This window comes from Abramis brama (genome assembly GCF_963993115.1).
Source record: "Abramis brama genome assembly, chromosome: 14".
NCBI lineage: Eukaryota > Metazoa > Chordata > Actinopteri > Cypriniformes > Leuciscidae > Abramis > Abramis brama.
The window spans coordinates 29,901,594-29,973,682 of record NC_139976.1 but is presented as its reverse complement, the minus strand read 5'-3'; the positions used below and the strand labels follow the sequence as shown (position 1 = coordinate 29,973,682).

At 37.2% G+C, this 72,089-nt stretch overlaps 4 protein-coding genes across 4 annotated transcripts; 1 reads left to right on the top strand and 3 right to left on the bottom strand.

Moving 5' to 3' along the window:
• Window positions 1-1,363: 1,363 nt before the first annotated feature.
• Window positions 1,364-14,177, bottom strand: fam117ab (family with sequence similarity 117 member Ab). Its single transcript, XM_084134921.1, has 8 exons — window positions 13,814-14,177; window positions 12,580-12,734; window positions 10,232-10,351; window positions 9,950-10,036; window positions 5,046-5,159; window positions 4,730-4,880; window positions 2,652-2,772; window positions 1,364-2,500 (listed from the first exon to the last, which is right to left on the bottom strand). Exons 1-8 carry the CDS (start codon window positions 13,914-13,916, stop codon window positions 2,320-2,322), a joined length of 1,032 nt encoding a protein of 343 aa, XP_083991047.1. The 5' UTR covers window positions 13,917-14,177; the 3' UTR covers window positions 1,364-2,319.
• Window positions 14,178-20,453: 6,276 nt separating this feature from the next.
• rundc3ab (RUN domain containing 3Ab) lies at window positions 20,454-31,926 on the bottom strand. The gene is made up of 12 exons (XM_084134917.1): window positions 31,709-31,926; window positions 31,406-31,528; window positions 27,285-27,400; window positions 27,055-27,182; window positions 26,416-26,501; window positions 26,074-26,163; window positions 25,751-25,831; window positions 24,054-24,216; window positions 23,794-23,951; window positions 22,962-23,081; window positions 22,702-22,796; window positions 20,454-21,748 (listed from the first exon to the last, which is right to left on the bottom strand). Exons 1-12 carry the CDS (start codon window positions 31,714-31,716, stop codon window positions 21,606-21,608), a joined length of 1,311 nt encoding a protein of 436 aa, XP_083991043.1. The 5' UTR covers window positions 31,717-31,926; the 3' UTR covers window positions 20,454-21,605.
• A 6,336-nt stretch (window positions 31,927-38,262) lies between these two features.
• pth3r (parathyroid hormone 3 receptor) lies at window positions 38,263-64,082 on the bottom strand. The gene is made up of 13 exons (XM_084134915.1): window positions 63,995-64,082; window positions 49,627-49,732; window positions 48,117-48,227; window positions 46,616-46,737; window positions 46,057-46,151; window positions 44,422-44,572; window positions 44,185-44,338; window positions 43,976-44,036; window positions 42,558-42,624; window positions 42,260-42,354; window positions 42,043-42,184; window positions 41,507-41,548; window positions 38,263-38,800 (listed from the first exon to the last, which is right to left on the bottom strand). The coding sequence occupies exons 1-13, from the start codon at window positions 64,058-64,060 to the stop codon at window positions 38,366-38,368; spliced, it is 1,647 nt and encodes a 548-aa protein (XP_083991041.1). The 5' UTR covers window positions 64,061-64,082; the 3' UTR covers window positions 38,263-38,365.
• A 3,247-nt stretch (window positions 64,083-67,329) lies between these two features.
• Window positions 67,330-71,703, top strand: taco1 (translational activator of mitochondrially encoded cytochrome c oxidase I). Its single transcript, XM_084134923.1, has 5 exons — window positions 67,330-67,864; window positions 68,038-68,144; window positions 69,496-69,626; window positions 69,836-69,998; window positions 71,300-71,703. The coding sequence occupies exons 1-5, from the start codon at window positions 67,654-67,656 to the stop codon at window positions 71,507-71,509; spliced, it is 822 nt and encodes a 273-aa protein (XP_083991049.1). The 5' UTR covers window positions 67,330-67,653; the 3' UTR covers window positions 71,510-71,703.
• Window positions 71,704-72,089: the final 386 nt, after the last annotated feature.

Here is a 72,089-nt window from a genome sequence, read left to right as displayed (position 1 = left end):
CTCACCCTCATGCCGTTTCAAGCCCATAAGACTTTCGTTCATCTTCATAACACAAATTAAGATATTTTTAATGAAATCTGAGAGCTTTCTGTCAAAGAGATCGTACAACTATAATCCATATGTGTTGAGCGGTTTATTCCAAATTTTCTGAAGAGACACGATCACTTTATGTGATGAACAGATTGAATTTAGGCTTTTATTCACATATAAACATTTCATCAACACACACATCCCTTGTGGTAACGGAAGCTCAAGCATGTTCGCTTGATGCGCGAGAACCAATGAGGTTCATTCTCGTGTTACGCAGCACGTTTGAGCTTCTGCAAGAACCAATGAGTTTCATTCTCGTGTTACGCAGCACGTTTGAGCTTCTGCAAGAACCAATGAGGTTCATTCTCGTGTTACGCAGCACATTTGAGCTTCCGCAAGAACCAATGAGGTTCATTCTCGTGTTACGCAGCACGTTTGAACTTCCACAAGAACCAATGAGGTTCATTCTCGTGTTACGCAGCACGTTTGAACTTCCACAAGAACCAATGAGGTTCATTCTCGTGTTACGCAGGTTCAGTTGAGCTTCTGTTTATGTTCGCTGATCAATGTTTGTGAATAAAAACCTAAATTAAATCTATTCATCATATAAAGCGATTGAGTCTCTTCAGAAAATTTGGACTAAACTGCTCAATTCATATGGATTAGTTTTACAATCTCTTAATGAACTTTTTGAAGCGTCAGAGTGGTAGTTGTCTATGGAAGGACAGAAAGCTCTCAGATTTCATCAAAAAGATCTTCATTTGTGTTCCGAAGATGAAAGGAAGTCTTACAGGTTTGTGACGACATAAGGGTGAGTAAATTATGACAGAATTTCCATTTTTGGGAGAAATATCCCTTTAACTAAGGCCTTAAACTTTAACTTCTGGCTTAATCTAAGCCCTCTCTGTGAAAGGCCTAGCTGCTATCATATCAGGAAAATAAATGAAATTTGACAAGGCATCCCATGTGCCTTGTCAAATTTCATTTATTTTCCTGAGATGATAGCAGCTAGGCCTTTCACAGAAAAATAAATGAAATTTGACAAGGCACATGGGATCCAGCTAGCAATAAAAACGTTCTGGGAAAGACTGTTTTTGGTTACAAAAAAAGAGATAACATTCATATTTGATTCCCATATGGAAACATTCTGTGTTTGCCGCAGCAGCAGATAGGAAATTGAATTGTGAAAAAAACTGTAAGGGCACACAAATACATTTTTCTGTTTAGTGCAGATTACATGACGTGAGATTAGCACTTACATTTTTTTTTTTTTTTTTTTTTTTACATTCTTGTTCTCCTTTTAACAGTGCCAAAACATACTGCAGACATGCAATAATTTTTAAATTGATTTATAGCAATAAAAGAACAACAATAATAAAACAAGACTGACGAATCATCAATTTGCATGTAGTTTCCCCAAGCACTTCCCAACAGGAAGGCCAATAGTTCAAATTAATACATCTGAATATAAAGCATTTTAACCCAAGCTTAAAACATCAACAAAAATCATGTGCATTAAATGAGCACATTGAATAAAGAAATACTTTGAAGTCAAATAGTGCGTCACCACATTATATAGCTTATGTTTAGCAAAAACGTATGTGCAAACAGTACAGAACACTCAACTGAGCTTACATTCATATCCAGATTCATCTATACAAGTAAAAAATTAACATTTATATGTTCAAGGTACACAATTGTAACATTTATTAAACCAAAAGAATCGACTTTTGTAAAAAGCACAAATGTAAAGGGTGAATGTAAATATGACTGGAATTCACCTTAAATCCAATGACATGAATATACCCACTGAAACCCACCCACAATACCATCTTCTGACCTTTTCAATAACTGTAACTAAATAAAGCTAAGGTACAAATATAAAAATTAAAACATTTGATAATTTCTTTGTTCATTATAATGCTGAAGTGGGTGAAATACTGATTTAAAACACAAGCATTGCCTTAATAGTACCATTTGTCTTTATATAACAAACAAATCTACTCATTCTTCCCTTTTCAATATTCAAAGGATAGCCTTTTTCTTATAAAACTGCCTATTATTAAACCATAAATCTATCCTGTCTGCCATTCCAACAGGATATTTCTCTCATTAGGACACTCTCATTAAAGAAATTTAAAGAAGCTGGTACTCGTATTACAATTACTTTTTAAATTGGAAAATAAATGTATACATTTTTCACTGTTCAACAAAGACTGAACACTGTTCAAAAAGTGTTTTTAAAGACACAGTCACTTCTTCTCTCGCTCTCTCTCTCTTATTAAGTCATCACTGTCCCACCCAGCAGGACCCTGGAGAAACTGAGAGGCTGCAGATCAGGAAGTCCACTGGAGGAAGGAGGGGCTTCGGGAGATTGACAGGGCAGAAGGCTGAGCCTGTGTGTGTGGTGAAGTTCACTTTGTTGGGGTCGGGGCAAGAGGATACATACACCTGATCCAAGCATGGTGGGCTGAATTAGAGGATAGGAATAAAAAATTAAAAAAAGACTTGATGCAAGGTGAAGGAAAACTACAAAAAACAGTAGTGTTGTTCAAAGCAAAATGCAGTGACCACTCAGAACACCACATAGAAACACCCTGTCATTGTATGCCTATACTTACACGTTCTCTTCACACACTCGGACTCTCTCACAGCCCTCTGGCGGATCTCTCTGGAAGCAGTAGCTGTTATTAGGCCGTGGTGATGAGGACAACATCAGGATACATGAGTTTACCTCCCCAACTGAGGACAGAGCAGGGTAACAGTCAGTTCAAATCAGACAAGAATACATAGCAAGTTATTTATAAACTAAAAAAATGTGACAATATATTTCTTGTATGTTTTTTAATAGTTGTCAGTTCCATATACTAACATTCTATTATTATAATTAATTATCATTATGATTTGGTGAGTGAAACTAACCCAAACTTTGGTACATTACTATAATATTAAAGGTTAAAGTTAACGGATTTGTATAGGCTACTTAATAATAATAATAATAATGTTATAGAAATTACATTTTAATAATAATAATAATACATTGTATTTATAAAAGCGCCTTTCAAGAACCATTTTAACATAATTGTGTTAATGACAATTATGTTTCTACTATTTTTTTTTTTAAATATGAACATTTAAATGGGAGCCGTCATAAAAATATTTCCAGACATCCCATATTTCCTGGAAGTTCCGGAAGACTCCCGCACATTGATAGCAGCTCCGATGGCCAGAAATTATACACAATATCACGGAAATGGAGCATGCGAGACAGAAGCCCACCATGGTATTTAGATGCATTTTCAGTGATCCGATCACAAATGGTCAGCCAAGACTCATTACCGTTTTCACCTGGAATTATTATGCATTTCAAAAGCATCCCCAGTGACCACTTGCTTCCGGATTAACTCTTTTTATTTTCATCACACATCTACAGTACATCACTTTCAGCGCACGAATACTATTGAATGAACAAACTAGTGTTACACGGCTTACCCGAGTATATAATATAATAGAATAAATATAATACTCTGTTATAATGCAATGTCCTTTGGGGGGTGGCGGCCATAGATATCATATAATAAACGCTAGATGTCTCGTCCGCGCTGCTGGCCAATGTAGGTCGACGTCCGCACACGGCGGCCATCTTGCCACAGGAAGCTCGCTCACTCGTAACATGGTGCATGTACTTTTAAATAACCATAACTTGCTCAATTTTCTACCGATTTTCAAATGGTTTGGTTTGTTATAAACCTCAGAGATGTAGTTATGACACTGCATACATATGAATAATTATAACAATTGACTTCCATATGAAAGAATTATAGCCACGTTAATAACATTTGTAAGAAACCAAACCGTTTGTAAATCCGTCAAGATTTCAGCGAGATAAGAGGATTTGTGTGCGTGCTGATCACTCACCTTAATGCACAGCTTCCCTGTGGCAAGATGGCCGCCGGTGATGCCGGAAGTGACTCCGCCTTAAGACATCTAGCATTATATGGATATCTATGGTGGCGGCACGCTACAAAGTTTTGTTCAGTCATCAACTGAAAACCGCATAGATTAAAAAAGATTGATTCTTGGGACTTTAGAATCGATATTACAACTTTTTTACTTTTCAAGTGTTCTTTAATGTTTGTGCTTTTGGAAATGGATCTTTGCCATATTATACTTTTATATTCCATTATTATATTTACCATTTAATAAGCCCTAATTAGGCTTATTATTTAGAATTTTAGACTTATTTTGAGCACAAAGTTATTCCTGTAAATGTAAATGATGCAAGTGTAATTGTTTAGTTAATCTTTTATTTATTTATATCAAGTTATACTTTCACCCATGTGATATAGTTAAGATGTGTGTGGGAATTACTGCACGGTGGTTGCTGAACTTTTTTGGGAATGTCTAAAACTGTGTGCAAAACAAACACACCCCGTTCAAGCCCTGGTATACAGTACATACTGTACAAAAACAATGTAGCTTGCAGCCCTCTGTTGGTGAAAATAATCACTACAAAATTGCTCTGGTAACCTGCAGAGTATGTGGGTCAGGCCTTTTGTTGTGTATTTGAAGGGTGTTTTGGATAGATTTAGTCGGGGACAGGACACCAAAAACCAGGATTGTCTGCGGAAACAGGGACGTCTGTCCACCGTTACATACAGTGAGAGTAAAAAAAAGAAAAAAAAGAAAAGAGACCTACCAGTATCAAGATCTAAAGGGCGCTGTGGAGTGCAAGATGTGAATGAAGATAAAGAGGACTGGGAAGATACACAAGAAGACTCGATCTGAAACCCACTCCTGGAGCTCAGGTGTGGAACAGGAGCCCTGTGGCCATCAGGAACCTCATATAGCTAAAAAAAACAAAAGAAAAACAAATACAGTTACATACGTTTCCAGTTGTGCAGGTTTTTTTTTTTTTTAAACCTGAGCATTTGGGCTCGGTTATCCAAATGCAAATTAGCATGACATCAGCCTTCACAATCAGTTCAGACAGTGAAAAGTGTTAAGAAACTTACTCCACAGTGGTCAACGGGTGAATAATGTATGAAGACTTTCTCCAGCTCCTGATCTAGTCTCTCTTCACTGTGTCGAAGACGTGACGGCAGCCGAGTCAATGACGCAGCCGAGGACTGAGAAGACAGGAAACGCACACATATTGGTACTACTATGATTACAAGGCCTTTCCATTTTTATCTATTGGTTTTAAATTGAGCTAATGCTATTATTATCCTTTCTATTGTCAGTGGCCACTTTTTTTATTAACAGAAACTGAGTTTTCCCGTTTCCTACATTTTTATCCCCAAATTGTAGGTGAACAACAAACAGACTTTAAAGGCATGCAATACATCTTCAAACTCCTGAGAATGATGAAAATTACCACATCACACATATGACACATTTCATGGTCACAATTTAAGATGAAGTTAGCAAAGATAAGGGGATTTGTTTGAATGTTTATTTATATGCAAGAGCATTAGACAAAAACTAAAAAGATGGTTTCAGTTTTATATTTTCAATCCATGCTGGATGTTCTGATTTAATTATTCTCCTTAGCCTGGTGTGTGTGTGTGTATATCCATGTATGTGTGTGTGTATATCCGTGTGTGTGTGTGTGTGTGTGTGTGTGTGTGTGTGTGTGTGTGTATCCATGTTATGTGTGTGTGTATGTCCGTGTGTGTGTGTGTGTGTGTGTGTGTGTGTGTGTATATATCCATGTATATATGTGTGTGTGTGTATATCCATCCATCCATCCATCCGCAACTAGTTGTTCTCCAATGTGCACCTGAGTGGATCCACTTTATGGAGTTGAATCATTAATGCCCTGAAGATGAATGATGGATGTTACAAAGATGAAATTAACTAATTTAATAATTGATGATCTTTACAACGGAACTGTATCAACACTGAACTGACTTCAGCTGAAAAATGAAACTTTTCTTTTAGAGCTGCTGTACAAGTGTACAGCCAAACTGAACTGTCTGAATCACTGAAGAATTTTCCTGTTATCACTTTAAAGCTGCTTTGAAACAATGTGTATTGCTATATAAATAACGATGACTTGACAATACTTATTGCTCATTTCATTGTCAGTGAGTACTGCAGTCTCCTGCATTGTTGTACGTGTTTAATAAAACTTGTAGTAGCGATTATAATACCAAGTTTACAGTACATATCTAATAAAGTGCTGTGCATGTCATGTGGCAGAAGGATGGCCTTCAATTTGGTGTTAAAACATGTAGTAATGGATAAAAACTAACAATGACAATAGTCAGAAAAACACCTTCATATCCAACTAAAACTAAACTGTTTATTAGGAACCATAATACAAAATGAAATAAAACTATTTAATTAATAACTTAATTTAATTATTGTGATTTCTGTTTGCAGCTGGCCAGCATGTGTTAAAGCAGAACAGCTTAGTTTTGACAACCACTCTTCCTGTTACATTTTGCAATCCTCCACACTTCCTCTAACATTTTTGTACATGTGTCAGAATATATCACTTGAGTGCATATGAAGGCTTCACCCACAGACCACTGAACTCATCTGAATTTTATGAGCTTTGGTACAGCCAATAATGAGCCCACTAAACTACAACACAAACAGGATCTTATTCTAATTTCATATGCAAAAATGTGTCGTAGCACACTGATACGAGATTTTCACGCAAAAACTAGCTAGTTAAATAATACAAATAATGACTAAATGTTTACATATTTTAAATAAAAAGTAAAAGCTGTTTGCCTGTGCAAAACTCACTGTCACTATTCTAGGGTGTTGCCATGTTGCTAAGGTGTTGTACGTGGCTGTTAGCATATTGCTTTGTTTGGTGTTCTGGGTGGTTGCTAACTAAGTAAAATAAAAATAAAAAAGTCTCTATGATATGATCCTTGGATATGACTGGGGTCCCTCCTTAAATGCAAGCAACATTTAGACTCAGACTCAGCCTCAGAAGTCACGCATATGGACCGAACGTTTGATGCATAATAAGGCACACAAAATTGGAAGTCATCATCTGATAGGTTGAATTCTACATGATTTCCTGGAGACGTGTGTGTCGCGTTCTTTAATGATCTGCCTGGAAACAAAGCTGTTGTGATGCCAAACCCCCTCATAAAAGTAGAAAGCCATCGTGTTTACAACTGTGACAATGAGCACTTATCAGGATCAACTAAACGCTGGATTTTCAGAAGTATGTGAATTTCACAGCATAGACTTTATAAAATACGACCCAAAGGTTTACATGCCGGTTTATTGTAGGGACATCAAACGTTATATTTTCACATGCCGGTCAGGCTTTTGGGCGGACCTTGGCCAATGAATGGAATGGTGGAGTCCAGTGCCCGGCTGCATGAAACCTCTTAAGTGGTTTGACTTAAAGGTATCCCTGAGGGGGAAAAATCCCTGAGGCAAGGGATATCTTTAAGAGCATTGCAACAAACGTCACTAAGAGTGTTTATACTAAGCATTTTGCAATAGTTTCTGGCAAAGCACAGCAATGGAGAAGCGGTTGTTATAGTTACGAAATCTCACACAATAAACAGAACATAATGGACCACTGACTTTTGAACAAGTTTTACATTTACTAAACTATACAGCTGTACTACAATATTTGAGCTATGGAAATTATTAAAGGCGGTCTGACAGACTACAGAGCATCCTAAAATTCGAGCACATCTCTATGAGTCCAGCTACAACACCCGAGGACGCTCAAAATCCTGCCGCGCCACTCGCATAGTTTTTCATAAAATTACATTATACTTGTCCAGCTCGTTGTTACTGTATTGTACTCGCACAGTCGCACATCAATGCCACTTTGCCTGTTTGGTAATTAGATTCACAGATTTTTTGCAGCCTTGAAGCACTAAAGTAGATAATGACATGTTTGGTGTCCAAGATGTCACGCGGCTTGATGCCTAGCCCTGTGTGCTAAGCAGCTTTACAGTAGGCTACTGGAAACAAGAAATTTAAACCAAACTGGACCAAGGAAAAAAAAATGTTTCTTGAAAGATGGGGGAAAAACACCCAAGCTTGCCGCTATAATCAGACACTCTTGCGCAGAAGACGAAAGCCTGACATGAGATAATTAATTCAAGCGAACAGTGGATGTGATGAAAAAATATGGAAAAAAATAATTCGGCAACACCGAAGACAATTGCAGGTGACGTGCCATTTTCTGCCAAAGAGAGAAAGTTCCTCGGCTTGCTTCAAGTTATCCTAAATTGCCGTTGACTCAGCAGCACGCCAATCTGGCTTCCATACCCGCTCAGCCCCAGCAGAAAGCAGATCCCAAGTTTAAGCAGGGCTTCCAGCCAGCGAAGTGCTACCCGTTTCCTTCTAGTGGAGGCTTGGGAAGCCATTCCAGGCGTGTTTAATTGGGTTTTAGATACAATAAAAAGGGGTTGCTCGTTCCAATTCACTAGTAGACCCCCCCGCTTCAGGGGTGTGACTTACACTTTGGTCTCGGATGCCAACTCTCATGTCCTCCAAGCCGAGATACAGGTTTTGCTAGCATAGTGTGTGGTAGAAAAGGTGCCCGCTGCCCACAGGTTTTTATAGCCTCTACTTTCTCATCCCCAAGAAGGATGGTGCCTGTCTCTAGCTTGATGTACCTTAAAGAAATGCATGGATGCAGCTCACAGCTCAACTGTGCGCACATAGTTCTCTGCTCCTCAGCCATCTACTGTAGAAAGTCTGGGGTTCAAAATAAACTCTCAGGTCTCAGGTCCCATCTGCTGAACAGTCCATAGGATTTGGAGCGTTTTTATTCAATATTCCAATACCCAAACATGCAACCCATGTTTCACTAAGGGAGCCCTTAACCTTAAAGGTGCTCTAAGCGATGTCAAGCGTTTTTTAGGCCAAAAATTTTTTGTCACATACAGCAAACATCTCCTCACCATCCGCTAGCTGCCTGTCCCCTGAACACACTGTAAAAAAACGCGGTCTCTGTAGACACCCCAGGCTCCACAAACGGCAACAAAAACGAACTGGGCTAACCCGCACCCAAAACATAAACTGTTCCAGCCAATAACCAACAAGAAAAATTTGGGGTATGGTTTGGGGGGTTAGTGCACGGATGAGGAGGAGGGAGGGTCTAGCTAGCCTCCGTTTTGTTTGACAATACTTTAAACGTCAACAAGAAGTGACGTCACTCAACATCACTTAGAGCACCTTTAAGGGCTTTCATGCAACTGGGCCCAGACCTTCCGTCAGTCTTAAGGTCTGGCTACGCAAGACTAGCTAACATTTAATAAAACACTAAGTGTAAACAGCCTGCCTTGTTGGTTGAGACAGACAAAATTTACAAAAGAAACCTGTTTGATAACGAACAGTGGCATGAGTAAGAATAGTGAATTTAGCTTTTGCTGCGACCGACCAGAGTTTGAATCCACCTTTTCCGATCCCATTGTTGATTTTTATCGCATATCAGCTCAGAGAGGTGTTCATTCAAAATAATAATGAAGAAAATATTTGAAAAGTGGAAATAAGTGCCTAATGGGTATTTTTAATTAAGGGTACCACTGGATATGGTGCTACATGCTAAGCTAAGAGCCCTTGCCAACCAAGTCCTTCTTCCTGGTATTCACTTACTGGATTTGTATTTTAACTTTGGTGATCTTGGTTAAATCTGAGATACCGTATCTTCTACTGTTTTATAATGTACAACAATACACTGAGGTGCAAATAGTATCTGCCACTATTTGGATTAAGTATAAATAGAATCTAACCCTATTTACACTTAGCTTTTTCACAAATAGCCACTGCCTTAGTAAAATTAAAGCACAATTAGACAAATTCCAATTAACTCAGTTTAATTTTATGTTCAGGTTGAAAAGAGAAATGAGGATTGTGAATGAGGAACCAGGGAGCATAGAACAGCGAGAAAGAAAGAATGATTGTGTGTGCGTGTTAGTACCTGATGTTGGTTGTGCAGTTTCTCTTGGTTGCCAACTGGAAAACCTGACCTTTGCTTCTGTTGCAGTTGTTGTTTCAGCTTGGAAAACTTAGAAAGAAAAACAGTGCAAGAACAAAAAAAAGAGCAGAGAAACAGCAGACATTTTCTTACTCACATATACAGTATGTAGTGTGATCTAGAGTAATACATTTTCCATGAGTCACCACACATGAACTTTCTATAGTTTTAAGCTATTTCCATAACAGAATTGAAGTGGCATGTTTACTGTGATGTTTGACTTACCGATGAACCTGCACACATGTCACTTCCATCCTGGAGATGTTCTGAATTTCCCCATGATGCTGAGCGTTTGTGAAATCCAACAGCTGTTCTTTCAGCTCCAGCTAACCACACATGTGGTGTCTTTTACAAAAATAACAGCCATCATAAATACATAAAATTACACTTTAAACATTTTATTTTGCTTAGACAGCAATTGTGTTGTACTGGGCTGGCTGATTTCTTAAAGGGATTGCATTTTTGGCCTTATTTTAAAGTTGGCCTGACATGAAAATTCACCCCATCTATTTTATAATTGCATGTTATAGATCTTATTGGGAACGATTGTATGTTTGTTTTTTGACCTCATAATGTTTAATCAAAATGTCATAACTCATAAATGCCTGCTGATGTGCATATATGCAGGACTTCTCCAATCATTTATTCCACTTAAACCCTGACCCTGCAAGCTTGTGTTCATCTGCTTCCACTTATGAGTGCAAAGCCCACATCTCAAAATCCAATCAACCAATAAATAAAATCAAGTATTTTTTTTTTTTCTGATAAACCGTTACACGTGACGCGGATGTACATCACAATGCAGAAGAAAAGATCTGCTTGTCTGTCCTGCATGCTTTCATCCTATGAAAAACAGCTTTGTGAACATTCCACTAAATGTCGTCTTTTGTTTCATGGATGAACGATTTTGGAACCAGGGCTGAAGCCACGACATCCCAATAAGGATTTTCAATGAACGATTTGTTTAATTTTGCCTTAGGTTGAGTAAAAAAAGACAATTCTCATTTTTGGGTGAACTAGTACAATCAGATATTTTGTTATTAACCAGCATCACAAGCAAAGAAAATACATTTAACTTAGAGAGACTCATTTATAAGGTAATTTTAGTGGTAAAACAGTCTTAAGTCAACAATATAAAAGGAAGCGTGAAATTTTGGCTTATATTATAAGGAACAGAAAACAGATGATATTTAAAAATAAAAAGCTAATGTGCCAACTTCCCTTCACAGCTGAGCTGAGGGTTAAAGTTCATAGTGATTGCAGTAAATCATAGGATGTGATGTAATAGCCTAGTTTGTGCACACCAAGGTACAGTGATGGTGTCCGAAGAGACAATGGACCTCTGGTATTTACCACGGTACTGCATGGCTCTGTTTACACTGTTATTAACATAAGTCTTGGGTGAGTCAAATGACTCACACTGTTGGTAAAACTTATCCACTTGTGATCAGGGCACCTGAAACTGATGTTGATTCTAAGGCAGGCCCTGTTTACACCTGGTATTAAGATGCGTTTTGGTTGGATCGCAAGTAGACGAGGGAGACACATTCCTGTTTACACCTGGTATTTTACTTTCAACAACTTCTGTCCTGATTTCTTCGAGGGGAGGGTCTATGGGTGGGTAAATGTAGTTTTTTTCAAATCTCTAGATCTAATGGACAAAATAATCTTGTGCAATTTACATATGAATGCAGACAGACAATGGAAACAATAAGGAGAGCATCAGCTTTCTTCACTGCTCTGATAGACAAGACCACACCGAATGCTGTGAGTGTGTGTTAGAAATCAGAAATGGTGAGAGAACATTGTGCTTGGTATGTTTTTCATCTTCAAACCAAACTTGGGTCTCCAGCTGACAGAGTTTAAATCCTGCCTGGCTAGGGCACTTTACATAATGTTTACGCATGTTGTGGCTGTTCGAACGCATTCTACCAAATGAGCGTCTAAACTACGAAAGCAATTCGGTCGAATGCGCTTTCGACTACCTCTGGAAGTGGTCGAAAGTGGACAAGCTCAAAACCTTTTAGATCCCGTTAACACCTGTATTTAGCGTCGTCCACTTGAAATCCGATCAACCAAAACGCATCTTATTACCAGGTGTAAACAGGGCCTAAAACTGAATACACTAGGTCTATATGGGGACAATATTACCATTTTCATGTACCATGGTATTTATATTGAATACCACAGTCTTCCAATTAAATGGAACCTTTAAACAGCTTGATCTAGAATCTATACAATACATACACTATTAAAAATAAAGGTTCTTTATTGGCATCTATGGTTCCATGAAGAATTCCAACAAACCTTTCTATACCACAAAAGGGTTTTTTTAATAGTGGAAAAGGGTTCTTTAGATTTTTTAAATGTTCTTGACACTATGACCACTTGACCTTTCTGAAAGGTTCATTGGGGTACCAAAAATGGTTCTTTTATGGCATCCTTGTGAAAAGCCCTCTTTATTTTTAAATCACACACTTCACAGAATATCACTAATGGCTGAGCCGGTGATATGATGGATTATAATTTGGATCAGGCCCACATGATTCAGCCAGGACATTGAATCACTTCACCTGTGTGGATTTATCTTCCCTGCCGTATCTGCTGGGACTGTGTTTGTCACCCACTTTGGGCCACTGGCCTTGCAAGTACGGCCCCACAATCGCATCCAAAGATAGTGTGCGCCGGATCCGAGTCTGCAAACACCACTCGGCTTTGGTCCAATCACCTGAGGAACCAAGAAAGCTTGTGTACTGAATAAAAAGGCTTTCAGACAAAACACCTGAAATCAAAGTGATCACAGTATATTGCATGGAGAGAAAACCAGAGCTTAGCAATTATCTATACACTTCAATGAGGAAGCATGCTATTAAACATCTTGTTCTTATAAATGTGTGTATTGCAAGTTTCTTCCTATATCCTCTTTTGTATTAAACTTCACAATTCACTGGTCTAGAATAGATCATAAAAGTTCTTGAATTACTGAATATGAAAATATATATTTAGACATTATGTATTACATACAATGGAATCTCTAAAATATAACAATTTGAGCTGATTAACATGAATTTCACAATGTCTTAGCATTTAGATTGTCTGTCTTTTGCTTTAATGACGGTAACACTGTAGCTGACACGAACAAAACCAGATCATGTTTTCCACCATGACTTGAGATGTTTCAAAGAGCATCTTGTGCTTCACTGGAAGCAAGAAAATGTGACCTTTAGTACAGAGGAGTTCACATGACCAGTGCCACCAGTGTTGTATTATTTGATTAGTGAAATATCGAAAATATTTCTTCTTTATTATTCTCCAAATGTCATAAAAATGCCTTGCTTCATAAAATACTTTTTTTTTTTTTTAAATCAAAAAAGCTTCTTTATTTCAAGCTTTAAATTAGATTTTGATTCGCATAGTCCCCACTGTATATTGGACATAATACGATACCATCCATTTTTATAAGTGTAATTTATAAGTTTAAAGTTAACATACAGCCAGTATTTATAATTAATATGATGATGATGTTACTATGCACTAAGTCCAGAAGAAAATGAACTCACTGATAAATTTCATCTTTGCCCAGAGATAATGAGAAACCATACTAAAAAGTACAAACAGTTTAATGCTCAAATAAGCGTAATACAGTTTATGTATACGTTTAGATCGTTTAAAGAACATAAAATAAAATAAAAATAAAAATTCAAATAATAATGTGTTTTCAAACTCAATCATTTCCTGTTAATCTTCAAGGACATTTAGTGGCTCAGATCATGTGTGATAGTCACTGATGTGTATTATATACTTCACCTGAAGTGATATTTGTGACGGCAGCTCCAGCTGGTTTGTGCAGTGTGAAGGGAACAGTAGCTTTAAGAGGCTGGAGACCTGATCCGCTCCTGGACATCTTCATTTCTCCACAAACACTCTGGCGTCATAGGCTCATACGCTTCTTTTTGTCTGTGTAGTTACATAACAAAACTGCGTAGAAGACGACGCATGCAAACATCTAGTTTCTTAACTTGACAGATAACTACAAGATATGCTTAGTTAATCGTATACGAGTTGAGAATAAGTTTCTCTGCTGCTCAACAAACACCGACTGACTGAACTGAGTGAACCGAACTCTGCCTATCGAAACGCTCTGTCGGATCTTTCATTCATTTTAGGAAGTGGGCGGATACCTTCAGAATTCGCCTTTTGATTGGCTAAAAGAAATGGCTATCTAGAAATACGCCATATTAACATTAACAAGTATTTAACTTAAACATTATTTTGGCTTGATCTTAAATAATTAAATGCAGTGCAGCAATTTTTGCAGTGTGTTAATTGACACGCACACACAAAAATAAAGTATTCTGATACTTCTATGCAAATACTTGCCAAACTCTGCTAGAGTGCAGTAGGGCCTATAGGCCTACTACTTCAAGAAACCGCATAAAATAAAAGTTGTATGGCTTTGAGTCGCTTTCTTTTAGTTCTGAGGCCATCTATATGCTAGTGTACTTCCGATGACAAAACTGACAAAAGCTGAAGCAATGATGTTTGATGTCATTGACTTCAAATCAGTCGCAATGCATGTTGAATGTGTAAGTGCAAATGAGATATGTATGGAAGCTTGTTTCCGCCATGAAATAACAAATTTTAAAAAAAAAAGGTAATAGCGACATTTTATCTGACAATTTTGACTTTTTTCTCGCAATTGCAAATGTATTTCTCAAATAGCGAGTTTATAGCTCACAATTCAGACTTTTTTTTCTCAGAACTGAGAGGGAAAATAGTCAGAGTTGCGAGATATGGTCCGTGTAACGCTTCACAATTCAGTTTTCAGACCATACAATGCAAATGCAAAAATGCAAAATTGAAACCAGACATTAATTTTTCTTGTTTTTCCAGTACATTATCAATGGATATTCGCCCTTTTCTCCCCTTTTTCAATTTTACTTTTGCTAAATTGTGACTTCAGAAACAAACATTCGAATAAATGAAATCTAACCGATTTTCTATTTTTCCATTTTTCGTCTTGTAATTTGCGCCGTGGGCGGTACCATTAGTATGGGGGTGTGGCCGTGGACTAACTTTACTATCATTTCATTGATGTAACTGCTTTATTTACACTGCATGCACGTTTGAGGAGAAGTTTAAAAGACGGAACACAGGACGACATTTTTCACCCGAAGTGCCATCATTATTATTATTCTGTGCTAAATTATAAGGCAGTCTCGGACCGACCATCGGGAGCAGCCGGGAAAAGTGAAATCCCGGTGGCCTGGGAATGATTTGGCACATTGCCCTTGTTTGTATTTACCTATTCATTCTTACTTTATTTTATTAATATATAATATAATATAATATAATATAATATAATATAATATAATATAATATACATTTTACATGGTACAGTAGCCTAGGCAGCCACAACCACGAGATCCCAGGCAGTTCATTTTCAGTGCAGCAGAACGGGGGTGGCAGCGCTTTTCAAGATCCTTCACGGGAATCTAGAATAACGATAAAAATTATAGCTAGCCTACTAAGCAAAAATATAGAAAAAATAAGCATATCCCCCCCCCCCCCCCCCATTTTTTTTAAAGGTTTTTAGCTCTCGTTTGTAGGCTAATACAATATTTAATGTCTATAGTGCTGATTCATTATCGAATGGCGAATTTAATGTGCTCGAATAAATAAATAAAAAACAAGCTGGGCAATGTGCCAAATCATACCCAGGCCACCGGGATTTCACTTTTACCGGCTGCTCCCGATGGCCGGTCCGAGACTGCCTTATAATTTAGTAGGCTACATAGACTATTAGCCTAATAATAAAAGTTATGGCACTTCGGGTGAAAAATGTTGTCCTGTGTTCCGTCTTTTAAACTTCTCCTCAAACGTGCATGCAGTGTAAATAAAGCAGTTACATCAATGAAATGATAGTAAAGTTAGTCCACGGCCACACCCCCATGCTAATGGTACCGCCCACGGCGCAAATTACAAGACGAAAAATGGAAAAATAGAAAATCGGTTAGATTTCATTTATTCGAATGTTTGTTTCTGAAGTCACAATTTAGCAAAAGTAAAATTGAAAAAGGGGAGAAAAAGGCAAATATCCATTGATAATGTACTGGAAAAACAACAAAAAAAGAATGTCTGGTTTCAATTTTGCATTTTTGCATTTGCATTATATGGTCTGAAAACTGAATTGTGAAGCGTTACACGGACCAGGATATAAACTCGCAATTAAAAAAAGTAATTGCAACATTTTATCTCACAATTCTGACTTTTCTTGCAATTGCAAGTTTATATCTCACGATTCTGAGAAAAAATTCAGAATTTCTCCCAGTTGCGAGTTTATGATTCGAACTTTAGGCTATGACTCGCAATTGCGAGTTAAGCTCGCAGTTCTGACCTTTTTTCTCAGAATTGTGAGATACAAACTTGCAATTGTGAATAGTCTGAATTGTGAGATTTAAACTCCATTTGCGGAAAAAGTCATAACTGTGAGTTAAAGTCACAATTACCTTTTTTTATTCCGTTGCGGAAACTAGCTTTCATAGATTTGATAGCTATAGTTGAGGGCATACAAAGCTATGGTATGATTTCATAATAAAAAGACTTGAAGAAAGAAATTATAACAAATTGTTAATCTATTTATCTATTCCTTTAGATTATTCCTTTGTTGTCTAATGTAGCCTATTGTATTCAGTGCATTAGGCAATGCTATACACTTATACAATAATATTGTATAATTGTTTTGGAAACTATCACATTGAATTGTGAGTAAAACATTAATTTACATAATTAAACTGCTTTACATTTTTTCATATCTACTGTATGTATAGAAGTGGTATTTCTTCCAAGGGTGTAACAGTCCCGTCCCTGTGGGTGTCTTCAGCATGTATTGTTGGAGATAACCTTCCTCAATGTCTGAAGACCAGGGAGTGCAATCAGTGGTGGTTTGCATAGGGTGGAGTTTATGTGAGATAACACTTTCTGAATATGCTCATTTTTGCAGAAGAGCTGTTCTGTGGTTTGTACACTAACTTGTCTAAGAAAATTGTCTTTCTTTAAAATAAATGATATTTTGTTATCTGTGGTTTACATTTATTAAATTTTCATATTTTAGGATTGCAGAGATTTTTAAGAATCTGAAATCTGAAAGACTTTTAGATCTTTCAAAGGTTGTTTTTTAGACAAACAGTGATCCAAGAATGCATTCTCATTATGTTTCACATGAGGAAAATTGTGTGTTCTTTGACCACGCATTCAACAGGAAGGGCTTTTTCTTTTACTCTTGTGTCTTTCTCTTAGAATTTAGTTATTTTGAAGATCAAAAGTCATTCTTTAGCTTCACACTGCTGCATTCTGGAAAATTAATCAAGTGTCACATCTTTTTGGTAATAGCTTATTTTGCACATCAAAAGAACCACACATTTTTGGTTCTTTTACTGCAACAATCCAGAGTGAACAAATGGTGCTGACCTTTGACCCATAATTGACACTTGTTCTTGGTTTGACCCCTGGGTCATGGTGACCTTAAATACAAGCCATGTTGTAATAAAAAAGAGTGACATCTGGTTAAGGAACAGGGTTGAAATAGATTAGAATGATGTGTGTGTGTGTGTGTGGGGGGGGGGGGGGGGGTACTGCAGTTGTGTATCTGCAGTCTGCAGCGTATAGGTTTCCCTTTTTGAATGACAAATATATCTGCAGAAATAGACAGTTGTCTCATTTACATGCAGGCGCAGAACGCGCATTCTAGCTAACAGTCGGCTGTAGTTCTCTTGGTGTGTTCAAGTGCAGCTTTTTACCCCAATGCACCGGACCTGGTGGGTATTGAAGGATGGCTCAATGAGAGTGCTCCGCTCCCGCTTGGCTCTTTTCTCTGAGGAGGAAGCCCAAGCTCGAGCACCCCGTGGCAGCACAGCGGCTCAGATCATGGGGGTCACAAATGGAGTTGGCAGAGGAACTTGAGACGGGTTCTGCCCTTTCTCAGTTCTCATCCACCAAACCCAAAGCATTTGTTTTGGATCCATAAGCCCACTCTGCAGTTTCTGATCTGAAAGAGGGCCCGATGTTAACTATGTCTGGTTCCGAGGAGTTGGATGTGGTTAGCATCTAGGCGGGGGAGTTAGAGGAAATGCCATCCCTTGATTGGCCAGCCGAGGACCAGGAAGTGCACAGGAAAAGTAGTAGAGTACTTGCTCTTTGGTAGAGCACAATCTCCGCATCGGAGCCTTCCATTTTTTCCGGATCTCCACACTGAGGTGTCGAGATACTGATTAAAACCGTTCTCAGCTTTGTCAAACTATTGCATGGGTATGGGGCAATGCTCAAGGTTAAGGAGACGTTAGCTAAATATCTCTCCCCTGAATCGGCATTTTCTCTGAAGGCTCCGATTCTGCTCACCAAGCCCTGTGGGGTTACATCTGCGTTGGTGGGCATTGCAAAGCCTATGCTGGTGCAGGTAAGGTTGGTGCTTGTCTGCACACCATGGCAGTCATACAGACATACCAGGCTGACCTTCTTAAAGACCTGGATGTAGGCGAGGGAATTGGCCCAGAGGCTGTGAAAGAACTCTGGTGGGCCACAGTTTTGGCTCTGCGCGCCACTAAGCAGATGACCCGCTTCCTCTGCCATTCGATGGCTGCCATGGCTGTCACTTAGAGGCACCTGTGGTTCAACCTATTGGGCAATAAAGAAAGGGATAACGCTTTTCATTTGGACACCTAAATTGCTCACTCTGGCCTCTTCTGTGATGCCATTAATACCGTTGTTGAGAGGTTTCAGGAAGCAAAGAAGCAGTTGGCGACATTCTCTCAGTTTATTCCCTTCCCCGTGGCTGTTTCCCAACCTCAGCCTGGGCGGAGCTCAGGGTGTACATAGCAAAAAGAGAGCGTTGCTGCTTAAGCTCCCCTTCAGAGAGTCGTGAGGTCGAGACAACGGTCTCAACCGCAGTCTTCCAGGGAGTGGGCAGATCTGAGGACTGTCATTTGCGCTCGGAAGGCTGCTGGCAAAAAGTCCTGATGTCAAGGGCAAGGCACACAGAGCTTCGAGGGCAGGTCCTCTCGAGGGGGATAAGTCCACACCCATCCACAGTGTGCCCAATTCCTTTCAATGTTTTCAGGAAATCGGTCTGCTAACCCCACCACCTCCGATGTTTTGAGGTGCAGTCCATAATACAGCCATAAATTGCAATAAATTGCCTGTATTTCTGGCTTTTAAATACTTCCATGGTCACATCAGACAACACATCGGTAGTTGTATACATAAATCACTAGGGCAGTCAACGTTCAAGCCCTCTTTCCAAATCCGTTCGTGCCATATCCTGTTTTGGCCCCAGGGCAAGCTGATCTTGGTGAGAGCAGTCTACATCACTGGTTACTGAATCAGGGAGCAGACATCCTGTTGTCCTGGAAGGTCTCTCTATGGCACCATTCGAGCCCCAGGAGTCAGCCTTTGAGAAATGTATGACCCTCAGTCAAAAGCTAGTAGATAGTCAAAGCTATTCTTCATCCTTGGCTGGATTATGTCCCTAAGGCCTTCCTCAGTGCCAGGTTATGTGGTTCTTCAAGCCTTCTATCCTCTGCCTTTTCAATCTGCGGAACAGGCAAGGCTTAATTTTATAGGCCCTGTTTGGGCTCTCTCTTCATGTCATTATGTCCACAGCTTCTCTCTCTTCATGTCATTATGTCCACAGCTTAGGCCAGTGGCGTAAAACTGAGCAGCTGTTTGTTTGTTTCGGTGCACAAGCCATGCACCTCAAATGATTTCACTTCTTTTTCATGCAGGCATCCTTTCAGTATGGCGTAGTGCATATTAAAGTTCCCATAGCATCAATATTCCAATGCAGTTTGTTGAGTTCAATGTTGAGTTCCCTCGAAAGGGAATATCTCTGGTTACGATTGTAACCCGGTTCCCTGCGTAGAGAATGAGATGTTGCGTCTCATTGCCATACATCCTGCATGCTTTAGTGTCTTATTTCAGCCAATCAGAAGCTGATGTCTAATGCAGCTTTTTCATGTCATATGACTGCCATCTGCCAATAAAATTGGCGTTATTTCACACCTAGTTCAGAGACAGGTTACGTGGAAGCATTCACATAGAGTCAACATTCTTACGCAGTGTCTCGTTCCCTACTCAGGCGTGTTTTTCCTTTGTGAAATAATAATTAATGTATCACAGAGTTAAATTTACCAGTTTCTCTCATTGTTCCACTCAAGATTCTCTCTTATCTTACATTAGTCTTTACACCCACAAACTAAATACAGCACACCCAGAAACACTAAAAATGGCACTGAAGTTGGTTTTTCATGTTTGTTTAAGGAAACAAAACTCTAAAGATTTTTTTATGCATTTGAATTAATCATTTGTCACGTTACAAAAACATCCATTCAGAGAGTGGCTGTCAAGTGGGACAGAAGAGAAAAACAATAAAGACAGAGTGAACAACTATGACTCAATGGAAAACATTAGGACAAAAAAGGCAGTTTTATTGCGATTTTAAGTGACAAACAGCATAGTTTCCAATGGCTTTTTAAACAACGAAATGTGCAATGAATGGGAAAAAAACTAATTTATTTAATTCTAATTGAAGGTGAACAGCCGTCTAACACAACACACACACACATTCTCAAACAAATACTTTCAATTACACTGACAATGGAGGCGGGAAATCTAGCTTATCAGTTTTTTGCCAATGCAATTAAAATTGATGTAGCTAATATACCAAAAATGACAGTGATCCACACATTACAGACTTGTTGTAATGATGCAATAACAGAGGACAAATAAATGTCAAACATACAGTACAATACCACAGTATGCAGATATATACTGGTTCAATTGTTCATGTCACTCACCGTCAGTCATTCAACAATAGTACACTGCCATCATGTGCCGGACGCTCAAACTTATTTCAAGAGGCAAGAAAAGAGGAATAAGGCAACTATTCCGGAATTGTCTTTCATTTTATTACCACTTTAACAGTAGACTGTAAAGTAAGACATACACATCATCTTGTTATCAGTTTTTGCATGTTATTTGGCAGACAAGTGATGTTTAGATGGCTGAAATGTGAGAATTAAACAAAATTGACGATAATGTCAAAATACTACTTTGTAACTATAATATGTTTTCTTTCGCACACCATTCATGGTTAATTTCTGACTGTAAGTGTCCATTTGATTTTGTTTGTAAGTGTTTTGTAAGTGTATGTTCCCGTAGGAGATTTTAAAGGGCAACAGAATGTGGGAAAGCTGTGTTGGCCTCTCGCAGTGACAATTCAGGCAGGTCTCAAGTCAGTCAGTGCATAGTCCACAGTTTGCCTTCACTGGTTATCACAACAAGTCAGGAGAAAGACCTGAACAGCAAAGACATTCAGAGATACCCACATTTAAACATTTCTGACAAGAAAAATCTGTGAGAAAACATCTCACCATAACTACAGTGGGCTAGCTATATCTCTTCAAGGGGAAACAGGATGATACTTCTGTGAGAATTAGGGTAACATGGTTTACTCAGGTTGTATCTGGAGCCATTATATCTTTGGATGTCTTAGCTGACAGTGCAGATTCTCTCTGCTTGTGACATTGGTCTCATTTGCTGGTCCCTAGCTGGGGGTTAGAGCAGGACTGGGCTCTGCACTGATATTCACCAGGCACTCTGTCGACCTCAGGCTTGGCAGGGACTTACAGCTGGGTAAAGACGACAGAGAACCACACAGACCTAACATAGAGGGAGTGTAGTCTTTTTCTGGAATGAAAATGGAGGAAACAGAGATTATTGTTGAACACCAATATTAGCATTTCCTGTTGGAAAATCCCAGACTGAAAAGCTTATAGGGATAGTTCAACCAAAACTGAAATTGCTGTCATCATTTAATCTCCTTCATGTCATTCCATACATGTATGACTTCCTTGCTTTTGGATGACACAAAAAAAAGACCTTCAGAAAAATGTTGGTAACTAAACCATTTTGGTTACAATCGAACAAAACAACAACACCGTGACATTTCTCAAAATATATTATTTTCTGTTCCACAGAAGAAGTCAAACAGGTTTAAAATGACAAGAGGTAAATGGGAAAGGATTTTCATTTTTTTGAGTGAACTATCCCTTTTAAGTTGGTATGAAACATTAGTTGCAATTGCCTTTTTATCCCTATTGTGATGTATATCAGATTGAAAAGGCTAATTAAATGAGAAGAAATTTGAGGCGGGACTTGTCCATCAGGAATTGAAGTTGGAGCTTGCTAATTGCTGTGATCTCATTTGAGTGACTGATTGCTGGAAGGAGGGATTATTGTCCAACAAGAGTTGTTGGGAGGGGGAGAGGTTATTTGAATAAGCTCTATAGAGGACCACACCTCATGCTGATAGTCAAAAATCTAGCAACCATGCTCCAAAAACCTGCTTATCCATCTTACAGCTAGTAGCTTAGCTGAACAACCACCACAACCAGCTTGGACAAGACAACAAGGTCAAAACAAAGCTACCACCTTAAAGTCACCATGAAATCAATTGGACAATTCTTATTGTTTAAGAATTGCAGTATTGATATTGCAGTGTTTCCGAAATTCCTGATGGACAAAATCAAGTTTTTTTTTGTTTTTTTTTCGAGAAGCTGTTTCACCCGGATGTACAATAGTGAAGATCCTATTGCAACTTCATGCCAACTTTAAGCTTACAGGTGGGTTTTCAGGTGTACCTGCTGTGCACCAGGCTTTTCCATTTTGTTTCCTTTCCGTCCTCTGAGAATCTGTGGTTAGGCTGATGTGTGGCTCCGGGCTGGGGAAACTACCCCTAAAGGCAACAACAGACCCACAGCATAAGTGTATCTGCTGTTAAATCTTTGTCAGCATTCTAGATATATTTTAAGCAACACAAACTCAGTTCACAAAGCCAGTTGGTTAATGACTGGGATTCTGAGTAAGCTGCTACAACGTATGAAAGAGAGCCTCTTATCACCTGTGGTACAAATTCCTGTCCTCCTGGTTGTTGTATTTGTGGAGTGATGGCCACTGGTTAACAAGAGGGATTGACAAATCCTTAGAAAGAGGATGTGATTCACCTGGAATCAGACTTGTCCTGCAATACAGTTAAAGACAAAAACATATTATGGACTTAGTGAGTAAACAATGTGATGTGTGTGTCACTGATTCTTGAGATACTGTACGTCCCACTGTATTATTATTATTTTTTTTTTACCAGACATTCAGTTTTAAAATAGCAACATTTCCACTTTGAAATGAATCAGAGATAATCACTAGAATGTTCTAAATGCAAAACGTTCCATTTCATTTTATTTACTCTTATTTTCTTACAATTATTATATTAAATCATCTCTCATTACTCCTAAAATCACCTGTCCTCAGATCATAGTTTAATACATCATATAGATAAACATATACAATAAACTTAATATTATAATATGTGTCTTAAAAAGAAATCTTGATCTCAATGATGTCAACACTGTCACACAAATAGTAAAGAATTTTTTTGGTATTGTTAGATAATTCCCCAAATTTAATAAATGAAGCTGAAAATGTGACTGAAACCATTCTGTATCATACATTCATTCATTCATCATTATGAATGCAAGATGTGTCGATGTTTATAAATATTTATTTCGACTGTACATGTTTATGTATCTGACGTGTTGATTCATATTAAATTATTAATAAAGAAAATGAAAGAAGCAGAATGTTTGACAAAAACAGGTGAATATCTCTGAACCAATTAATCCAAAATAATTCTTGTCTTAAAAATCAGAGGTGTGTGTACTGTATGTTGCTCTCACAGTTGTTCCTGCAGCTCCAGTATGATGTTCTCCAGTTCTCTCTTCTCTTTCTGACTCTGTAGTTGCAGTTCTTCTAGTCCAGCTGTTAGTTTCTTATTCTCCATCTCCACATTCTTCAGCTGAGATTCCCGCAGCCTCACCAGCTCCTCAAGGTACCCCTAAACACAAATAACACATACACTTTAGCACATAAAACATTCATTTTAAGTGTTACTAACCCACTATAGGAAATCATGTATGTGTGTACGTGTGTGTTTAACCTTTTGCGCATTGACGATCTTGAATCTCTGCTCCATTTTGCGGCACTTGTTCCTCCAGCTTTCCTCATCGGTGACCAGAGGGATGTAAGGATGATCAACGCTGTCATCACTGTTACTGCTGTCCACGCTCTGACCGTCCTCATCGTCACTAAGATAATCATAACTGAACAAAATGCAACATCTCATTGCCATGGCAACAGAGCAGTGGCACTAAAGGCCGTTCACACCAAGGATGATAACAATAAAGATATAGTTTTAAAATCATTCTAAATGTCCACAACACAACTATAATGACACAGAGAAACGATATCGTTGGAATCACTTTCACAATGATTTTTTTCCAGATGATGAGCAATAAAAACATTGGCAGCCAACCAGAATGACCACATGTGACTGTACATTGTCATAATTACTGATAAACTGATTAATATATTAAGTCTAAATTTGGCTATAGTGAAATTGTCAACACCAACCAATAACTGTGGCTACCAGGCTGATTAACAGAAATTCAGAAATGAATTAAAAGCTATTTTTTAATGAAAAGTTTAAAGAACCATGATTCATCAGTTTGAATCAGTTCGACAAATGACTCGCTAAATCTGTCCAAACAGTCACTGAATTCACATCTGACTGAACTCTATAGGTTTACTTTAGAAAATAGTTGTCATTATCAGCCTTATCAAAGAATTACGCGTTTTCTGTTTTCATAATATTCTGGGCGAATTTTAAGTTATTATTGTATATAATTTCATTTTACTTCAACAGTTTTTTGTGTATCTCTTATGATAAAATATCATTAATAGTTAATTGTGATCAGACGTAATATCGGTTGATCACTTATTATAATGCAGTATTATTAACAACAGAAAATATTTCAGAATAAACATTTAGCGGGAGTGAGCTACTTTCGGTTTCCAGTGAAGGAACCAGAGCATTGTGGGCAGTGGTTAAATACTGCAAAGAATTGTAAACAGGAAGAGAGCACCATGATGGAAAATCTGAAAAAACCTCCATGTTTGTAGTCTCCATTTCAAACTGGATGACATCTCCCAAACAGAGATGAAAAACTAAAAAAAACTATTTTGGAAGAAGAGGAAACTTCTGCCCAACCCCCCGAAACAAAACGCTGTCGTTATGTTAATGTAATTTAAAGCAACAATAAAAAAGACTTTGCAATGTAGCATAGAGTTTGTATAAGGGCATTTATTCAGCAACCGCAAACAATATAGTCGAGATTAATGTTTGGATTTATTACAGTATTTTACTGAGAAAGTGTGTTCACACTTGTAGTTTGGTATGCTTTGTTCGTTTGGTCCGGACCAAAAAACAGAAATCTTCCCGAACATCCAAAACAATGCTGTGTGCTGGGATAAATGCGCTCGTTGTGTATGCGTAGCATATATGTGATGGTATTTTGACCAGCTGAGAACATGCCAAGTGTGAACACACCCTTAGTCACAGTAAATACCACAAGAGTCCTCATGAAAGAACAAATATAGCTTGTGGAGGCTTGTTACCAGTGCAAAGACCAGCAGGCCAATATCGCTGACGATTATACTTAATTTATCGAGAGAAGCAGAAATCGTGATCACGATTAAAATATGATTGTGCAGCCGGGTGATATAAATAAAATCTAAACATCCACACCATTCCCTGCATGAAACTGAGTTGTACTGTAGAATATAAGAGTTCTTCACCTTTGTGTGAATTTCAGATAAGGAGTGTAGTCAATAACAGCCTCAGACTTCCCATCCAGAGCCTCCCCTTTCAAACAGAAACTGACAACAAACACAGATCAACAAAGATTACATAACATTGACTTCACTGCATAACATTCTAGCACAGTTACAGAAACAGCATTAAAGTATTGTACGCTTTACATTGACGTGGTTGCTGCCTATGTAAAGCTTTCCAAATCAGTTCCTTATAGTATGAGGTTCTATTTCAGTTGGAATGCTGAGATTTTTTGTGTGTTTTGTTTTCCTCAGTTTATTACTCCTTCCAACATCCATCCTCTTACCTGAAGTCAATCGCTCCGAGTCCAATGAGCATTCCAGTCAGAACAGTTGCTTCTTCTCTCAACATTATGGCACCTTCATCGTAGAACCTCCTGCAGACAAACATACACATGCAATACATAAACACACACATCACATTATAGATGCACCATTTTCTTCATTCAATAGTTTAATGTTCTTAATGGCTGTCGAAATTGTTATGTTAAAACTGGATATATGTATCAGTTGGCAAGGCAAGACACCCAGGCAAGACAACCACACCCAAGTTGTCTTGCCTGGGTGTGGACAATAAATGGATCATATTGGTGGTATGATTAATATTGAGTTTTCTCTTTAAGTCTGACCTTGTGGTGCGACTATCTCGCAAAGCTGTGGCGATGTATTCAGACAGACGTTTCTCCATTAGTGCAACCCGTAGCCATGCTCTGCCCTAGAGGCACGGATGGATCACAAATCACTGCAAGCTTCATCATACAAAGCATATCAAACATGCATATGCTGCAGAAACATTAATGAACACCTTTAAAATAAGTTGAGTCTATTAAGTGTTTATGAGTATAAAACATATCAAGTCAAATCATTTTTTTCCCCTGTACTCTTGTGTAGGAGTATTCATAACAGTTTTCCAAAGTTTTATTGACTCTGTTGTCATTCCAAACCTGTATGACTTTCCTTCTTCTGTGGAACATAAAAAAGGTATTTTGAAGAATATTGGTAACCAGTTTCGGTTACACTTTACTTTTATTGTATGGAAAAAGAAAATTGAGACATTTCTCAAAATGTCTTCTTTTATGTTCCACAAAAGAAAGAAGGTAATACAGATTTGGAATGACGCAAGGAGGAATAAAGGATGACACAATTTTAATTTTTGGGTAAACTATCACTTTAAAGTTAGATCCTAGGTATTTCTATCTTACCATTACTGTGGCACAAAAAAGTACCAGGTATTTACTTATCCTACTATGACTATTTTGCATGCCCACCTTTGCTCGTGAGGAGTTGATGTTCTCCATGTTCTCAATGCTGCTTATGCAGTTATTGGGAACTTTACTGCAGGCCAGACGGATGAAGTCCCAGAAACTGCGCTGACCATCAAACCAACTGCCAGAGCCTGCAATAGACATGCTTCCATTCACATCACTTAAATATATCCTTAATGTTCTTATTAGGTTAAAAAGTGTGTGCTAGTGATTTCGTATATGCACTGTCTTGCCTTTAAAGCGGTGGCTGAGGATGTGTTCCAGAATTGCAGCAAAGTTAATGAACTCCTCAGATGAGTCATCAATGGGCTCTGCTGTGTACTTCTCTAACAGTGTCTTTACAGAAAACCTGCCATACAAACAAACAATACAATGTACTCCAATATGGAAAAAAATATTGCATCTATAAGAGACAAAAAAAAATCCTAGAGACCTGAGTTGTGCGCCAAATGATACATTATACACTATGCACTATAAACGATGCACTATGTACTATGTACCATCTAGTATTTTATAAGGTTATTTTGTCATCCAACATCATTGGGAAATTGGGACAGTTGAGTGCATGAAGTGTCCAAAATTCCACACTTTATGTTTTTTGGATAATTAAGTGCATCATCTGACTATTTGAAGTGCAATTTTCTTTTTGTTTCAGTGTGAACACACTACTCACACTAGTATGTATACAACAAAATGGCATAGAATAGCACTCAAATTGGGAATGATTTATCTGGTTTCCATTGTGTTTCAATACCTACACCACTGATTCCCTGTGTTTTTTTTCTCTACTGTGTTTTTTGCTTTCCTGGTTGATTTTATTTGCATCCAATTATCTTTCTAATCTCATTTCTTTCTAATTTCATTGATTTTAAATGTGTGTTGTCTGTATTGTGGACCAATTAGGCTACTTAATGTCTCAAGTGTACTGCCGAATGTAATGACAAACATTTATGGTAAACTAAAATATACATGAATGTCTTTTCTATTGAAGCTTGTATATAATGATTTAAATATGTGTAATTACACATTTGTAATGATAAAGTTGCTTTTTGTAGCCGTTCCCGAAATGTCTGCCTGTTCCGTGTCGACCAAGTGAGTTGTTCCTGAGATCTATCTGTCCTGTATCGGCCAAGGAGGCCATCTCTGAGAAGTCTGTCCATTCTGCGTTGGCTAAGGAGGCCATTTCTGAGAAATTTGTGTGTACAGCCTGCACCGCCCAGTCCTTCAGCCCTGTCCTCACTGTCTCACTCCAGCAGTCCTTCGTCTCCTCCTACTCTGCCTGATCTAAGCATCATGGATCCGGCTTGGACTGCTTGTTCTCCAGCTCAGCCCTGGATTGTAGACCCGTTTGCTCCGCCTAGAACCTACATGCCCGTCACTTCACCTTGGCCAGTCGACAAGTCGACTAGGCTCCACATGGGACTGTTGTCCCTATGGCTCCACCGGGATTCCTCGTCCTTCCGGCTGTGCCTTGGTCATTCCGCGCTTGGCCTTTGCCACAGACTTCCAGGCCTTCAGCTACGCTTTGTCCCTTCACCCCTTGGGCTCTGTGGGGATCCGTCTTCCCTTTTGCTCCACCTCAGTCCTCAGGCGCACCGGCTCCACCTCAGTCATCCAGCACCCTGGCTTTGCCTCGTCCGATCCTCCCCGCAGCTAAGACCTTCAGTGTAGCCCGGACTCTTCTGCTTTTCGGCTTTGCCTGGGTCTCCATCACCATCGACCTCGTCTCGGTTGTTCGCCCCCTGGTTCCGTCTGCATAGTCTCCACCATGGCTCCTCCCTCCCTCGACTCTGCCGTGGGCTTTCGTCCTGGGATTACGGCTTCCCATTAACTCCTCCCTGGTTTCTGCCTCCATCGTCTCCTCCCTGGACTCTCCTGCTGGTTGCTCTTACCTGGCTCTTATGTTTGTCCCGTGTGCCTGCCCTGCACCCACCTCCTAAGCCCCCTCCCTCCCTCCCTCCTCTGTAGAACTTTTTGTATTTGCTTGTTTACTATAAGGTGCAAGGGCGCACCTCCTTGAAGGGGGTGTGATGTTAAGGGTAATCTGGTATGTTTCTGTTTGGGGTGGGTTTTACACGTGTTTAGTTCAGATTCCTTTTTTTGCGTTTGTTGCGTTCGTTTCATTGATATGATTATGTTTGGTACCTGGCATCTGCAAGTTCAGGGTTTTTTTTTTATAGACTTTTAAGATTTGAAGTACACTAGAAGTGCACACTAAATGCAATTATGTGCACTTCTTTTTCAAAAGAGATAATTAAAAAAGGTGTCACAAGGCAATCTATAGGTAAAGGATTACCACAATCTTTATCAACGAATGTCTTTATATTTGTCCACACTAATACATTCCATATTTAAATAAAAATAAAAATAAAAATTTCAGATACAAAGATAAGATACAAATCCTTATAAATCTTTAATACACTACTAAAGTCTATGCATTAAAAACCTGTTGCGAGAAGCAGTGGTGAGGTAATAGCCAATGATGATATGATGAGCAAGTGTGTTCCGTTGTTTGGATCAATGCACTAAATGAATCTTTCTGATAAATGACTAACAATTTTCTACTCAATTACTTACTGTACTTCCTCCACAGATAGGCATAGGTCATGAATATAACCGCTGAATCTGATTCCGTAATTTTAGTGAGAGGATATACTGTAACAGTTTACATTACTTTTCATCTAATTTTAAGATTATAAAGTCCTACATGGAAGTAATGAGTTATTCCTGTCAATGCCAAAAACAGCAGTGACGTCACCATCAATTGTTCTGATCACAACAATGCCTCTTTCAGTACAGCCCTCCACAGCAGTACAAAAGGCAGAGTGTGGCCTGACAGCCAGAGACTGGAAGGAAAAACCTTGGTCCCACTTTTTATTAGGTGTCTTAACTATGTATTAACGTCAAAAAAGTAATTGTTAGGTACACTGTACTTACAGTGTTCATGTTGTAATTGCTACAATAAGTACATGTACGTACATTCGGAACAGGACTGTAAAATAAAGTGCTACTGAAAAATGTTGTTCTTAATGTTGAGAACATTTAAATCACAATAATCATTGTTATGTACAATGTACTTATTCTGTTCATGTATTGCAAAACTCTTTTGCTAAGGTGGGATACAGATACGGTAAGGGACAGGTTTGGTGGTATGGTTAGGTTTAAATGTGGGTTAAGGGGGAAAATATCCATAATTATAACTTTATAAACTGTAATCACTAGTTTCACATTAGTTCTGGCGTATATGAAATAGGATGTAGGAGTAGGAGTAGCGTAAGCTTAGGTGAGAGTAGATGTCTTGCAGTTCTTCAAACAAATAGGGCTGGGCAAAAAACTCAAGCTCCTCTGACATTTCTCTTTAAAAATTCTAATTCTATTTCATGACCAGTGTTTTGTTTTGCTCTATCTTCTGCAATTCTGCGTTCGTCAATAAGACATGCTGTCGGGTCAGAAGTCACTCTTTGGCAGGAACTCTACTTGCATACGGAAGCCAGTGATTCTCATAAAGTTATAAATATGGATATTTTTCTTAGAAAAACGCATCGCTTCGCTTCAGAAGGCCTTTATTAACTTCCTGGAACTGTATGGATTTCTTTTATGATGGATGGATGTGGCTTTTTTGGGCTTCAAATCTCAGTTAGGCTACTTTTCACTCTCATTAAAGCTTGGAAGAGCCAGAATATCTTTTAATATAACTATGATTGTGTTTGGCTGAAAGAAGAAAGTCATATTCACCTAGGATGACTTGAGGGATTATGGGATAATTTTCATTTTTGGATGAACTAACCCTTTAAGTGGGCCCAAAACGTTCAATTCTTCAATTCGCTAAAACTGTACAGCACAGCAGATTTCCAGATCATAGACTGTAAAAAAAAGAGGCTCTGATGCCCTTGAGGGAGGAAGGTTGTCGTCATAGCGACGACATCATCCGGGGAACAGACATAAATCACATCGCGTGCAATGACCGGTTTCAAAAAATAATGTTCGTGTCCACAGACATTTGATAATATAACCTTCCCTTAGAATTAAATATATTCAGACAGACTCGTAAAACCATGTCTACAGAACTTAACTAAAGATCTTTAGCGATCCAGACATCCGTAAAGTCTGTCAGACCTCAACGTATCTCCAATCTACAGATTTCTTTGGGTTGATAGTGAAACGTTCACCTTTGTTTTCAGCAAGCCTCTCTATAAACCCGTTTCCCATTTAGTAAATGAATTAAGGTAATACATTCAGCAGAAAAATGGCATTTGTTCGGATCGCATCCCTGTTTATGACTCCGCGTAAGGCCATAAACATTGCAACATATAGGCTACTGTACATTCGTGACTTCTGAAGGTTTGTCACTCACCTACAGACCGTGATCAGGTTTTTTCTTTCCACGGCGATGCTTCTGGAGAAGCCTTTCTTGGACTGTGCACCCATAGACATCGCGGACTGCATGAAACTCTGCTCCATCCCACTGGACCCCTCCCTTACGCCACAAACACACACACAACCGCATTCAGGGATGAGGCATATGCAGGCGAAGACAGTCGATATGAAAACGCCATTCTCCACTATTATAAAGTGCTGCTGAACAGAGGCTTTCTCCTTGAGCGCTGTTAAAGAGAGACACTGATGGCGATCGTCTGCACCCCTCCTCTATACTGACCTCATCATGATCTCAGCATCCACCGGATCAGCAAAATCATTTTAAGGATGTTTCACATTTCTTTCAAATCCCGGAATTAGCTCTTCATATTAAACAACAATGAGGCAAAATTCTTAAGATTAATTAAGTGGAAAGGTTATTTTAAGAGGGTCGTTTAGTGCTGAAGGGATGCGCATGAAGGACGCACAGACCGCTGCCGAGACGTAGTGAACTAATGCGACCGCTAGAGGGCTTCAGTCAATAAGCGGGTCGGAAATCGGAATAAAGCATACTACCATGCTACTAGGTTGCCATCTGGCTAAATAGCATAAAAATCAATTTCCGCCACATAAGAAAAAATAAATAAATCATGCTTTGCTAAATTATAATCATTACATTTAAAAAAAATATATAATGAGATAAAAAAAATCTATATTATGATATACTTATGAGATAATTATGCCATAATTATGAGATAAAAAAAATCAAAATAATGAGATAAAAAGCAAAAAGCTTAATGGTGGTTATGCTGGTGGTTATGTTAAAAGCTTAAAGTTACTATGAAATCAAAATTTAATTTTTTTGGCTTTTAGTATAAATATGTTAGCCTTAAGGTTATCTAGTAACTCAGTGTGCTACATAACAATGACACAATTTGCATTTAGAAGATATAAGCGTTCAAAACTTACAGTCTTTGCAAAACGATTTTGATGACATCACTCTGCACTTTCTTCTCAACTTCTCATCAGATTTTCTGTCCAATCAAATGTTCTAAAGTGTCCCGCCCCCTACATTATAGGCTAGACAATGAAGCTACGGCTGAAATCGGTCACTTGTTCACACAATTAATTATTTTCTATATGGTGAATGGCATATGCACTATAAGGTATAGGGAACGATTCAGAGAGTGTAAATGCTTTCCAGTGGGGTGAATGAAGTCTGGTTTCACGCAAAACAGAATGCTATATTATGAAGGAGATTAGGAGGAGAAATTGTTAGACAGTCAGCATTAGAAACACTAAAACAGCACTGAGTAGAACATAAATTACACACTTTTCAAACTACACATCCTCAGCATGATTATGTTCACTGTTTTGCTTTAGTGACTTTCATTATTAAATCTAAAAGAATCTATTAGTGGCTTTCAAATGCGGATTTGCCGAGCTCAACGGCTCTGGCTGAACTGTGATATAAACGAAACGCTATTGGCCTTTTTTTTTTTTTTTTTTTTTTTTAAGCGAGGAACTGTTCGATATGTCTCACCCTGGTCTCACCCTGTCTTCCTGTTTCAGTGGAAATTACGTCAACACATTGAATAACACTGCGCATTTCAAGGCACTTCAGTGGGCCTAATGGAAGCATAATGTGGTTATGTTCAAGTCATGTGACCGTGTAGTTTGTTGTATTTAGCAGAGATGGGGGACTCGAGTCACATGACTTGACTCGAGTCAGACTCGAGTCGCAAATTTAAGGACTTGAGACTTGCTTGACTAAATTAAGAAAATGACTCGACTTGACTTTGACTTGAGATCCAATGACTCGAGACTTGACTTGACTTGAACTGTATGACTCGAGAATGACTTGATATACATTTTAATATAAATCATCGCAACATCAATTGATGAACAAAATGAAAGCAACGGAACCATTGACGCCAGTCATCAGATTCTGCGCGATTGCGTGGCGCTGCACAAGCCCGGAAAAACATACATCGCGGTGAGCGCGCGCTAAATACAAAACCATCTCCAGGCCAGCATCGTTTCTTTTTGGATATAAACACTAGAAATTGACCATATTCATACAAGAAGATTTGCTGTACGCATGATAACAGGCAAGGGATATCTGACGACCATCACAACCTCGAACAGTCGAACTTCATTCACCACGTCTAAAAGTAAGCTATGGCTTGTTTAACCTGTTTGTTATAGTTAATTTGACTATCTTTAAATCTAGAGAGAATATTGGTCAAAACAGCATGCCTCTTTATACACAATTATGTTTTCAAATGTAGCTTACTGTTGTCAATATTCAAATGATAATTAATGATGGCATATGTTTTGTGTAACATTTGCCACATTTCTTTCCAATCATGCTTTAAAGCCAAATATGTCGTTCTTTCCAATGACAAAAAAACAACATAGAAAACTGTTAATGTTTTGTGTTTTATGTTTCTCTTAAAACAGGGTTAGATGTTATCAGGGGGTTGGGGGCAAAATGCCAGCAGAATTAATATGCACCCAAAATTCAAAATGTGGTGGAAAAATTGCCCTGGTATGAGTTATTTTTATAATTATCCTATAACATATGATATTAAAAAATATTTCCAGAATATTGACGTGATTGCAAATGTGATAATGATTTTATAAAACAGTTCAGTAAACAAAGAGTGAATATTGTGATGTGACATTTTAGACATAATATTCCAAATATTCTCTGTTTTTGCTCTATTTCTCCAGTGACAATAGTTCCAAACAAGCCACAGAAAGAGTTATCTTTCTGATATTTGTGATTCAGTGACCTAGTTGCTTAGTTCCAGAACGAATCTGCCGTTTTGAACAAATCAGTTGAATGAATGCTTCTATGACTCGTACATTAAGACGGTGATTTGGCGCCACCTATTGGCGGTTTTAACTTCATAATTAAAAATATATAACTTATTTAAAGGGGATGCCAGTTTGAAGAATGCTATTTGGTGGCATAAGAACCATTATACTTGAATTGTGAATTGTTTAATAGCCTACCTTTTAATGGTCTTCTGCAATGTTTGAGGCATTTTTTATTTTTTTATTTTTTTTGCTTTAATGTTGGCCTAATTTCAGTTACATTTCCATTTTAGGCTATGTAGTTTGAAAAAAAATTTATTATTTTTTTTTTTTGATTTTTATTGTAGTAACCACTCAGCTGTATGTGGAAATGCATTTTTTTTTTTTTTTAAAGTTGCAAATAAAACCATAGTCCACAACTTCTGTAGTTTTAACTTATTTTAATATATAAAATCTGTGAAATCATCAAACGTTTGTATGACTTGCCAGTGACTTGTGACCCAAGCTACGACTTGACTTGACTTGCTTGACATAAAGCAGTGACTTGACTTGACTTGCTTGACATAAAGCAGTGACTTGACTTGACTTGACTTGCTTTTCACAAAATTGACTTGGACTTGCTTGAGACTTGAAGGTTAAGACTTGAGACTTGCTTGTGACTTGCACATGTGTGACTTACTCCCACCTCTGGTATTTAGGCTTCAAAATTTATAAAAGTTGTTAATTTGTCAAGATTATCATAATGACATTTTTTTTAAGAATTATACATTTTTGTTGGTCACACAGAGCATATTTTCTGATAATAATCCGAAAGCCAATTTAAAAATCCTATTGTTTTTTTGTCAAGGGTACAAGGGCAATTGTAACTTCCTGGTTGGCCAACAAAAGTACATCATCACTACAGCGCTCTATTTTGGAATAGCGTATAGGCTACTACTGATCTGCATTCAGGTACAAAACATACAGAAGAAACCTAAACAAAGCAAAATAATAATATTGTGAATGTTAAACCCAAATAACTACATCTGAGTTCAAAATGATGAAAAATAATAATCTATAATTTATTTATACTTGGGATTACAACTAAATGTTTTCGTTACATAAAGCAAGATGTGATTAACTTTACACCATTCACAGACTTGCTTTCCATAGAGATTAGATATATTTATATTATCTATATTCAGTTTGTTTCCACCATATTGCATGTCACAACTTATGTGACATCTAGAATTCAGAGTGTCCGGCTTGTAAAAATGATTTTGATTGGTCATTCATGTGCTCGGAACACTTAATTATGATCTTTCCGACATAAATTAGGTTCTTTTTGTTTTATGGTTGCAGGAGGTTTTTACTTTATATAGTTGCTAGAGTGTTGTGGGTGGTTGTTGGCTTACTACCTCAAACCTATGGTGATTTATTTTTAGTGTCTGGTTACAATTTTAGGCTAGACTACTCTTTAAAACTCATGCCCACGTTTAGGAAAAAATAAATAAATAAAAAATTATTGAGATGCAGTTACCAATATATCCACCAGAGGTCCTCTTGTCAGCATCTTACGAATTGCTAAGACACATTATCTGTTGTTGTTGTTGTTGTTGTTGTTGCACTGTGAATTGTAAATATGAAAATGTGTCAGTAATTGTTCACTGAATGTGCATTGCAGATTCATAATGCTAAAAGAATAACAGACAATACAGTTGACAAATGCTTGCACATTTGTATGTGAGGTAGGCCGAGACTGTCTATGTCCTGGTCTAGGTTTGGACCTGAAGCTCAGCTGTGAAATTCCTGACTGCAATGAGAGGGCGTCTAGGGCAGGATACTGAAATACTGTGAAATGAATAGAAATACTATGGGGGAAAGATCCATAGTACAAAGACAAAAGGTTTGTTTCAAATTAGGATTGAAACAATTGGTATGTGAAAGTGTTTGCTAATGCATCCTTTCACATCCAGTTTTTAAACTCAGTTAAACCTCACCAAACAATTTTTTTTTTTATCATATAGCCTAATTGATATCTCCACTTACAATATCTCCACTTAAATTGTGGAAATTATTTTGTCACTGATTGCATATAGTTAACATAACCCTAAAAAACAGGGCTAGCCAAGGGGTACTAAATAGGCTACTCAATCAAAAGAGTAAACACTATTACAAGCCAAGTATACTACACCATAAACAATTATATAATCAAAAGTTATAATCAAAGTTATGACAACATATGTTTTAACATTGCTTTAACTCATCAAAATAACTTAAGCAATTTTCAACTTTTTTATAAGTTTTTTTCATAAAAAAAATCGGTTTAATGTAAATTAAGTTGAAATTACTTAAACATCCAAGTTCACTGTACTTAAAAAAATTACAGTACTTGTATCCTGGTGAAACTGTTTTTATTAAAATGTATTAAAATGATTGACATTAATGAAGTACAAATTCCAGTGACATAAAGTATTTAATAAATAAGTCAAATAAGTATTACATGCATTCCGGATTTTATTCAACACACATCTAAAATAATGATTTTACATTAGACACAAAATATATTTTTTTTGTCATTGCCAGGTGGATTTGTAAATCTAAAATCACTCTATTTTGGAGCAAGAAAGTAGTGTCAAGCGTATTGCTCACTGAGGAGAGAGTGTGTGTGAAAGAGGAGTATGACAATGTCTTGATCTTCCCTCTCACTAATTCAGTAAACTACAGCATTATGCAACCATCCATACGTTAAAAAATATCTAGCCTAAATGTAAGATTTATGTAGTTGAATTGCATATAAAATGTCCATCTATTTGGATTATGCAGTTTTAGTACATAAATAAAACAGGTAAGATTTTTTTTGTTTGTTTTTTTTTCCAAAAAATTCATGGCATAGTTTATTATTAACTATTTGCATCTATTTCATTTTATTTAAAAGGGGACCTGTTATGCAAAATTCACTTTTACATGGTGTTTGAACATAAATGTGTGTTGGCACAACCACCCTATAATGGTAAAAATCCACCCACTCCTCTTTTTTTAATTCCCATTAATCATAAGCAGTGTCTCAGAACAAGCTGTTTGCAGGTTTTAGCGTTTGTGACGTCACACATGCTTAGGCCCCGCCCACTAAGCTAACGACCTCTGCCCTATTAGCATAGACCCCGCCCTGAGTGAGCTGTACACAGTCCGCCATGTTTATCTCCTCCCCAGAGCATTTAACAGCAGTATTCAATTAAGAAATGTATTCTTATTAAAGCTACAAAAGTTATTCAATCAAGAGCAATGAGTGTTTTTCTATTTTTCTTTTTGTTGTTTGATTCATATTAAAGCTACAATATGTAAGTATTTATAATGTAGTATTTATAAATGATCTATGTAATAAATATTTTTTTTATAAAAGCACTTACATTAATTCTTCTGTTAAAATGTGTTTTATTTGTGCTGTAAAACTATTTACATATTTTTTATAGTGATTTTAGGGTCAACAAGTTTATGGTGTTCAATTGTTATGGCAAAAGACTTGTAAAATGTAATACAACTTTACACAGGTAAAGTTATTGAGTGGTTTTAAAACTAAATTTGTGTTAACACGAATATTGTTGACATCATGCGGCTATTCTATTGAAAAACTGTATATTTTAACACGGATAAGCCCCATCCACTTTTATTGTAAGTGCCTCATATGTAACCCAAATGTAGCTATTTTTAAGAAAACAAGACACATGTTGAAATTATTGACTGAAATTGATTGAGCTTACCTTGTATTTAAAGTCACCATGAAATCAAAATTGACAATTCTTATTTTTTATGGAGTATCAATACACAAAAAAAACATTTTCACAAATGATTTATCTGTGCAGGTCATTGTTTTTTTTTTGTTTTTTTCTATTCATGTGCCCTCATAATCTTTAATCAAAATAACATATGACACATGACATCACAGCAATAGCAAAACCACAACATCCAATCAATTCCCCATGGACAATTTTTTTTTTTTTTTTCCGAGAAGCCATTTCACTTGGATATACTTCACAATAAGAAAAGACTATTATATTGCAACTTCCGTTTCACCTGACTTTAATACTAGCCTATTTAATACTTAAGAGTTTCTAACAACAGTAAGCACCACTAATTATTTCCACCCGGGAGACCATCAAAGCACCGTTTCCAGTTCTTTCCAAGACACCGAACCAGAATGCTCCTCATCTGCTACAAAACATGGCTCAAAATCATGCTCCCTTTCCTCTGCATTCGTGCCGGTCTTGGACTGAGACTCTTTCCCCTCAGTCTGCCTCAGAGCCAGCTCATGCTGCTGCACTGTAAAAAACACAGTCTCTGTGTCATGAGGCGTGTAGCTAGGTAAGTTTCCTGAATGGTGGAGACGTGATTGCCCTTTGCCCCCGATGGCTCCCAGCGGCAGGCCTTTGGTACCACTGACACTGAGACACACGCTCTGTGTGGTGGTGTGTGACATCATGCCTCCATAGTAGCCACTTCCACATACCGCACTGCTGTTGACACGAGCCTTCTGCTTCAGGTCTAATGCAAGACTGCGCCTCAGCCATGCCTTCTTCACCTCAGCCTGCACCTGTTCATGATGGCATTATAGAGAAGATATGAAGAGACACGAAGACATGAAGAGAAAATATATGGGCTGAGAGACTGTTTGCAAATAGACTCTGACACACAGTAATTTAAAAGGTACTGTGTGTAATAATTTCTAGAATGATAAAGTACCCCTATGTGTATTATAGCTGTTTGTAAATGTAAAATGTCTGTAAAAATGATCTTTTAAAAGATCAAATTGCGATACATGGAGTTATTGTCTGCCAAAAGAAAGAACCAATTCTGAACTGCCTGAAATGAGTTGTCAGTAATTCCAGTCTTGCAAAAACCTACATAAATTTGTAACACATTTGCATAATACCTGCCTATGGTCTTCATTGGCTGCCTAGAAACAACACCTAATATGACTCGTCCTCAAATATTGTAGTTGTACAGTCCCTCCAGGATTTCACGATTTTTTTGTGTGATTTTTGCGATCAAAATGACTGATTTTAAGGTGGTAATTTCCAGAAATGTGTGAAAAAATGTGCGATTTTTATATTTTATAATTAGGGCATCACATTTACCATAATAGTATTATGTCAGATGCACAGTAGTCATACATGACACAAATCACACACAAAATGCATAAAGCTTGTTTATTTTGGTCTAATCAAATTCTCATCAAATTAACTTTTAAAACAACCTATGGGCACAACGCAAGACCAGGAACATCCAAGTAATTATTTAAATAATCAAGTAAACTTTTAATAGTTTTTTTAAATACAGCACGTATTGTTGTTGCTTGATTAACATTAACAACACTAGCTGCGTTTACATGGACACTTATAATCGGATTGACGGCTCAATCGGACTAAAAAACCTTCATGTAAACACCTTAATCGATCCGATTGAGCTCGATCCGAATGAAATTTCGATCGGATTGAAAGGGGTGGTTTATCCCTTTTGTAATCCGATCGAGAGAACATGTAAACACTTGATCGGATTGAAAACCGAAACTGAAAGGACTGCGCATGTGCGATGACGTTAAATAGCGTAATGACGTATGACGCGCAGAACGAGCTGTTCTTCCTGTTGAATAAAGTGTCATATTAATAAGTTTCCCGTCATTCTAAAATTCTCCTTTCACTCGCGCGTCTGTGAAGTGAAGCAGGACAACGTCCCACCAATGTTTTGGATTCTCATCCACAGACGTCTGGTTTTGGCCGCGGGGAGGGGCATTTTTACTGCGTGATCAATAAGCAGCACGGCAAAACGGTTAATATGCTCTAAATTATTACCAGAGACGGATTAATATTACGTCTGCTGTTTAAAACAAATAAAGAACCAATAGATGAGAATATTTATGCGCGAACAGCGGGAAACTCTGTATATTTGTGCAGTGTGCGCATGTCAAAACATCAGATCCGATTTGAAACTTGTGACATATAAACGCGCACATCAACCCGATTACTTTATTTATCATTCATGTAAACACCTTGTTCGGATTCATCAATCGGATTGATTTCATTCCGATTGTGTCCATGTAAACGTAGCTACTGACAGCAGCAGGTAAATTAGGTTACTGTCACTTTAAGACCTACTACAGAAATGACAAACGTCCCAATCAGTTATTACTGATTGTTTTACGTAAATACTCGCCAAGATGAATATTTTGAAGTAATTGTAGCTATGTGTATTTGTTCAAGCGCTATAAAGAGAATTCAATACTCTACGCTGACAGGCGGTGACACGCAGTCAGTCACACACACACACACTGCAGTCAGGCAGTCAACACAAAACAATTCAACGTTACCCCCACTCTCGTGCAATATATCAGGCTTAGCACGGTCCTTGGCGCTTATGTGAGAGGGCAGGTGAGACAAAGTTTCTTTCGCCATGTTTCTGACAGACCGCTCACAGACATAACGCGTGCCGTGCGCAACATCTGTATCCACGTAAAATGCATTGAAACTTTAATTAAACTAGAGATATTTCAATTGGGTGATTATAATTTACTGTTTTGTGAGGTCTTTTTCATTTTTGTGATTATTTTGCGGTTAAATTAGGAATTAGGAATTGCTACATTTTGTTGATTTTGCGTTGTATTCAGCGATCGCGGAATCGCGAAAAACTTGAGGGACTGGTTGTAGCTGAGGCCTGGAAGAGTTTAGTTCATGTTGTCGAACTGTCGAGAAGACAGGAAAGCAATCCACGCACTTCCAAAGGATGAGGACTCAGACTCTAATTGATACAGTAAAAGCAACTCCATCGTTACTGTTCCTATCACTGTGTATCAAGTGCAGAGGAAGCCAGGAAATTCAGATATGATAAAGGCCATTTTGTTTCCGACATGCACTGTAAGCGGTAGACCAATCACAGCGAACTGGGCCATCTGACCAATCAAAGCAGAGTAGGCTCTCGGAAAGGAGGGGTTTAGAGAGACCAGATCCTTTATCAAACTTTTGCAAACAGAGATGTGCAAGCTGTTATATGCACTTTTAAAAATCCTAAGTCATGCTTTAAGGATGTACACTTTTTTAATTTGTAGAATAACATATTAAAGTACTTACAATTATTACGATTACAATTATAACTGTAGTGTTATTCGATACTACATTTAAAGTTTATATTTTTTAAATGTACTAAATTGCAACTTCATCATCGCACGTGTTTCTTTCTTTCTGCACTCCAAAGTTAGCAATTCCATTTACTATAAATTTGAACAAAAGAAACCTCAAAAACTCACCTCCCCATTGCAGAAGCAGTAAATAAAGGCCACAAAGAAACCCTGAGGAAATAAAATTCATCATAAAGGAAAAGCAAAATAAAAGAAAATAATAATGGCAGCAACAAAACGTTTTTGTAACAATGGATGATGTTTCATGTGTCCTAACCACGAGCAATATGAAAAGATCCAGCAACAAGTCATTTGTCTTTCCACACTTGATATAATCACAAACAATCAATATATTTTATGATTAATGTACAGCTGGTTTGGAGGGGCTACTCCTAATTTAAACCACACACGGCCACCAATTGTGCTGTACTAACCCTAACTAGTAGCCATTCCCACCCAACTGCAGTGCCCAACTTTATCAAGTGGCATAGTGTGTGAGCTGCACTGTTTCCACTCCTATCGGAAGTGGTGTTTTTTATCTCTCTCTTTTGCTCTTTTGCATCTTTATAGCATTGCTAACGGTCTCTGTAAACTCAACTCGCCAACTGCCATTGAAATTTCTGGTTGCCTTGTCGCTGAAAGTATTAAAAAAAACTGGCATGTACCTGTGAGGAGTTGAAGAGCATCTCATAATGCATCTGAATCTGCCACAGTAGACCTGTGACATCAGTGTACGGAAGAGCCATAAACAGCATGTAATGAACTCCAAACAGCGGCATCAGCACCAGGGTCGACTTCAGCAGCTTCCTACAGGCCACAGAAAACCAATCACTACAGATGTGTGTGTGTGTGTGTGTGTGTGTGTGTGTAGTAATTTATAACCTGTACTGCTGTCTAGGGTCCAGTTTTCCTGTATTTGTTTCCCACAACTTCGAGGCCAAAACCCTGATGATATTGAGGAAGAGGAAGAAGTTTACCTAGATGAAGAGTTATGAGGAACATAAGTGACATTTCAGTATAGGGTATTCACTGATAAGAAATATTTATATATGTTTTATGTGTGCTTTAAGAGTACTTTTATAATAGTAATATTATAAAGTACAGAGTTTTGTTATTGCGTTTCACATTTGTATATTTAAATTATTACGTATAATAATTTATTGGAGAAGAACAATCTTACAACAATGGATGCCAGGATTGGTACTTGATAGATCCATTTCAGGTTGCCTGCGCTTATATCCCAGCACCTAGAGATGCAGAAATCCAACCTTCAGTGCTTCAGAAAGTATTCACAATCATATACTATTTTCCACTTTACAGGGTTGCAATGTAAAATGAATATTTCAAACTTCAGCAGTCAGGTGGTACAAGTCAGAGCTCTGTAATGTTTTTGGATTTGGATTTGGTGTTTATTGATAGTGCATTGATATTCTTCATATACTCAACCACGTCATTCCAAACCCATAAGACTTTCAAATCTTCCAAACACAAATTAGGATATTTTTTGTGAACCCTGAGAGGTTTCCGTCCCTTCACTGAAAGTCCAGGTAACCAAAAGTTAAAAGATCCAAAAAGGCATTTTAAATGAATCCATATGAATTGAGCGGTTTAATCCAAGTCTTGTGAAGAGATACATGATTTAACTACATTAATGTCACATACTGTATGGTAAACGGAAGCTCAAACGTATGTGTGATGCATGAGATCCAATGAGGTTTGTTCTAACACGTGACATGCACAAAAGCTTCTGTGTTGATCAAGTAGTCGATTGTCGAGTTCACGCGCGTGATCATAGGTAACTAAACCTATGCACGTGAACTCGACAATCGACTACTTTGGACTTCGACCAAAAACAGGATGTAAATACAGGTATTTGCGCTGGCTTAAATAACATCATTTTTATTCATATCTTTCACATCTACTGCAGTCAGATACACCCGTGTTCACTCTGAAGGAATCATCTAACATGGCTGGGCACTTGTATGACACATCAAGGATGTTAAGAGGCTAAAAGCAGGTTTAAAACTTACCCCTTTGAAGTCAACAGGGTGCAAATTTTAAAAAGAGGATAACACGGTGTAGGCAACACCGATTTTTGTCGTTGTTCTCTGTATTGACAGCACTCCAAATTTACAAAAAAATGAGCTCAATGTTAAAATTGACCGGAGTTCTCCTTTAAACAAAGTCTCATGGGTTTGAAACGACATGGGGGTGAGCACAGTACCCTAATCCAAACTATCCCTTTACAAAAACATGAACTTAATTGATTGATAAATCATAAATCTTGACATTCAGCCAGAGACTATTTTTAGAACGGCCAACATATGGTCATGCCTGGAATTTGCTAAAAACCATGCAACAAAACCTAGACCTTTTGGAAGAAAATCTTGTGGTCTGATGAGCCCTATTTGGCCAAAAAGCGAAGTGCTATGTTTGCCCCAAGCCAAACAAAGCTCAACACCCAGGTGATCATCCACCCATCCATTCTCCAAACCGCTTGTCCTATGCAGGGTCATGGGGATGCTGGAGCCTATCCAAGCATCTCAGGCTGAAGGCAGGGAACAGGTGATACAAAAACAAATGCACAAATAAACCTACTGTGTGTCTGCCAGAGATGCCCGAGCACTGACCCATATGGACACAAACACTGCGGGTATCCCTGTGAAAAAGAAAACAAGATAGAACGAAACAGGACGTTTGGATGGAAAACCCTATCTACAACCTTATTTTCACCCTCAAGATCATAACGGATTGCTCGGCAAATTTTATCATCAATTGCAATCTTCAAAACAAAAGTGACAACTCACCCCAGCCTATGATTGTTAAAGCCCACAGACAGTTCTTATCAGACAGGAAGGCCATGAAGATCAGACTATGCAAGTACAGACCCTCAACCAGGATCCAATAATGATTGGTTGCCAAGAGATACAGGAAGAGGGTCACAGCAACCTTGCAGCCCACCTGATAAACACACAGACCAATAAAACTGATGTCGGGCTTTGAAGCATTAATTATGTATTCATGTGCAAATGGTTTGTGAGTACCATAGGTCTTTGTCCAACTGCCCCATCCTCTAGTTTGCCGTCATCTGTGACGGTGTAAAGAACGGCGTCTTTCACAAATATACTGATTGCTCTGCATATGAATGAGGTGAAGAGGTGGATGTGGATGTAGTTACGGGTGCAATGGAGACGTCTGGAGAAAAAAGGAAACATAGAAAAGAAACGAATCTTGACTTTGAAGCAGTGGTGGAAACTGATTCATTTCAGTGTCTCATAGTTCACATTACAATGCATTCATTGTATTGCATTCATATATACTACACGTTCTGTATAGAGCATATTTAATGGCTGCGAAGTCAAATGTAGTCTACTACACTATTTTGGGTTTTCTGATGCATCTAGTGTCTTTTTGTGTTCTGAGTAACTTTTTATTCAAATCACTTTAGATGAAAATGTCTATATTTTATTCAAATGTGTGACTACAAATGTATTATGGAGTATTTAAGCATCATAAACTATAGAAATAAGACAAATGCACAAATTAAATGCCTTCGACATGTCCCAATTCATTCATTTTGTTCAAAATTCAAATTCAAAAAAACAAATGAAGTTCAGACCCAAAACACTTCCTCAGTCTATGAAGGGTAGTTCCATCTAAATGATGGGTTCCTTCATTTCTTTAAAAGAAAAGAGTGAATGACATTGATTTGGTTACTTAAAAAAATCAATTCACAAATGCTGCTCCTGGACCAAGAACATGGATCCAGGAAAGTGTTTCCTTGTGAAAAAGAAGCGGGCTTAATTGTATTGAATTTGCACTTAGAGTGTTCTTCAATCTTAAAAGTATATTTTTTATAAACAAGATATTGAAGACCCACTTTTACACTTGTAAAAAAGTGCACTTTGTAATAATGTGTTACATTTTAAATAATTATGTTTTAATAATGTTTTGTTGTGCTTTACAGAAGTACACTTATTTTAATGTGTTGACTAACATAATAAAGCACATTTAAAATACTTCAGTACTTCAAAGTCAATGGAAGTAATTACATATAAATATGTAAGTCTTACTTACGTAAGTGGGGCAAAAGCACTCTTATGTTCAACTTAAATTTAAATTCTAATACATTTTTATTTACAAATAATACGTAATTACTGTAAGTGTAAAGAAAAATACATTCCGTTCTCACTTAAGTACATTTCTTTATAGTACAGTATTTCCATAATAAGTACTGCTACAGTAAAGTGCATACTACTTTTTCACAAGGGTTCTGCGTGAGTAAACTGCAAAAGCCTATTCTATTCTATTCTATTCTATTCTATTCTATTCTATCCTATTCTATTCTATTCTATTCTATTCTATTCTATTCTATTCTATTCTATTCCCTACTCTCTTCCTCAGAGAGCAGAGGACCTGCTGACTGTCTGATCAGATCATAGCAAAGATATCTCAGTGAACATAAGTCTGTCTGTATACACATGGTTATTACATGGATGTAGATAGGCATCAAGGCACCACACACTCATGAACATGAATCAGGCATTGACTGAGGGGTCATCTAGCATCCAGATGGATTAGATTTGTGTGCAGTGTTTACTATCTTGGATATATTCATCGCTAATCTTTAATTTAAAAACATGAAATTTGTCTTGTTGAAATGTTAATTTTGCACTTACTTGAAATAGCAAAGGATAAAGACAGCCACCAGTAACGCTGCCAGTGATATGGAGTATCCAATAGTGTACATGAGGTAAAGACGCTCAAATACTTCCTAAATAGACACAGAAAAATAGTACACAATAGTATATAACTATGTACATGTTAATGTCTATACATTTCAGCTTCCTTTAGACAAATCAATACTCTATCACTAAACTAAATACATTTTCTACGTGTTGCTCTGTGGATGTTTCTGCATGGTTGCTACTGTTACTGACCCATGTAAAATAAATCCATGTCAAAGTCACTATGATATTATTGTCTATAGATATGGTTCAGGTCTCACCTTGAATTGAATATATAGATTTTTTTTTTTTTTACCCAATTTGTTAATCTGCCAGGAGATAAAAGTCTAATCATTCAGAAAATTGCAGTCAATCATTCTGAAGTTTAATACTTACAGTTATGGATTTGTTCAACTTCAAATCACTTAATTGAGCAACAGTTATAGTAATGCATGCCACCAAGATTATCGATTATAGCTGCCTATGAGTTATTAAAAAAAAATGCACACACCTCCTGATTGCTGTGGTTAGTGTGCAGGTAAGTGGTGCATTCTGTGTAGTTGGCCCATGTCCGGTTTATAGTGGACACCTGCTCCCAGTAACCTGATGCATCACAGTGGCGATATGCATGTCCTAAAATGCATGTAAAACAGACATGCTTAATTCTTAAGCAGTATATAAATAGGTACACCAAAAAGTATCAGCCTCTGAGGTCATTTCTTCATACAGCTATTTTGTGTACTCTTACAAATAAAAAGTTTATTCAATTATTACTTATTTTAATCTAAAAATAAAAGAGTAGGTATACTTTCAGCCTACTTTTAATGTATCAGATATATAATGAATGTATATTTAAGTGTACTGTAAAAAGTCTATTAATATTTGGTGGGTACTTAATTTTTGTATGTATGTATCTATATTTAAAAGTAAATACGTATTCTAAGTATAATTGGCTTGTATTTGTGCTTACTCTTTTAGTAGCATAGCCTATTAAATACTTTTCTTTTTCTTTTTTACACATTGGTTTATTTGAGAAAGTACTCCAGCATATGTTTTATATACAGTACTATCTGATCAACTTAAAAATAATATCTAAATAGGAACCAAGTAGTATACTTAACATGCAAAAATTATTTATAAGTTGTCAAATTTAAATATTTACCCTATTTTCAGAAACATTGGGACATTTTGTAAAATGCAATCAAATCAAAAATATGTGATTTGATCATTCTCTTTAACCTTTATTTAAATGACAAAAGTACAAAGAAAAGATTTCCAATGTTTTCACTCACCAAATTAATTGTATTTTGAATAACAAATTTTAATTTTAATGGCTGCAACACACTCCAAAAAAGTTGGAAAAGAGGCAAAATAAAAGTGAAAAGCTTATATTTAAAAACAGTCCATAATAAGTAGGTGAATTGGTAATAGGTGATCGAGAGTATCGTGATTGGGTATAATAGTACCATCCACCCAAGGCTCAGTCTTTAAAGATGGGTCATGGCTCACCACTTTGTGCCAAATTTCATGTCCATACTTTGATCAGCAACAGGTAGAAAAGAAAACATCTGTCATGGTATGGGGGTGCATCAGTGCTAACGGCATAGGTGCTTTGCATGTGTGAAGTTACTAGTAATGTGGAAGCATAAATTGGGATTGTACAGAGATTTTTCCTGGGAAGCAAGACAATGCCTGGCCTCCTTCTGCACGTGCTACAACAGAGTGGATTTGTAAACACTCTACACTGCAGAGTCAAAGTGCATGTGCTTGACTGCCTGCCTGCAGCCTAGATCGGTCTGGACCATGGACTGTTGAGCAGTGTGGTATCAGATGAGATTGAGAACTGCAACAACTAGTATTCCTGAACAATTAAAAAGTGTAATTAAAAGGAAAGGTGAGGTGACACATTGGTAAACATGCCTCTGTCCCAGCTTTTTTGGAATGTGAAAGAGAATTTCTTTTGTTATAAAAAACAAGCAAGCCTATCCTAGGCGAGAAAAAGTAATGCAGACCTCTGTGGTTGAAGTCATAGATGTACTCAGGACACAGAACTGCAACCATCTGACTGGGTTTTCCTGCAGGCCAGCAAATGATCCCATCCCATTCAGGAAGACAGTAATCCTCTGACAATACAAGTTTTACAAGTTTAACATTTATTTAACACAAAATATATGCAATCACGTTATTCTCCAACAAAATGTTTGAAGGAGACAGGTCAAATAATCTCTTTAACAATCAAATAATCTCTTTAACATAGGAAGCCAAAGATAAGAATCCTGATCTTTTCTCATAACCAAACAGCAGTGGATCTGTATTCATTCCACAGTTCTGGGTATGTCCGTATCCTGCTATAAAAGTGACTCAGTTATCACTACGAATAAATAAGGAACCTGAGCTCAAATCAATATTCCTTATTCCTTATCTTGCTATAAACAGGGCCACAGTCTAATTTGATCCTGATCTTCAGGAAATTGGATCTGTAGGGTTAGGAAGATACTTGCTTTTCATTGCTTCAGTAGCTGTAAGTTTGTCACAACTATTTTGGTTAGCTTTATATTATGTCAAATTACACATTTAAATTAATTGATAGGATAGATTTTTTTCAACATTTTCGCCAGGTGAAATCTGATTGCTTTAAAAGTAATAAAATACCTTAAAGGGGTGGTATAATGCCCATTTTTACAATATGTAAAATAATTCTCTGTTGTCCCCAGAGAGTGTATGTGAAGTTTTAGCTTAAAATACCCAACAGATCATTTTTTACAGCATGTTAAAATTGTCCCTTCTTTAGGGTCAGTAAAAACGCGTTGTTTCGTGTGTGTCCCTTTAAATGCAAATGAGCTGCTGCTCCCGGCACAGAGGGCGGAGTTTCAAGAGCAGCTCCATTACCTCACACAGACAAGCACTAAAATGTCAGAAACTAATCTGCCTTTTAAGTTTAAACTGGAGTCGATCAATGATAGAGAGACTCAAGAAGAAGTGAGACCATGTAGAATGCAACAGGACGTTTCTGAATGGTTAGTTGATGAATTTATGTTGCTAATGTGGAGTTAACTATCTTCAATTAGCATATTCTGTCATGATAATCTATAAAATCGCTCATTTAGGAACTGTTGTAAGATGCCTACAGAGTGACATGCTATTGCATTTGTGTTACACTGTATTGCATGTGAAAAGACAGATTTGAGCAGACTCACAAATGTCTCTACTACAACAACTCTTCCTCTTCTCAACGGGGGCGGGGTTTATGTAAATTTTAGGGTTAGTGATAACACTAACATGGGAGGAATGTCGTGTAGTCCCTACCAGCCATTTGTTGTAGTCCTTAAAAAACGATTTCTTTAAAAGCAAATATCTTCCTTTGCTTTGAACTTTGAGCGTCATAACTTTGCAGATGTTGTTTATGCTCAAACAGCAACATTACACACTAACTAAAGTTACTTAGTTAGTTACTTACGTGTTGCTAACAATGATGACATTGTATAACAGCCCAATAGTCAAACAAAAATTAAATTATAATACCTCTGACCACGTCTAACTGTGCACGGATGTTTCTCTCACATCTTGCGCGTGCACCAATTAGAAGAAAGATCTGTTCATCTCTGGTGAGGACATCATCAGAATCAATCTGTAAGAAGAGCGACAGAGAAAGAGAACATTATTCTCGCCCTTTCACATATTTTCACTATATATAATCCCAAACCAAACCATGTTTGATGAATATCTTTATATGAGATTCTGAGATTTTTAATGATTTTTTTTTTTTTTTTGTGTATCTCAATTTCTACATTTTCTAGATAAAATTACTTAAAAAAACAAAAACAAAACAATGGTTGTTTCCTGAACTATAGGCACTTTTATTGTGTGATATTAGCCTTCAACTAACAGATTTCAACCTTTTTCTTTGTGTTATTCCTAGTGAAAAATAATGTGTTTAACTAATTGAATGTGCACTTGTAGTATATTTTTAAAAAAACAAAAGACTTTAGCAGATAATATAATATCAATGAAATAAAATGCCATTTAAGTGTACTTAAAGAGAAGTTCTTAACACACTTGTTAAAAACAACAAATGCATTGTTATAAGGTCCTCTTTAAAATAATTTCAAATTAAGAAATACGCTTATTTTGATCTGTTGACTAACATACTTCAGCATATATAAATCAATTGATGATAATTTGTAGTTATTTGATATTACATTTTAAGTATATATGTTAAATTGTATCTTCATCATTGCAAATGTGAAATAGAAATGACATTCAATTATGTTTTAGTTTACCATAAATGCTTGTCAGAACATTTGACAGACTGTCTGTCAGTTTTGGTGTCTTTTCCACTAGGACCATCAATTTTGTCCCTAATAAACTTTTTTTTTTACATGTATTTTTATATAATATTTATGTAGTATTTGCTCATTGCTTAGAAGTTATCTGTAATGCAAGACACAGTACTACATAATTAATCCAGATCAGTATGTTGGGGGGAGGGTGGAAGCATGTCAATAAAGAAAGTCAATGTTTACGACACTCTCTTAGCAGATTTATTGTTTTACTATTTCACTTGCATTGAACAGCTGTAACACATCACATCACAAAAGACTGACAAAAGCCTTGTTTGTTTCTAAGCATATACTGTACATGTTAGTTTGTCATTTTCCACGATCTCAGCTGAAATCATTGACATTTATCCATTTATCACCACATCTGGCACACCTTCTTTTAGGCTGATGTGCTGTCTCTCAGTGTTGTGAAATATTTGCACTGTCCTGTGGTATGTGACGAGCTCTCTTCAACCTTCAGGATGAGAGAACATATCCAACCATACACACCCCACACCCATGTGCATCCCTCACCGTCCTCCAACATTATGAGACCTGATCTCTGGGTCCTCACGACTGGAGAAACACAGGAGCATTTGTGCCCTGAATACATTCACAACCACCAAACAAAACCTCAAACTCACACACCTAACATGAGACAAAGAAAGAAAGAAAGACTCAAAAAATAGCTCTTTGGCTGAACATGATTCAGTCATATACAGTGGACCCATGTGGTTGAAACAAGTAAAACCCAATAAAATCAACCTTGTAAAACTAACTAGAATCAGTGGTGTTCAATTAACATGAATAAATTGTTTTAGTTGAATAAATGGTTTTAATTTAACTTGAATTATTCAAGCTTAGAATTATACAAGCTAACAAAGTGTTACTTTCCTTTACACATTGTCAGGTTTATGTTCTGTTTTTGGTACTCTTATTTTGATTTTAGCTCAGTTCTATGTTCTCTGTGTTCCTGGTTCCTGTGTTTATTTCCTGCCTACCTTAGACCCTGTTTACACGAAGGGAAGACGCAGATATTTCCCTGCGGTTTGGCCTCTCATTTACATGAAAAACCTGTTTTTATCACAGAAAACGATTATTTCTGAAACTCCGGCCAAAGTGGAGATTTCTGATATACTGTACATGTTATGTGTTGGGAGTTCTCAAATGTCACATTATGCCCCAGAAAATGCTTAATGTCATGTGAGCGCAATGACAATGACAACTTTTTTGAAAACAATGTTGTGTGCAAGATGTTATTATTGAAAACGGAGGTGGGGAATTATTTGTTTCTCTAAATACCCGGCTATGTGTAAATGTCGCCTTAGTTGATCTAGTTTCCTTGTGTGTTCCTGTTTGTTACCATAGCACATAATTGTGTCCACCTGCCCCTTGTTCATTCACTCATTTAGTCTCTGTACATATACTTCCTGTGTAGTTTAGTTCCTTGTCCATTCTTGCATTGATACTGTTGGCTTGCAGTTTCCTTTTGCTCCTGAGTGGTTTCCACCATGTGCATTATTTTTGTTTTGTTTTATTTTTGTAAATAAATACGTTTGCTGCTGCTAGATCCCGCCTCTGTATTTCCTTGCTCCTGCAGCAACCAGCACGTTAACAGAAGAATGAATCAACCATAAAATATGTATCTAGCATCAGTTCTTTCAACTGTCACACCCGAAGACGTTCTCATCTCCCTCTCACAAGACGGCCGCCACCTGGAAGACTACGTGGAGGAGTTCCTCAAAATCAGGTTTCCTAGGGCGACGATGCCCTGAAAGCTGTTTTTTTTAAGTGGGTTGGATGATTATCTATTTGTCAGCAGGAGAGACCACCTGCATCCTGGCACAGTATATGGACTATGTACTGTGATTGAGTGGCTCCTCTCTCTCAGTAAGCGAAGTTGATGAAGACACCAGCGCCATTCAGACGCAGCCTCCCCAGCCCACTTGAGTAATCCTGTTGCCATTGCTCATTATTGTAGCAACACCACCTGTCTCGGAACTCCTTCCCAGTCCTTACCCACTCCTCCTGTCACGGACCCTTAGCTCATCCAGCACCTCACCACACCTACCACGGTCACAGACCCAGAGCCTCCCACCTGCCACGAGACCAGAGCCTGAGCCAGAGCCAACACCCGCCAAGGACCCTCCATGGATGGAGAAGGACACCCTGGAGCTAGAGCCTGCAGCCATACTCATCCAGGAACCTGAGCCAGTCTTCATATCTGACCAGGTGCGATAGTTAGCACCCTTTGCTGTCATTCTCATGCAGAGACAGCGTTTTTGGATGGTTCATACTCTTACTGCGAAAGCATGGCCATGGGAATGTTGTGGTCGTGAAAAACTTTGTTTTTCAAAAGACCGCGAGCAACCTCAGCTGCCTCAAGTCCTGGTCCTTCTACCTTTGGATACAAGGCCTCGGTGGTGAGCGCTGACCGTGATCTGAGCGCTGAATCGGGAGCGAGCCTCATCCCACCCCCATTCCATTCTTCCAGGAAGTGAATGATGAGCTCACCAAGTTGTGGAAGGCACCTTACTGTCAGCCCTCACTACCCTCAATGGAGCATTGGCCCTGGGATACTTGGAGGACCCACAGATGGAGCATGTGATTGCGATGCATTTATGCCCAGTAGGTGGGCATAAACAACACAGTAGGTGGCGGTTCCTTAGGGAAGCACATCCTGAGAGGGTCACGGAAGTTGAATCCTCCAAGACCTCCCCTCATCCCCTCTTGGGATCTCTCCTTGGTCTTACAGGCCTTACGGAGGGACCCGTTCGATCCCTTGGAGTCAGTCGAGCTCAGTGCTCTCTCCATGAAGACTCCTCCTGACTCCGTCAAGAGGAAGGGGACCTTCAAGCCTTTTCCATCAGCAATACATGCCTAGAGTTCGAGCCGGCATACTCTTGTGTGGTCCTGAGCTATGTGCTATGCCTATGTGCCCAAAGTTCCCACTACTTCCTTCAGGGACCAAGTGCTGAACCTGCAAGCACTCCCTCGTGACAAGGGAGACCTAACCCAGTCTCTGTTGTGCCCATTGCACTCTATAAATATACCTGGATCGCATGCAGAGCCTCAGAAGATTGGATCAGCTCTTTGTCTGCTTCGAAGGTCAGCAGAAGGGGAAGGCTGTCTCCAAACAGAGAATGGCCCACTGGATAGTGAATGCCATTCATCTGGCTTACCAAGCCCTAGATGTGCCTTGTCCTTTGGAGCTCAGAGCTCATCCAACATAGGCATTGAGGCCTCTACAGCCTTGGCTAACGATGCTTCTTTGGCAGACATTTGCAGAGCTGCAGGCTGGGACATAATCGCGATCATTCGCACAGAACCAGTGTCATCCCGAGTTTTGGGTTATAACAGGTAAAGCTTGGACAACTTGTCAGTGTAGTGCTTGCATGAGCGCCCTCCCCCTCCACAAGGCGGAAACGTGCACCGTTTCGTCTCAGAGATATTCCCCAGGTTTGGTAAACCCAGGACGCCTATATGCCCCTAGCACTCTTCGGTGGCGAATTCGGCAGAGGAATTCCCTACTAGGCCTGTTACTCGTGGTACGCCCCTTTCAGGTAAGCCCTTGTAACCTGGTTAGTGCTCCACATGTAGTGGTTCCCTAACGGTGACCCCATATGATATATTCTTCCACTGTTTGGTTTCCCAATCGGTGAACCCTGTGTCTTTCCCTAGATGGGGTTAACACCGTCTCTATTCGCTGTGGCCAAGAGTCTTCCCCTCATCAGGTGGAGCCCTCCACAGGGACTGTTCCCTATGTAGGATGTGTTTTCACATACTAACCTCTCCCCTTCGTTAGAGAAAAGAGAACACTTCCCCAACTGTGGTACTCAGCCGTAATATATAAGAAAGAAGATATTTAAAAAAATAAAATATAAAAAAATCATCAGAAGCCCTACGACTGGACTGACCTCTCTCAATAGTAGATGGTCCCCTTGATAGGGAGACCCGAGGTCAGTTACCCTGGGTGTTGGAAGGTTGCGAGACAGCTTAGCTTCATTTGTCATTTTCCGTTTCGGCTTCTCAGCACAAACCTGAATGTGTAAAGCACGCTGGCCTCCTTTTATACCCATATGTCCAAATTCTACACGCCAACTTCTTTGATGATAATATGTCTTTGATGATAATATGTCTTTGATGATAATATGTCTTTGGCCTTTTCTGAAAATGTCAGAGGTGTTTTGGGCTCCCAAGTGTGACCCCTAGTGTCTCTCATTCGACACAATGTCTCGTTCCCTCCATCAGTGAATTGAGGTTATACTAGTCACCGAGACGTTTTCATAATGCATGTTACTGGTTCATCTGTCAATATTTTATTATATTTTATAAATTGTTTGACCTTGTAATCTTATCAGAATGTCAAGCAACTCTTCTTGTATTAAGACTCACTTTTATTTGATGTATATAATACTGCGCTGCAGTTAAGCCAACAGGGGGTGCTCACCCTGTGGTCTGTGCGAGTCCTAACGCCCCAGTGTAGTGACGGGGACACTATACGGTAACAAGCACTGTCCTTCGGATGAGACGTTAAACCGAGGTCCTGATTCTCTATTGTCATTAAAAAAACCTCGGCACTTCTCGTAAAGAGTAGGGGTGTAACTACTCATGACCTCATAATAATCCTCATCCATTAAATTGGCTCTATTAATCTCTGTCCTCTTCACCTATAGCTGGTGTGTGGTGAGCGCACTGGCACCGTTGTAGTGGATGCTGCACACTGGTGGTGGTGGAGGAGAGACCCCTGATATGATTGCAAAGCACTTTGGGTGTACAATAGTACATATGAAACCACTATATAAATGCCTCATGCAGTGTTCACGGTTTACAATCCAATCAACAAACGATGAATACATCAAGCCTGTCTCATTCTGTTCGATAGCCATTTGACTTTATTGGAATGATTTCCCTTGTGGAGAAAAAGTGCTCTTAATTGTATTGAAAATGCACTTGTAGTGAACTTCAAATCTTAAAAGTATATTGCACATGTAAAAACTTTTTTGCCAATAATATATGAAATAAAAGGTACATTTGAATTAATTATGTTTAAATAATCTTTAAAGTCATGCTTTAAAAATGCACACTTATTTTGATGTGTTGACTTACACTAAAGCACATAAGTACTTGGTTATATATTTAACTGTATTGTATTATTTGACATTACATTCGAAGTTAATATATTTTAAATGTAGTAAATTGCAACAATTACAAATATATTTAAAAACATGGCATAGGTTTGAATATAAATTACATTAAAGTATATTGTAGTTTACCATAAATGTTTGTCAGGTACATTCAGCAGTACACTTTAACCATATTACAAAGGCAATATAAGTTATTTTTTTACAAGGGTTGACACTCCTTGATTCCTAAAATACATATGTATTTTTCATTTTCTGATTAACAGAACTGATCTGGCTGTTCTGAGTTGGGTTGACACTCCTTGATTCCTAAAATACATATGTATTTTTCATTTGATTAACAAAACTGACCTGGCTGTTCTGAGTGTTTTTTTTAGCACATTGTTATGTGGTTTCTACAGAGCTACAGGTAGCTACAGGCCCAAATCAAAATAGCCCACCTACAACTCTATAATATTCTGGTCTCATATAACTAGGGTCCCTTATTCAGTTTATTGATATTTATTTATTTTCTAGTAGCATCACAAAATGTGTGATGGTGTTTCTCACTAATGAAATTGTACTACACTTGAAATTACAAATTACAAATACAATACTAAAATGTTTTAAGACACATAGCTTTTAAATCACTGCATATTTCACATTAGTCCATAGGGAGTAAGTGAAATTACAATTGAAATTACACTTACACTCAAACTGCAAGAGTCAATTAACCAACTGTCACATTTGATTGTTGTTTTTTACCTTTGGAAAGCATAGGCATTGATGAATCACACTGTCAGATGCTCTAATGTCATTGATTCTTAATAATTGTTTTTTGTTACTGCCCTGTGTTCAAACACTTGTAAAGATATCATCTTGATAGATGATATCCAGAACACCGAACACATTTAATTCTAATTGCCTTCTCCAGCAAAGGTGAAATTAGTGGCATGGCAGTGCTCTTGATCAATCGTGATTTTCAGGGTCTAAATTGCCCGTTTATCAAGTGTTCATCTCTCGCTGACCGACTCATTTTCTGCTTCATTGAGCATGTGCATGCATTGGCCAGTAAGTCTTTCTGAAGTTGACAGCACAAACAGGAACAGGAAGACACACTTTCCTTTCCCCATTACCAAGAAACATAGGACATGCACAACCTTGAACAATATACATCTCTTTACACCCAAGACAAATTACTTAGACAATTGAGCTTTCTATAGTTTTAATTTGCTGATACCAGTTTAAGCTAAAAATTGATAACACTTTAGCTTACAATAAAGGTCTCGTTTGTTAACACTGCATTAACTAACATGAACTATGAGCAATATACAGGTATTTTTACAACATTTACTAATCTTTGTTAATGCTCATGTTCATGTCAGTTCACAATGCATCGACTAATGCAAGTTTTGCTTTTTCATTATGTATTAGTAAAAACAGAAATTAACATTAACAAAAATAAATGCTGTTGAAATATTTTTCATTAATGTAGTTTATTAATGTTAACAAATGAAACCTTATTGTAAAGTTTAAAATTTTGCTACCTATACCTAACAAAGAGTGAGTGAAAAAAAAAGAGTGAAGGGTGAAAAAGGTAATTTTCTCTTTGCCTAGTGATTTCACTGGGGATTCTCACACACACTGCCCTGTCAGAGGTCTTCCGCACAGACCACTCAAACCAAACAAATCTATTTGTGTGGCTGATGAATCATTGATCCAGCTGTATTATTGGGAAAGCCGATCATCTGAAGATGATCATTTGTGTTCAACCAGAAAATTGCCCTGAATAAGATGATTTCTAAATTGGATTTATAAAGCTGGATTCAAAGTAAAAATCAATTTGCAATTTAGTCACATCAAAGAAGATTGTTAGTGCTACAGATATCTCTAAAAGAACGTGCACAGTAACATTTGTTGATTAAGTAATATGTGACCCTGGACCACAAAACCAGTCTTATGGTTTTTTTTTTTTTTAAATTGAGATTTATATACATCATCTGAAAGCTGAATACATAATCTTTCCATTGATGTATGGTTTGTTAGGATAGGACAATATTTGTCCGAGATACAACTATTTGAAAATCTGGAATCTGAGGGTACAGAAAAATCGAAATATTGAGAAAATTGCCTTTAAAGTTGTCCATTTCTATTGGCGATAGTGCTGCATCCATTCACAAAAATAAATGTTTTATATATTTAAGGTGGGAAATTTACAAAATATCTTCATGGAACATGATCTTTACTTAATATCCTAATGATTTTTTTGGCATAAAAGAAAAATCTATAATTTTGACCCATACAATGTTTTGGCTATTGCCACAAATATACCTGTGCAACATAAGACTGTAAAAATGCCTTCCTTACTATACTTGTAATAGATCTAAACTTACATTTAATGTAATTTTACAGTAAAATGTACAGGTTTTGAAAGTGAAAAAGAACAAGTCATTGTATAATTTGCAGTGTAATTCCCTGTTTGACACTGTTGAAATAACGTTTTCTTAGTTTTTTTAATTCAGTTATGTACATTATGGTTTTATGTTACATATAATGTTGTTAAATTAATGTTTATTGGCTGCATTACTCTAGTGTCATGTGTATTACCATGATGGTGTTTAGTAGAATGACACTGCGCATCTTTTATATATTAGTTTTACCTTCTCAGCTTGAGGAAAAACTGCTTATGATGGACTTTGATTCAAGTTGCTAGTGTATTACAAAAGGTACAAAACAGATATTAGTACATTGGTATATTAACTGTCACAGGTCTTGGTTGCAGCAGAAAAGAAACAGTATCTATATGCAGCAGTCTTTATTAATGACAAACTCAAACTAACAGAAATCCTCAGGATACTTTGGAATTATTAAAATACATGAACAGAACAACCAGGCTTACAGCGATGTCGACAGACAACTAGACAGGACCAAACTCAGGCTTAAATACACAGGCAAACAGGGGAGCTAACAAGATAAGAGACGAGACACACCTGAACAGATAACTCTAATCAAATTAGTAACTATGGAGACAAACAGGTGGGAAACAGAACCAACGGAGAAGCCAAACAGAAACACAACACATTGGCTACATTTACAAGCAACCAAATAATCCATTAGTAATCGGATTAAAGGCTCAATCGGACTGAAAAGCCTTAATGTAAACACCTTTTCTTTCTGTTGAATAAGTGTCATATAAGTGTCATATAAATGAATGTCCTGTCATTCTAAAATTCTCCTTTCACTCAGGAGCGGACTCTGAGATTTCACACTCAGAAACGGACTCTGGGACTTCACACTCAGGAACGGACTCTGGGATTTCACTCTCAGGAACGGACTCTGGGATTTCACACTCAGGAACGGACTCTGGGATTTCACTCTCAGGAACGGACTCTGGGATTTCACTCTCAGGAACGGACTCTGGGATTTCACTCTCAGGAACGGACTCTGGGATTTCACACTCAGGAACGGACTCTGAGATTTCACACTCAGGAACGGACTCTGAGATTTCACACTCAGGAATGGACGGACTCTGAAATTTCACACTCAGGAACGGATTTGGGAAGATCGCTCACTGGATGCATTGTGACCACTGTAATTGGCAATTCTTTAATCCTTGGAGTGGGAATTTTCTGTGCCGGAATGGACTTGGGAACAGTAATCACTGGAAGGGATTCTGGAGCCGACTCAGGAGCGTTGGGAGTGGGGCTGGAATCCTCCGCATGGTCAGGTTGCATATATGCAGCGAACAGTCTGTCAAGTTAGTGAGGCACACCAGTTGTTGAAACCTCCGGGTGTGTGCCTTGAGGCTCTGCTGTTCCTGTTCCAAACACAGCAATTAGACTGCTGGAAGATCCATTTTATAAGGCCCGTCGCAAATTGGTCGTCTTTACGTACTAGCACGTACACACATGCACACTCTTCAAAAACGGTGCTTTAAACCTCTTGAGAAACGAAAAGATGTAAATGACAGTTGTATGTATTCTAAATAAAAGATACAGATTGTACTGAATGTCAGCTTGCTTATTTTGCTCAAGATAAGAATTTATTGAGTCCACATGTCATGCAAACAAGAAACTCTGCTTCTAACCATGCTAATGTGGCTCCAACCACACAACTTTGCAATGCTGTTTGTGAATGTTCATTAGAAGAAATATGATTTCTGGAAACATCGATTTGTTGAACTATACTAATAACAAAGGAACTTGCAAACATAGTTGGCTAACAAAGCTTTTGGGAAACACACCCCAGAACAACCAGGCTAACAGCAATGTCAACAGATGACAGGACCAAACTCAGGCTTAAATACACGTGCAAACAGGGGAGCTAACAAGATAATAGATGAGACACACCTGAACAGATAACTCTAATCAAATCAGTAACTATGGAAACAAACAGGTGGGAAACAAGGATAACTGATCTAATAGAACAAACGGAGAAGCCAACTAGAAACACAACACAGTGAAAGCTAAATGAAAACAGAACATACATGTGAAATTAACATTATGGGCCCTATCTTGCACCCAGCGCAATTTACTTTGTACACCGACGCATGTATTATTCCTATTTTGCACACGACGCACAGCGGACTTTCCCCTCCACAGACGCACGTCTGTAAATTAGGGAGTGAACTTGCGCTCCCGGGGGTGGTTCAGCGCAAAGAGGAGGCGTGTTCCGGCGCAAGCGTTCGCTGGTGCTATTTTGCAGTTTCAGAAAACAATTCCGCCACAGACCAGGAAAAACCTAGTCTAAAGTCAGTGGCGCATTATTCAGATGCTATTTTAAGAGCGCATGGTTGGCCATAATATAGCGTGTGCACAACGCGCATACACTTTGCTTCTCTCATCAAATGAGTGGAAATAGAACTGCAGGAGGAGGTTGCGATCGCTCAACAGCCCAAGGACGTGAGGATGAGAGCCAACACGAACTGGTGGTGTGAATGTGGGGGAATATGCCGACTGAAATAGAGTGTCTGTGCTGTGGCGAGTGGGACAACTTACTGCCATCGATGACCAGGCTCAACGCGTCAGATCAAGATGAGCGTGCCCGCAGTTGTGTCACAGCTACCGAGGATTTCATGGCGTTGATCCATCCGGCAGTACTCGATTTTTTTTTCCGGTGTGATAAAGTGAACTGGAAAAAACGCCCCACGCCGAATGGACCAAATGGACAGCTGTCCACAGAGTAAGTGATTATTTTAAACATGACACATGTATAGTAAACTGCTTGTAGCCTTCTCCTCATAGTAACGTTAGTTATACTAAAACTCCTGAGTCAAAAGAACCAGGCTAACTCGGTGAGAGAAATATAGCTAACTTAGCCCTCAGTCATTTCATTTTACAGGTAACGATAACAGCGATTTTTATTTTAGTTTGGTTGTTCATGCTAAACAGGTTGAATTCAACATGAGGTTATACTAGAGGAGGCTAACGTTATTTGAACCGTAGTCTATATACAGCTTCTCAGCATCTATCTTACAACTGAATAAAGACACAGATTAACATAAGGAAGAGCAATAAAATACAACTTACATGTGCACTTTGCCTGTGCTTTGAAAATAGATGGGATGGGACAAGCGTAAGTTTTTAGACGTAGTACCGTCTTTCTGGGCCCATATTCCATTTTTTTCAAAGTAACTTAGTCCTCCGGTGCAAAATGTCGTGGGATTTTATGTGTTGCGTGATATCTCTGCGCCCAAGTAGCAGTGCTTCGCCTAAGTAGCTGTGCTTCGCCTGTGCTTCCCCCTAATATAGTCCCAAGTCAATATCTGCCTAGGAAATCGCCTTGTGTTAATCTGCATTGCTATTTGTACTCGTTGTTTTTTTTATCACTTTTACTGAGGACATGCTAGCTGGCAACAAAGGATTCCATTCATTGTGCTAAGCTAAGCTAGCGCCGACCCTGTCAAACTAAAACAATGCATGCACTGAGACAAAAATGCATTTACCCACCTATCTAAATGTATGAAAGAATGTGAATAAGCCCTATTTCAAAAAACGGTGGAGTGTTCCTTTAAGCACTATTTGATTTCACATTTGATAATACTGTATTCCATTGGAGCGGCAGATTCCGATTATCTTAACAAAATAAACAAGTAGTTAATTTAGTCAGATATTGATCTAATTCTGGTGAAGAGGGAAAGCAGCAGACAACATTATACAACCATTGTGAATTAGAAGCACACTTTAGCATAGTTTAAAAAAAGAGTTATTACAGAAATAATATACTTTAAAAGAATATAATTAAGTGTAAACTGAATGTAATATTTCCTAACACTTAATTCCAAGTTACTTACAATTAAATGAAAATCTATTATAGTTTAAATTTATTTTAAATGCAATTAGTTCACTTAGACTGCTTTTGACCCACTTAATTGTTTTTGTCTTTATGTGTCATTTCACAGTTACTTCTATTGTCTCTGAAATATGGTTAAAGTGTAATCTCTCTTATTTCTTTCTTCTTTTATTGATTTATAAAGCATTTTCATCGCAAGGTTGACACAAAGTGCTGTACAATACAACTGAAATCGGATACAATACAATACAAATACAACAATACAAAAAAACACAACACCACAAAATACAAACATTACTGGTTGAAAGCTATTGATAAAAGGTGTTTTTTAAGTAGTCTAGATACTTAAAACTTGGTAGAGTGGAAGCATTTTTACAGAATTTTCACCGGAAAATGTCATCTGAACAAGTAAGGAACATCCACTTTTGTTCTGACCAACTAAGGGAAAAAAAGCATTGCAGTAAATCGAGCCGATTAAATCTAACGATCGCTTATCACGTCAAACCGTGCAAATTATACTTTATTCTCAAATTGTTAATGTTAACAACATCAGCATTGTGTGAGTACATTTAATGTGTATTAGGGCTACCTGTAGTTCAGTTTCCATTTCTCTGCAGTCTTTCTAATTGTCATACCAACAAATTAATGTTCCTTAGAACTGGTTCTCTTTGAACTACAAACACACATATCTGTTAATCAGATTCATATTTAAAACTGGAATATAATCGTATTTTTATCTTTCAAAAGCCCTTCCGATATTTATCCTTGTTTTCGCATGCAGTCTCTTTTTTCTGTAGCCACTCCGAAGTCCGAAGTCTTTTGCATTTTACAACGGGTGAATCTCCAGTTGTCACTGGTGATTGTCGTTTGAACCTTTCTGGATCCGCCATTAAATTGATAAGTTTAATTATATCAAGTACTGTGAGAAAAGGCTATAAATCTCCACCTCCAACATCCTCACACGCAACATAGCCTACTAGCCGAGACTCCTTCTTTATGTGTACAGATGTGACGTAATGCCACCAGTACCACTGGAATTAAAAACATTATTTCAAGTTTACCGTTTTGAATCGAGCTCAGGCAAGCAGATAGTTTTGAACACTGGCTGGTTATGTACTTGCTAAAATAATGATTTTGGATCATTTTTAACCCAAAAAAGTTACGGACTGCAGCTTTAACTACATTTTTATGTAATTTTTATTTAATTTTTTTTTTAGTTACATGTATTGTAACTGCAGAATTGTAATAATGAAGTAGCAGTTTTGTAACATTATATCAAAATACACACTACAGTTAAAATTATAATCAAGTACTTTATATGTGCTTTAGTATTTAAGTCAGTTTTGTCATTCATCAAAGAAGCATTGCAGATCATTGAAACGTAATCATTTAAAATGTACTTAGTTGTGTTAAGAAATCATTGTCGAAAGCACACTCAAGGATAATATTGTCACGGACATTCAGTTATTTTTTAAATTATTTTCATTAGTTTATCATGGACTCTTAGTTCGTTTTCATTAGTCTCCTGTTCTCCTTTGTCTAGGTTCCCACCACCTTTTAGTTGTCATGGCTATTCATTAATTATCACAGGTTTTCATCATTTGTCCCTCATTTACAGTGCACTCCTCAGTTGTCTGTTGTTGCTTTTGTTTTACACACTATACGCTACTTGGATTATATCTGAGTCGTTTAAATAAACTTTGTCTGATTTTTATTCATCATCGTCTTCCTCTTTGGACTACATCGTGACAAATATAATATTAATGACTTTTAGTCATTAATATTATATAATCGGCTAATGTCTATTTTTTAAATATACTTTTAAGATCTGAAGTTCACTAAAAGTGCACACGTACTTAACACAATTCTTTATCACAAGGGAAATGCTAGACAAATGTGGGTAAAGCACTATATTTTACAGCCCTGTTCCACATGTACATACTTGTTATAGTAATTATAATAACTGGGTAATGACTAGATAATAACCCTGAACCTACCCATAAACCTAACCTTAATATAGTTACCTTATATTGCCATACGTATAATAAAGTGTGCAACCCAAATGTGTACAAAATGGCCCCATGCACAGTATTAGTTATTAGGTTTTAAGTATTAAGTTTCTATTATGAATAAAGCAGGGAAACCAGGCGTACTCACCAGAGCTCTGGCTTTCATCAGCACACTGCACAGCACAAAAGCCACGGCGACCTCCACTGACAACATGCTTAACCCAAGACCTTTGACCTTTTCCAGAACTTCTGTTCACCAGGGAGCTCCTCTTACTTTTCAGGACATGGTGGTCTCATCGAGGTGCAGAGAAGTCTGTAGCCATTGCCGATATATTGTTATTCTGATGCTGTTGTGTCCACCAGTGATTCATCTGTTGGAGTCTGACAAGTATGTTGTTTTAGCTGAGGTTAATTTATGGAATAACTGGATACACTTACATGTAGGTAAATTTCAAAAAAGTAAAATCCCCTTTTTTTATAAAGTACAAAAACAAAATAAGTGGAAGATGACAACTGAACGATCTTTACCCATCAAAGAAGATGCTCTTCCATTTCTCCGATTCTTGTTTTTCTTCTTCTTATAAACTCTTATCTTTGATTGAAGATGAAACTTTCATTTGGAGATCTGTTAAAGAGAGACTTGTCTGCCATCGTAGAGGTGTGATCTCCTGCATGTGAGTATGTGTTGTGAGAGTGTTCAGCGAGGTTATTAGTGTGATGGTCATCACTGGCCCTCGGCTGTTGGGCTCCACCACTGTTTATCGTGTGGGGTGGGCATGAAGAATGTTAACCCTTCACTGTCATGTGAAGACAAAGCCCTGACCCTCCTAATTACAAGGGTTTCTATTTTTCTAAGACCACTCCTGCACATACGTTACGAACACACTTCTTTATATGTGGCTCTGGAATACTAGATTGTGACATTCATCATTGCATTCAAATATTTATAAATTGTATAACTGAGCCACTTGTATCCCTGTATATTATATTATATTATATTATATTATATTATATTATATTATATTATATTATATTATATTATATTATATTATATTATATTATTAAAGCATTTTTTTGTATTTTATATATGTTTTTTTTACTAGGCTACTTTGTTATTGGCTATTATATGCTTTATCTGAGCATTTTCATTTTGGGGAAAATTTACTTTTATTTCACTACATTCCATATAAACATATCGTTATATACTGAAGACATCGTCACTCGCTCCGAGACGCGAATTGCTGTGTCAGATTCGTGAACAAGCTGAATCTTTTGAACTAATCTGTTTAATAGGTTCACAAATCACGATTAATTCGTGAATTGGACCAATTCGATTGCATCTGTTCTCGAGTCAACACCTCACTAATTCAAATGATCCAAGAACTGGGAGATCCTCTGAGCTTAAGTGCTCATTTTAGGTTCTATTATTGTAAATGAAAATCCTATTTATGTCACAACTGTCAGTTGTTTGTGAACTAAATTTGCTGTAAAAGGGTGAGCTGTTTAAGCCCATTGTATGAAATGCTTAATGTAGACATCAGGACATGTCCAGATAGCACAGGTATGCTGGAAGATTCTGGAAAGCATCTGCTGTCTATACTCACATCTGATAGACATCTTTAAGGTCAGTTTTACATACATTCTAACTCATAAACATCTTAAAGACATTTTCTAAACGTTTATTTGACATCTGACAGGAAACATTCTATAGGCGTATTGCAGATGAGCAAACACTCTACGTCTTCCAGATGTAAACACACACATCAAATAGACGTCTCCATGATGTACATGTGCTATCAAGTCTGAACGAGGAATGTTTTGGGTAAAAATAAAAATACAGCAAATTATGCTCATGCATCTTCCACGTTCATATGATGTAAAATTAATGTTTGTAGTGTTCTTACAATGTTACAATTAAATTCTATATTAGTACTCAGTTCAAGCCTGTGGAAATGAAAGCGTCAAAATCAACATCATTAATTATTCAAGGCCCAGTGCATGATGGGAACACCAGTATCAGAAAAGTTGAGTAATTTTACTTAATTTTATAACGTTGATTTTTACCCATCATGCACTGGGCCTTGAATAATTAATGATGTTGATTTTTCACTGTTTCCCAGCTGTATTTACACTGTTTTATCATTGCTTTTGTTGTTAGGATTAGTAACTTGGCATTTTGTGACATTTGGAGTTCATTTTCTACTCAAAATGACACACAAAAACGATCCATCAAATGTTACCGTCATTGTGTATTGTCTACCAAGTATTGAGGTCTCTGTGTTCAAATGTTATATGACTTTGGCTATAGATATGGTGTCTCACGCAATATCTATTGTATTAATTACTTAGATGTTTCCAAAAGCATATCCTTTAAAGTATGGTTTAAGTCGACGTTTTATTGTTTGAGTGAAATGTGTTGCAAAGGAAACTTTAACTAAATAGATGTTACTCAACCTTTTACTAGCCTAGTTAAAATTACTTATTTTCTTTGTTACTTTCACTTAACTTAGTTAAGTAGACTTTACTTAATTCCATATGTGAAATTTACTTTAAAAAATATGCGTGCAAAAACTTGCCAAAGAAAAATTAAGTACTTTTTTTTTTTTTTTTTTCAGTGAGTAAGCCTAGTTATCAGTATAACAAGTTTTGTTAATAAAATAAAAGGTTTTCTGAAAGCAACTTGCACTGACAAATCTTAAAATATGTCAGTGCCATTGTTTTGTCTCAAGATGCACCGCAGTATTGTGTAAGGCTTTTTTCTAAGACACGTTTATAAAATCTCCTTAAATGCCGCACAGGCTTAGTCCTGGCTTAGTCTTAGCCCTGTCTGTGGAACATATATATATATATATATATATATATATATATATATATATATATATATATATATATATATATATATATATATATATATATATATATATATAATGACCTGCATTAAGTTTCTGCATAATCTTCCTTATTGACTAGTGTCGCTAGTTGACAATTCGTAATAATTCATAATGATGTCAGACTGAGCTGTAACCTATTTTAGCTATAGCTACATTATTTATAAAATTGCAAACATACTGCAAATTTAAATAGATAAACATTCATCAATCAGTACTTTTTACTTTTAATACTAAAGTAGGCCTATAATAAAAATAAAGTACATTTGCACTTTTACTCTTTACTCAAAAATTGAAAAGGAGTAACCTAATAATCAAGTACTAGATTTGTGTTCTTCGTCCACCACTGATTATATTATATTATATTATATTATATTATATTATATTATATTATATTATATTATATTATATTATATTATATTATATTATATTATATTATATTATATTATATTATATTATATTATATTATACGATTTTAACTTTCTGTAGAATGTGGAGTGAAATATATTACTGAAAAAATGTACATAAAAATAACACGATCCATACGAGCGCGCTTAAGGACTTTTATTTTGGCATTAGTTTGTTCACCGGTAATGACGCTTGCAGTGTTGCTTTCTCTTGGGCTCGTGTAGGATAAATTAGCCCTGCAAAAGACAAGAGCTATGGCATAATTTTATGTTTCCATTTAGTTTATTTTTGCTAATAACGAGCACGGAATATATTGAATAACTGTCGTAAAACGTTATTGAAACTATCCGTTTTTTTTTTTACAGTCTATGGTTAAAACGTGCATGTTAAAGGCTTGCAGCTCAAGACCTGTAAGCCTTACAGCATGACATTTTAAAGTTCGACCAAAGTCATTTGATTTTGGACACATAAGTTACTTCTGTTTAGAGAAGGAAGGACAGTGTTAGGAGACATGATGCTGAGCGCTTTCAGACTGACAGTGAGAGTGTCTTCAGCGGTTCAGAGAGCCTGTCAGTGTCCAGCTAGAGCTCTGCACTCGAGCCCTGTGCTCTGGGCAGGACACAACAAATGGTCCAAAGTGAAGGACATTAAAATACCCAAAGATGCTGCTCGAGCCCGTATGATTGCTAAGTTCACCATGATGATTAGGATTGCAGTCAGAGGTGAATGCATTAGATTTTACAAAAGAATTGCCATTATCCAATCTGCCACTAACCAACAAGTATGGTAATACCATGGTATACTTAAGTGTACCATGGGGCCATGTAATGAACATAGTATTTACCATGTGATGCATGCTTGTGCATGCTGAGATGACCCTGTGCTTGTGTTTCAGAGGGAGGACCCAATCCAGAATTTAATGTTGCATTGGCACAACTTCTAGAGCAGTGTCGGAACAAGAATCTTCCGAAAGCCACCGTAGAAGGAGCTATAAAAGGAGCTGTAAGGGAGATTTTACTATTCTAAATAATACTATATACATTTCTTAATCATTATATATATATATATATATATATATATATATATATATATATATATATATATATAAAGAGTTCAGATGCAAAAGCCTCTAAGTGCCATCTGAAATTTTCTTCTAGAATGATCATTTTTATAAAGCTTGTATATTTAAGTTAAGTAATTTCAGTTAAATGACAATTAATAGGTAATTTGCATTGCCATTTAAGTGAAATTATTTAACTTAAATATACGAGCTTGTTAAAAATGATCATTCTAGAAGAAAATTTCAGATGGCACTTAGAGGCTTTTGCATCTGAACTCTTCATATCATGATTAAGAAATTTAGGTTTTCACCCTCATACAGGTAATTTTTTGCCACTGCATGGTTGAATTTGTGTTTATATATATATATATATATATACATACACACACACACACACACACACACACACACACATATATATATATATATATATATGATAACATAGTATATAAGATTCTACATCTATGCTGCATTTATTTGATAAAAATACAGTAAAAACAGTAATGTGTGAAATATTAGAGTCTACAATTTGAATATATTTTAAAATATCATTTATTCCTGTGATCAAAGCTGAATTTTCAGCATCATTACTCCAGTCTTCAGTGTCACATGATACTTCAGAAATCATTCTAATATGCTGATTTGCTGCTCAAGGAACTTTTCTGATTATTATCAATGTTGAAAACAATTTTTGCTGTTTAACATTTTTGTGTAAACTGTGCTACAGTACCACTCAAAGGTTTGTGGTAAGTAAGATTTATTTATTTTTTTTAAAGAAAAGAAATTAATACTTTTATTTAGCAAGGACGCATTAAATTGAACAAAAAAGGCAGTAAAGACATTTATAATGTTACAATAGATTTCTATTTTAAATAAATGCTATTCATTTAAACATTGTATTCAAAAAATAATACTGGGGGGAATATGTATTCTGGTTGTATCTATTAGGCAGCAAAAATAGTTTTCAACATTGATAATAATATTAAATGTTTCTTTAAAACCAAATCATCATATTAGAATGATTTCTGAAGGATCACGTGAGACTGAAGACTGGAGTAAGGATGCTGAAAACTCAGTGTTGCCATCAGAGCAATAAATTGCATTTTAAAAATATATTAAAAAAGGAAAACAGTTATTTTACTCACCTACATACCGTTCTGTTTGATTCCATACAGCAATCGCTAGAAAATAAAATCTTTCAAAAATGCTCTAGAATTTTCTATTCAGTTAATCATGCATTGATGAAATGTTAGCATTAACTGGAACTCTTTTGTCTTTTTTAATGTATAATAGAAGTCAAAACCAGGAGTACAGTGTCTTTATGAGGCCACAGGACCGGGCGGGTGCACGCTACTCATTGAGGTTTTGACTGACAACAACACAAGATCCCACAGTGAACTCAAACGTATCATGACGAAACATGGGTTAGTAATGATGAGTTGTGAAGATAATAAGATATAAGTAGGTATATGGTATATATGCCTAGTTTTACAGACAGGGCTTCGATTAAGCCAGGATTAGGCCATAGTTCAATAAGGACATTAAACTAGCTTTTATAAACATGCCTTTTAAAAAACATTACTGATGTGCATCTTGAGACAAATCAACAGCACTTTTCTCTGTTTGTCCACAGCGGGGCGCTGTGTGAAGGAGCGCGCCGTAATTTTGACAGGAAAGGTATTGTGGCAGCATCAAGAGATGGGATCTCCTCTGAGAAAGCTCTAGAACTGGCCATTGAGGCAGGAGCTGAAGATGTGCAGGAGACAGAGGATGAGGAGGAGAGACCCATACTACAGGTCTGAGCACTCTCGCTTAACTGGATTGTACGAAATTCAGAATCGAAGCATTTAAATCTGCCTTCAAATTCATGTGTGTGAATTTGAATTTCCTTTGGCAAACATGTCCCAAAAGGATGGAAATTTAAATTGGATTTACAGGAAGAGGAGTTTGATCATTTATTAATTCACAACAGTCACAAAACAAAGGAAGTTGTAGTTTTATAACAAATTGACTAATTATGCTTATTTATTCCCTGAAATGTGAAATGCATGGTTTAATTAAATATATATGATCAGTCAAGAAACAGTGATAGTTTTTTAACAATAATACTGTCAAAATAATAAACAGCCATCAAGTAAGATTTTATTTTTGCTTTTAAATCACAAAAATGTCCAACACATTCTTTTCATATAAATTTATAAAAATTAAATTTGATCATTATATTGACGCATAACCACACAGGTCAATTAAATATTATAAGATTTGAAAATTAAATACAAATCACTATTTGTGGCATTTTATACATTGATTACCAAAGACCCCCTGTGGTGAAAATCAAGTTTTTAACATTATTTATGTCTATGGGGTGACCAATCATGTGCAAATTCATAAGTCAACACCATTGCTGAGTATTTTCTCCTTAAAACTGCAGTGAACCAAAGAAACCCTGTTGCGGGGCTTTTCCCCAGTGAGCACAAAAACACCTTTAAGAAGGGACAGGAAAAATAGGGCACATTGCAATATAGCGGGTGAATTATGTATATTATGTTACAATGTTGTGATGAACTATTATGTCTTTCTCTACTGAATTTCTATGATGTTCAGAGTGTTTCTAAGGATGCTGATTATTAGAAGGCAGCTGATTGACTCTGAGATGGTGAACGGGGAGAATGTGTAACATTAGAAACACATTATTAGCTGTTTGTTAATGTAGTCGAGCAAAAGGCTAACCATATCAATTACTGTTATGTGTCTGACGTTGTAGAGATCGATACATAATACGCATTACCATTCTGATACATTTGATACATAGACAACCCTGTATAATTCACTCTTCCTCTTCTTCTTCTGAATCAGTTTCTGGTTCAAACATGTATCGCTGAATTAAACCAATATTTCCACTTGCCATTGTGTCGAGTAGTTTACTACAGCTGACCCATTGAGTGGAGGCCGGGACTAATTTGTATATTCAGAGATTTTTATTTCAGTGACGTTATACTGTATACCTCCTGTTTACATATTGCCAGTAATTAGAGGATTGTGTAGAATTTGTCAGGAGAAATTGTCTCAATTATCAATAACCATCTGTCCCTTTCAGTTTGTCTGTGACATGACGTCTATGAAGGCTGTGCGGAATGCTCTGGAAAGTCTGGGCATTCACACACTGTCATCCGGACTGGAGTTTGTTCCTCACACACCCTCTCTCCTGACTCAGACTCAGCTAGAGACAGCGTTCACCCTGCTGGAGGCTGTCAATGACTGCCCTGATGTGGTCCGGGTATGGGATAACATCCACGCACAGAACTAGTGTTCACAGTACTGTAAGTCACAGATAGATGGACTAATTAATGCTCTACATGCCTTAAGAGCAACTGGAACAAAATGACCTGCTTGGCCAAAGTTGATTGGACTTTACTTGGATTTATTGTGTGATGATTAAATGCTTGATTGACCTTGTTGATATATCTTCATCATGGCAATAAAGAAGACATATTAGTCATAGATATGCATCATTTTGAGTAGCATTATACTGAATGTTGTGATCGTAAAACTTTTGTTATAAGTTAAGATTAGGCACTAATCACAATTGAATATCGGAAAATTATTTACTGTATTTTTGAAAATCAGTTCTGTATAAAAAGAGATAGAAAGGCAACTTGCAATGACTTTTTCCCAGAATCTGAAAAAAAAAGGAAAAACAAAGCTGCTCTATGCAAATGTTTATTGAACAGTGAGAATCAGGGTCAGGAATTAATCGTGGCTCGGGGCAAAAATGACAGTGAATGAAAGTGAAAAAATAAATAAATAAAAAACTGCCCCAGATATTTAAAATTTCTCATTTAAACATTTGATAGTTTTCATAATATTCTTGGCCTGTCTAGTTATGG

Coding starts and splice junctions, on each gene's coding strand:
- rundc3ab (XM_084134917.1), bottom strand. Junction 27,183..27,284: donor CCTCAGCCACCGCTTTAAAG/GCAAGACAGTGC, acceptor TGTCTATTGCAG/GCTCTGGCAGTTGGTTTGAT. Junction 23,082..23,793: donor CTGGAGCTGCAGGAACAACT/GTGAGAGCAACA, acceptor ACTGTATTGCAG/GACAAGTCTGATTCCAGGTG.
- taco1 (XM_084134923.1), top strand. CDS start 67,654: ATGATGCTGAGCGCTTTCAGACTGACAGTGAGAGTGTCTTCAGCGGTT. Junction 67,865..68,037: donor GATTAGGATTGCAGTCAGAG/GTGAATGCATTA, acceptor CTTGTGTTTCAG/AGGGAGGACCCAATCCAGAA. Junction 69,627..69,835: donor CGTATCATGACGAAACATGG/GTTAGTAATGAT, acceptor GTTTGTCCACAG/CGGGGCGCTGTGTGAAGGAG.
- fam117ab (XM_084134921.1), bottom strand. CDS start 13,916: ATGAAGATGTCCAGGAGCGGATCAGGTCTCCAGCCTCTTAAAGCTACT. Junction 5,160..9,949: donor AACTGCACAACCAACATCAG/GTACTAACACGC, acceptor CTGTCTTCTCAG/TCCTCGGCTGCGTCATTGAC. Junction 2,773..4,729: donor CCCTTTAGATCTTGATACTG/GTAGGTCTCTTT, acceptor CTCTGTCCTCAG/TTGGGGAGGTAAACTCATGT.
- pth3r (XM_084134915.1), bottom strand. CDS start 64,060: ATGTTGTCAGTGGAGGTCGCCGTGGCTTTTGTGCTGTGCAGTGTGCTG. Junction 46,738..48,116: donor CTATGACTTCAACCACAGAG/GTCTGCATTACT, acceptor CATGCATTTTAG/GACATGCATATCGCCACTGT. Junction 44,573..46,056: donor TTTATCCTTTGCTATTTCAA/GTAAGTGCAAAA, acceptor TTTTTTCTCCAG/ACGTCTCCATTGCACCCGTA.